This window comes from Notothenia rossii, assembly GCF_949606895.1.
Source record: "Notothenia rossii genome assembly, chromosome: 7".
Taxonomy (NCBI): Eukaryota; Metazoa; Chordata; class Actinopteri; order Perciformes; family Nototheniidae; genus Notothenia; species Notothenia rossii.
The window spans coordinates 59,409,823-59,481,911 of NC_136905.1; the positions used below are offsets into that span (position 1 = coordinate 59,409,823).

The 72,089-nt window shown below is 40.6% G+C and overlaps 2 long non-coding RNA genes across 2 annotated transcripts; both read left to right on the forward strand.

Moving 5' to 3' along the window:
* The first annotated feature begins 50,999 nt into the window (after window positions 1–50,999).
* LOC307013986 lies at window positions 51,000–51,883 on the forward strand. The gene is made up of 3 exons (XR_013801117.1): window positions 51,000–51,268; window positions 51,446–51,569; window positions 51,749–51,883. It is a non-coding gene; the product is annotated as an uncharacterized lncRNA (long non-coding RNA).
* Window positions 51,884–51,899: 16 nt separating this feature from the next.
* On the forward strand, window positions 51,900–52,767 carry LOC307013987. The gene is made up of 2 exons (XR_013801118.1): window positions 51,900–51,971; window positions 52,636–52,767. It is a non-coding gene; the product is annotated as an uncharacterized lncRNA (long non-coding RNA).
* The last annotated feature ends 19,322 nt before the right edge of the window (window positions 52,768–72,089 follow it).

Consider the following 72,089-nt stretch of genomic DNA (forward strand, 5'->3'; position numbering starts at 1 on the left):
TATATAGAGGAACTACACTGTTAGCAGTAACTTGGTATGCATGTATTTCATGTTAGCTTAGCTTCTTAGCCTGAGCTAGCTCTGTTTACTTCCCGTTCGGAGGCAGCAGGTCCCGCCTCCGCTCCGCCTCTTTGCCCTTATTTGGAGCAGGCGGGATTAGACTCTGACGTAGCTGTCAAGCGTTAGTGGCCGACTCCGCCTACTAAGGGCTTCTCGGCAACTCTGCAGAATTCTATGGGTGACGTCACGGACACAACGTCCATTTATATATACAGTCTATGGTTTTGCATCAATCTTGATACAGGGTACTTATTATATGTTGTACTTTGGATTCCTAAACCTTTTAGTCTAACAAGGGTAGTTTTCACTATAAGTAAAACATACTTTTTGGACGGACACTATCATTTACAGTTTTTTACTATGTTCAATCTGAATTTTCTTTAAAACAAAAAAGATCTATATTGTTCTGACTCTTCTACATCCAACTCATAGGTTTATCATTACTTTGAGGAAAAAGACTATTAATTTAACCCTTTTAGAAGGGAAGATATGGTCATTTGTTCTGGGAATGTCATTTTCGAGCCTGAGACCTGAAAAACAGGCTCAGGGCTAAACTGGTTAAGCCTGGAAATGCCCATGTTGTTCTCCTTGAGTGCAAACACAACTTTAAAACATATCGGTATTAAAATAGAGAGAACTTTTTTGGTCAAGAAAATGTGAAATATGAAATACATGGAATTAAATACCATGAAACATGGCCAAAACTAGCTGACCTGAAAGAAACATTCATATTTGCCCACTTGCCCAAAAGGATTTGCTTCACACTTGAATAGAAACAGGACCATTGCAGCTCTTGAGGACAATTAATGCCCACATGTTAAACTTTTTCTCGACTACGTCATGTTGTTCTGATGCTCTAACAATCAGGGTGGCAAAGGTAGCTTTTTTTCCTCAATTTTCACACACATTTTACAGGTTTTATGTTTAATGTTATTTGTTTTACCCATTTTACACTTTGGCTTTGCTTCCCTGTCCATCTGATGCCCCAGTGTGTTGCCCCAAAATGACCTGCACATCAGATCAGAACCCCCCCATTAGCTCCACAGTACATACACCTGCCCTTTAGCCATAGCGCTCCGCCAGATTGTGTATCGTGCCATTCACACTGTAATGATCCAGTCTGTTTTTCTTATCATCCTGCCTACCTTGTTTTTCAACCCTTGCCTGCCTTTTTGAACCTTTGCCTCCCTGTTCCTGCCCTTTTTCAGAACCCTGTTCTAATCAACATCCTAATAAACTTTGCTTTTACCTGCTCTGTCTAAAGATTGTGCTTTTCAGTTCTCATTATTCTCTACGAAGCCAATATTCGTACCTCATACCAGGCCCGGCGCCAGAACAAATCTACAGAGAGGGTATGATTTTCATGGGAGGGCACACAAAACCGTCATGTGCCGCGGCCAGTATCGGCGCCGGAGATTTATTTTTAGGGTACTGTGGGGTAGCTTGACGTTTCATAGAGGGTGCTCAAACATGTAGGGTTTCCCATTAAGGTACCGGTCGCTACAGTGGAATGTTCTACTGCAACACTCAGCACATACACAGTGTACCCGCGACTGTAACAATGAAGCCTCAATAATCAGCTCACGGCATATATGCAGCGGTAAAGTGCTATTTTGTTTAAGTGGGGGGCGGACCCAACCTCCTCCAGGGTGGTCCGGGGGCATGCTCCCCCGGGAAGATTTTCTTTTTAAAATTGAAGTTAAAAGCATCAATCTGGTGCACTTTGAGAGCAAAATGAAGAGATCTATGGATACATCTCTTAACACCCATATGAAACAGAACTGTAAACAGATTAACTTTTTCTTTATGGATATTTTACAAATCACTCCCCTTTTAAACTATATTCTTGTTTTACTGTCATATAGTCTTTCATACCTGTTTTTCATTTATTACTCTTATATTACTATCTGACATCACATACATCGCAGGATTAAAGTTCACAGTTTATTTATAATTTAATTTAATAATGATAATAATTTTTATAAATAAAATAAAACGTGCAACACAGTCTCACTCCCTGATAGTCCAATAGCGACGCTCGGTCAGGGTCTTTTGGAGTGCAGTTGTGACGCGCCGAGTCTCCTTCAGCTTCATAAACGGACGCAAAGAGCAGTCAACTGATTGCAATGTATTCCCATCGTCCGCGGTATTTGATGCTCAGGGAAGCACCGCATCCGTCCATGTTGGAGGCAGTTAAAGGCAATGTGAGCATCCATTCCCATTGGATAACGGAGGATTTTACACCGGGAAGTAAGTATTCTCCTTACTGTCGATTGATTTTACAGTGATACCTGCACTACTCATCAACTCAAAAACACCAGATTATCCTTGTTAATTTCACAACATTGATTGGTTTAAATTGTGTACAATGCTTTTGTATTTTCCGCCTTCGATTCGGAGAAACAAATATTTTTTCTGAGTTTAGGATGGCAGAACTACACTACACTACCCAGAATCCTCAGCTATCGTTCCGCTTTGCTCGACAAACACCGTGATTAGTCCTCAAGCTCTTCGCGTCCGTTTTTGAAGCTGAAGGAGACTCAGCACGTCACAACTGCACGCCAAAGGACCCTGACCAAGCGTCGCTATTGGACTATGAGGGAGTGATACTGTGTTGTTATTGGGGGAGGGCAGGAATGTCAAATGGGAGGGCCTGGCCCTCCCTGGCACTCCCACGGTTCCGGGTCTGCCTCATACCTCAACTATATCTTCCTGTGAAAACCATGTATCTCCAAATGTGGTGATTTGGAAGTTATCTGATTGTAGTGATGGGAATTATGGCTCTTTGAAGGAAGCCGGATCTTATGACTTCGTTCCTTTCAAAGAGCCGTTCAAAAGAGTCGTTTTTTTAAAAGGGGGAGGGTTACTAGGTTTAGCTGCAAAATAACCACCAGGATAATGATTGACTGTATTGCCAGACCTAATGTCAATAATCTGCATTGTAAACATGACACACGGTGGCGCCATATCCATGTCATTCATGTCAGTAATACTTGGTGTGAAAGTGGCTATTAATGTACTACTTTGAATTTACCCTCTGTATGTGTAAAGTCAATAAAGTTGCCTTGCCTTGAATGAAATTCACGCAACTCTTAATATTAGATACTGTGTTTTTAAGTGGTGATGGAGATTATTTGTTGACCCTCCTTTAAAGGATATTTTGCCTTTACAAATGGTGCGCTTTATCACTGCCTGGGTTTTGGTTGAAGTGCATCCAAATGCTCCTGCATTTTCGCGTTTGGCTCATTTTCCATCCGAAAAACATGTCGTCTACCTGTCCTGTACCACTTGTTATGACTTCTCTCTCTCGCGTATTCTGTTAAGACCCACCCCATCTCACTCCTCGTGCTGAAACCTATGGCTGAAACCTACCAGATTAGGGGCGGGTCTTCACAGCATACGTTTGGGGAACAAAATCAAGCTTTTTAAAAGGCGAGTGGATTTTGGCAGGCAGTGAGTGCGGACCAACGATTGAACGATAAAAAGAACGGCTCTCACCAAGTACGACTCGGTTCCCCTCGTTCGTACCAAAGAGCCGTTCAAAAGAATTGGCTCGTTCGCGACCGACACATCACTATCACTTTGGTTAAATCATGACGTATTCATGTATGGGTTAAGAACATTGTCAAACTCCTATAACACAAGGTACAGTTCATCAGTTTTAGACTTTTAGCAAACACAGCCCACTTTGGTTATCGATGTGATGACTCTAAGCATATAGCACTTGATCAACGAACCAAGACTTCCTTTTCGGTCCACTGAAGACCAATTGGCAACTGGAGATACAATAATGAAGTTGAAAGATGTCTACGACTGGATCACTTCACTTTAAGCTGTCAGCTTACCTGCTTTCTTTAAAACTATATTTCCAAAAAACTGTTTACAAGCTAGTTTTAGACAATAGCCGATTGTTCCACAAATGTATTTTGATGGAAACTACTACATTCTCTAACTAACAAGCCAACAAGTGTTACTTAATGCTATGTTGTATAATTGCTAAAGTAAATCAAGTCTTTGTAATTATGCAATTCAAAGTTACCCACTAATGCAGTGGTCACCAACCTTTTTAAGCCCAACATCACCGACCTCGGTCTAGGTGAAAGGCGAGATCTACCTATTGCAGAATTGAGTGAAAAAGACGGCTCAGACAATGCTTCCAATTTGAGTCCTTTTATATAGGCTAATTGCATCTGAATTACTGTTACAATCAGTGCTTGAATTGGGCCGGTACTCAGTAAAATGCCGGTACTCAGCCGCCGGCAATATACGTATATATTGTAAACGCAACGCAGCGCAAATGTGGGTCTGACTCTGCCTCACAGAGGGTGACTGGCTGTCTATATGACGTGGCCTGCCGACATTGCCACTTTCATACAGATCATACGAATGCCCTCGATTGGTCTCTGTGTGTCATTCAAGCTCGGGAGGGTGTGTGTTGGTGTATGTGTGTGGCGCGAGCGAGCGAGAAAGCGCGCGCACCGGTTACGTGTATTGTTGTTAGCATCTGGTGCTAGCTAGCTGCGCTAACGGATATAAGGAGCTGTTTCAACAACAAGGTGGAGGGAGAGTCCTTTGCTGTCAGACTGAGAGGCTGATTACTACAGCTCTGGTGAGGTAAATTACTCTCTGAGTCTTTAGATAGTTAACTTAGTTTAAGTTATCTCAGTGGGTCTCAAACGGTTCGGTCACAATTTATGTAAACACATATTTTCATTTGAGGGGGTAGTGATTAATAAAATATGCATGAATAATACAAACAAAATGTTAACTAGGTGAAAAAAGGTAAGATAAACTTGTTGAGAGCTAAAACTAGTCTTTGCTGTTGCCTCAAAGAGGAGCAGGGGGGAGAGGAGGGAGACAGGAGAGGCCGATTCAGGAGCCCAGACACACTCACAACTATAAATGAACCAAAAACAAATAAATAAACAAGTTTCAATGTTTTTTCATATTGGATATTGTATGTTATTGGTTATGGCCATGATTTTATGATTATTTAAATGTATACATTTTTGTTTCATATGGGTGTAGTTTCTTTATTTCCCCCTCAAAATGCATCAGATTGATGCATTTAAGTCCAACATTTAAAAAATAATCTTACCGGGGGAGCATGCCCCCGGACCCCCCTATAGGATTTGAGGCCCAGCCCTACTGTTCCCAAATAGATTTGCAATTTTTTTTAAATAGTAACCCATCTCCATATGTTTCTTTTTGGGTCGTAGATTTAAACTAGAGGGCTATCACTTTGTGCAGCAACGCTATTGACAAATAAATCCAGCAAAATGGCACAAAAAACTGGTAGTGGCCTCAGGGACGAGGAGTCATTTAACCAGCCAGTAGGAGTCAAGCTTTACTTTCGATTATATCCATAAAGAAAAAGTAAATCTGTTTACAGTTGTTTCATTATGGATGTTGAGAGGTATCCATATATCTCTTCATTTTGCTCTCAAAGTGCACCAGATTGATGCATCTAACTTCAATATTTATAAAACATTTCCCGGGGGAGCATGCCCCCGGACCCCCCTAGACTAGAGGGTGTCAGGTCCACTCCCCACTTATAAAAATAGCACTTTACCACTGCACCCCCTCTAATCTCAGTCATTTTGTTTAAGTACAGTGAGCCTTTCTAAAATATACAGTAAAGAGACAAACCCACCAGCATTATAGGATATACTATGACTTTGTGCCAAATACTTGTTGCTGATTTAGAGTACTGGCACCTTTTTTATTCCAATTCAAGCACTGGTTACAATGAAGGCTCCATAATCAGCTCACGGCATATAGGCAGGGGTAAAGTGCTATTGGGGGGCGGACCTCACCTCCTCTAGGGGGGTCCGGGGGGATGGTCCCCCGGGAAGACTTTTTTTTAAATATTGAAGTTGAAAGCATCAATCTGGTGCACTTTGAGAGCAACATGAAGAGATCTATGGATACCTCTCTCAGCACCCATATGAAACAGAACTGTAAACATATTTTCTTTTTCTTTATGGATATTTTACAAATCACTCCCCTTTTAAACTCTATTCTTGATTTACTGTCATATAGTCTTTCATACCTGTTTTTCATTTATTACTCTTATATTACTATCTGACATCACATACATCGCAGGATTAAAGTTCTTGTTTTACTGCCATATACAGATGTAGCACCGAATTTCAGACTCCAGTTTACAGCTTCCTGCCTACCACCTGCCTAAGACCAGTATTGAGGAATGTTAAGCCCTCCCACTATTTTCCAAGAGGGCGTTGCCAGATTTTCAATTTCAGTTTTTAACCAGGAGATGGCGCTTCATTCACAAATACAGAAAGGCAAGTTTCATGGACTTTCAGTTTTGTTTTGAAAAGCATTTGAACACATCAATATTTTAGATCAACTAAAATATATCTAATCTTGTAATTCAATAATATATAGTCTTTATATATTAAATAATCATCATTATAATGTAAATGTTTACATTACACTTCTTTATTTGTTATGCTCATACTTTAGCCTTTACAATCGTTTGCTTTAATATGCAGTATATTTTTTGTATATTTTTGTGTTTGCTTCCTCCTGCTCCCTTTCGGACACATACTGTATGATTTATTATTATTATTAATATGAAGATATTATTAAGATAAGATGTTAATTTATTGATTGAACATTTTAGTTTAGAATGTGCTGTCCCACGGTAATTCAGAAGGCTCACAGGTCACATTCCGACCATTATTTAAAACAATAGGTGCTTTCACACCGTCTACAGTTTGATTTGTATAGAGGGAGCTCTGTGGCTGAATGGCCAGATTAGTTGTGGCGCATTTATCATAGGTGATCAGAGCTAACTGCCTGCCGTCAGATTTCATTTAAAAAACAGATCTGATTTTAAGACTATTTCTGCGCTCATAAAGAATGATAAGAATAACAATAATGCGTATTGAACTGGTTTCATTAATTAGTGAGTTTATTTAACACTAGAACCGCCAATCGGGTCAATTTGTGTGATGTGTGTTGTGTGTGTGCAATGTAACTTTTTTTCAATAAAATATTAAAGTCTCCCAGTCCGTGACTTTTCCTGAAATTGTGTTATGTAGCACCCTATGTTTTTAAAAATTGCATTCTAATAGCGGGATTTGACGGGTTTAGGTAGGCCTATACAAAAACCTCTGGTGGTTCTAGTGTTAAGGTAATTAGGTACAGTAGAAGACCTTTTTTATCAGTAACGAATTTAGCAGTTGAACATAAAAGTCAACTAACTGAGGGTCACTTGCAATGACAGTGTTGTGTCTACTGTAAGCTTGTCACTCAGAGTAACCTACAGTTAATTTAGCTGCTGGAGAAGAAAGATCAGGGGGGGAGGGGGGGAGAGAGCTGTGGTTGATGGGCCATTAGTTGTGTAAATACACAGCTGAGAGCTGCCCTTTCATTCAGACTGTTTAAAAAACGGTAACAACGAACTATTTTTCTTAGCGGATGCATGTCAATTTAAATCAATACATACAACTATTTTTTAAATCAATACAACTATTTTTTAAATCAATAAAAACATTTTCTAAATCCATAAAAGCATTTAAATTAATATTGGGAGTCATTTCGTGTATTATGTTGTTAGATCGTTTCAGATGTTATGTTTCAGTTGTGCTCTGTCTATGTTCAGTGATGCAAACTTGTCACCTTTCGGCGAAATTCGCCGTTTTGAATCCAAAATAGGTCATTTGTGTGATTCATGTAGATCTGAAATAAAAATATTTTTGGGGTATGGGGGGGTCTGGGACCCGGAGTAATCTGCGGCCGTGAGCTTTTATGTGCCATAATGACACGCATGGTGTTCTTTTTTTATATATTATAATGAAGTGCGAGCTGTGTGCTCGAGTCTTCCTGCCTGTCGGCTCTGCTCATGGATGTATAATAAGGCTCTGCTGCTCCGAGATGATGGTCTAGCTTCAGCAGCTACATTACCTACGGGTGCGTTCGTTAATATTAACTGTGCGTCCGGAGTCACTGTGGCACAGACTGGACTGCTGGTGAACAGCTGTTAGAACGGGCCGTTCAGGTGTTCAGAGCAGAGCTCCCTGTCGGAGCGGCAGAGCGTGATGTGAACTGAAAAGTTTTTCTGTCGCAATATTATTTAAGGAATCGTTGAGCTAGCTAGCTAGCATACATTGTCACTATCTGCTAACGTTAGCTTTAGCCTTCTATTTCTAATAGTTTTTTTCATAGGCTATAAACAGAGGTGGTATAAGTATATATATATATATATATATATATATATATATATATATATATATGTTGTACTTGAGTAAAAGTAGAAGTACTCAGATCTTGTACCTGAGTAAAAGGAGAAGTACTCAGATCTTGTGCTTGAGTAAAAGTAGAAGCACGCAGATCTTGTACTTGAGTAAAAGGAGAAGTACTCAGATCTTGTACTTGAGGTACTCAGATCTTGTACTAGAGTAAAAGTAGAAGTACCAGAGTGTAGGAATACTCTGTTACACTAAAAGTCCTGCATTCAAAATGTTCCTCAAGTAAAAGTAGAAAGTATTATCATCAAAATATAGTTAAAGTAGCGACAGTAAAAGTAGTCATTGTGCAGATTGGTCCATTTCAGAATAATAGATATGATATGTTTTATAATGATTGATAATGAAAGTGTTCTCAAAGCTGGTAAAGGTGCAGCTAGTTTGAATGACTTTGTGTACTGCAGGGTAGCTTGTGGATTTACTCCAGGTGGAACTAAAGTCTGATTTAACACTTGATTATATTTCACATCATTCATCCACATCTGTGAAGTAACTAAAGGTATTAAATACATGTAGGGGAGTAGAAGTACACCATGTACCTGTGAACTGTATTGGAGTAGAAGAACAAAGTAGCAAAACATTGAAATACTTAAATAAAGTACAAGTATCTCAAAATTGTGCCCAAGTATAGTACTTGTTGAGTTTATGAACTTAGTTACTTTACACCATGTGGCTATAAAGATAGAAAGATTAAGCCTTGCACAGAGGCATGACAATACATTTTCAAAATGCTCAACAGTGCTGCCAAAATTATAAACTGACTGCTACACAATTTAAAATAAATGCTTTTATATATTTCTATTAGATGTGACTCTTTGGCGTTTCTGTTATTATTAACACTGCTGCTTTAGTTGTTCTGCTAAAATCCTCTGTTATTCCTCATTTTAAAGCCGATATTCTGTGGGGTGGGGGAGCCGGGGGCTCGGATCCTTGTCACTTTTTTCATACCTGATGAGTTTGCATCCCTGTATGTTAAAAAGCCTCAGTCACCTTAATTAATGTAATAAAAACATCTCAGGTCAGTAACACTCAAAGCTAAATGTGCAATACCATGTTCAGCTATGTTACTATTTATAATGTTATTGTTGTTACATCAGAAGATGTACATATTGGAATGATTTCTTAACTTACAGTAGGCTATTTTTTACAATGTGTGTTGGAAGGATTTATTAAATTACTATGAATATTGTCATTGTTGAAGGCTTTTAGAGAAGGGTGAACTATAAGCCTAAATTACATAACATTTTATACCTAAAAACATAAAAGCCACAATAAATGAATCACAATTATTCTAGTTATTTTGACCTCCCGTATTGCTTTCAACCCACCAGCTTTTATGGTGTTGTTACGTCACTAACTGTAAACTTGTCACATACAGTCTATGGTCACTCAGAGTAACCTACAGTTAATTTAGCTGCTGGAGAAGAAAGATCAGGGGGGGAGGGGGGGGAGAGAGCTGTGGTTGATGGGCCATTAGGTGTGTAAATACACAGCTGAGAGCTGCCGTTTCATTCAGACTGTTTAAAAAACGGTAACAACGGACAATTTTTCTTAGCGGATGCATGTAAATCAATACACAACTATTTTTTAAATCAATAAAAACATTTTCTAAATCCATAAAAGTATTTCAATTAATATTGGGAGTCATGTCGTTACTTTGTTGAGAATGTGGCTATGTAATAAGCGGGATAATTTGCAGCGACTTGTTCCTTATGGGGAAAATAGCACCCGTCATGCAGATGAGGATCCCTCCACTACGCTTTGGGATCCGGATCTGCCGACGAGGCTCCATTAAAATATAAATAGTTTTAGTGAATTACTGAGTTTAGGCACGTTAATAACGTTTTAATGAAGTTGAATACAGTATATTCATATGTGTCAGTGATTTCATGTCAATTCGGCGAACATAAACATAAATGATCGTGGTGAAGATGATGATTAAATTAGGATTACAAATCGAGAGCCGGGCTGCATTTCCTCCCGTTTGTTTTTTTCGACTAAACAACATTATTTTGTTAAATAACAACATGGTGATGTTTTGTAAATGATTACATGTCTCTTATTTAGCACAGAATATGATATCCGTGACATATGGATCTTAACAAAGTTCCGCTGTACATCCAGCGTACTGTATCTGACTTTATTTCACATGAGCTCCAGTGTGGAACCCCACTGCACCCCCTGGTAGATCAATGATCCATTGCAGCTGGCTTCATTATAATTACATTTATCTATCACGGGGGCGGTCTCAAGTCAAGCTGGAGGTTTTCCCTTGAGCGAGGGCAGATCACGTACCAATCACGGCCCTCGCGTTTCAAACTGTCTGAAATGAATCGCTACATCTGTAGTAGGCTATTTCATACCTGTTTTTCATTTATTCTCTTATTGTTTGTATATCTATAATGATCATATGAAGGTGTGCCGCAGAAATAATCTTTTGAATAATTTGTGACAAAACCGTTCTAAACACTCAGAGAGTCCTTTAGCTCACCTGAGCCCCTCAGTCTGACAGGGAAGGATTCTCCTCCAGCTTGTTGTGGAAACAGCTCCTTATGTCTGTTAGTGCAGCTAGCTAACCAGATGCTAACATCACGGTCCCTGCTATCACCGGTCCCCCTCTCTCAGTCTCTCTCCCCCACTCCTTCTCTCTCTCCCTCGCTTTATCACACTAAATGCGTTATTGCCACACACACACAGAGCCGAGTTTGAATGACACAAGCACACGTGTATTTCCATGCAACTCTCTGATTGGTCGGGTGTGTTGCCTCTGTTGCGTTCACTGAACACGGGAAATTACAGTCCTGCCGTCGTCTCTTGTGTCATGATGAGGTTCACGTAAAGCACGGTTAATGTATTATATTATTGAGGTGTCTCAAATATACGTCAATCAAGTGGCACCTGCTAACGGGGTGGCGGATGATAGGTTTACATCTAAAAACGTATTTTTCAAACATTATTCTTTTAATTTAATTTTTCTTTCTTTTGTTACCTTTTTTTTTAGCGGTCCGCGATCAACCCGCACCACACTCGCGATCAACCGTTCGACCACTGCACTAATGCAATGATTACACAATAACACATTTTCAATTAATGAAGGTTAAAGTTCTGGTTGCTCTTTTTAAAAAGTGTTGTTTTAAAGGTCCCATGTCATGGCCATTTCCACTGATCATAATTCCATTGTTGAGGTCTACTAGAATAGATTTATATTGTGCAATTTTCCAAAATCACTTTGGTTTCTCATACAGCATCTCTGTAAACTACGTGTATTCACTGAATTTCACTCTCTGCCTTTAACGGCTCATTGTAGCTCCAATAGCTCCAGCCCCCACCCTCCCTGTGAGCACAGTGTGCTCTGATTGGTCGGGACGTTGTGGAGGTGTGGTTTCCTTGTTTAGCGACAGCGAAACACAGCCAAACCTTGAGCACACACAAAGTCACAGCCGAAGTAAAAACAATAAGTGTGGCTTGATATTGAGTAAGAAAAAGGTTGATAAACGCTGTGAGAATGGCTCTGCACAGAGAATTTCGCCGCGATCCCAACTGTCTGTTATCATCCTGCAGCCAGGGAGGAGAGATCAGCAGACCTGCCTGCACTGAGTGTGTGTGTGTGAGGAAGTCCGTGAATTGGTCAATTTGGACCAATCAGCGGGGTTTAACGTAACGGCTCCGCGGACGTAACGCAACGGCTCCACGGATTGGTCCATTTGGTTCCGAGTAACGCATGACATCATGCGGTACCCGGAAGAATCAATGGACAGTGACGTATCTCCTAACGAGGCGTTTTGGGGAGGTATTTTCTGTGTTAGAGTTTTACTCGCTACAGGGTGTACTTTGAGGGTTTTGACTCTGCAGACCGTTTACATGCATAAAAACCTTCATAACACACAAGGGGACGGGTAATAACCGGAAAAGCATGACATGGGACCTTTAAGAGAACGGATGAATAGGCTGTTCGTGGTTAACCTGTGTTGCTAACTTTATCCGGAATCCTAGCCTAATCTGTTATCTATAAACGTTCCCTAAATCTACTGATTTACGGATAATCCACTAACATCCTTTAATACATATGTTAATTTGACTCAGATGTGCTGATAATATCCGCAATATACATCTTTAAACGTCTTCTTACCTTTAAAAGTCCAACACGAACGGTCTATTATGCTGCAACTCTAATGCGCTGCTAGCCGCAGATAGATCAGAAAGTCAGCGGCAAGCTAACTTGCGGGGAACTATTGAAAGCTCCACGATCCGCCATTGCTATAAAAAAAACTGGTCCATTGGAGTGAACGGAGATGTCGTAACTCTTCTATCTATATGGCGCTGGGTTAGACTAGCAGCATTTAGTTATTTAGTATTTCATCGTTATCTCCTCAACTTACTTACCACTGTCTGGCAATGTATGATGTCTGTTTAATTGTATTTTTTATATAATTTGTTAAAAAAACAAACACTGATGTCGTTTCAAAGATGTGTCGCTCCTCGGGGGCCCCCTACTGGTCTGGGGCCCCAAGCAATTGCCTGCATTGCCTGTCCGCAAGCGGCGGCCCTGTAAATAACAAAGTACAATTGTAGACCCTAAGGTTAGACCAGCTGGAAATCACTTCACTGAAGTACAACTCTGCTGGGTGAGGTCACAAGTAAATCAGATTTATACATTTTATACCAAGACAATACACATCAAGATAAACTCCAGTATGCAGCAGCGCATTAGGAGTTAACAGCAATATATTCCCCAGGGGGATGTAAAATGTTCACAGTTTGATAATTGAAAGTAGGAGGATGAATTAATGATTTGTTAACTTTAGGAGGAATAGACCAGATCACAGGGATGGAGCTGAATACTTTCTAAGATTTATGTCTGAACTCAACCTGAAGTAACGAGTCATTTTCTTTTCCCCACTTTCTTTTTCATTTGTCTAAATTCTGCATTTATGTATCCATTACTTTTATATTTCCTTCCTTCCTGCCCGCCATCAATCCCCTTCTTATTTCTCCATCTTTTCGTCCCTTTATTTTTTTACATATATCCTTGTTTTTGCAGTGAAAGATGCCCAGTTTGTCACGGAGGGAAAATACATTTCCTTCGATACACACACACGTTCATTCTAACACACACTCTTTCACAGCTAATAACATAATCTGTCAGACACAATTCCACCGTACCTTTCTAGCTCCCACCACTAACATACATAAGTAGAAGTCAACAGGAGTAGCCAAGCCATGGCTTCCCCCGCGGGCCTCTCATTCCTCTAACCACAGCACCGCAGACTTTATTAGCTGTCCACCTGTCATTGACGCCATGACAAAATGTTTCTTTCTAGCAGGTAAAATTCACATTGATGCTCCAGATTGCCTCCCCACTCAAAGCACCCACAGAGAGTAAAGGCAGCAGTATATTAAAAACTAAATCAAAGTGCTGACCAACACAGTGTGAGCATAATATCCTCACTGAGTTTTATCACCGTGTGATAAGATAATTAGCTCTAAAGCTGAACATTTGACATCCGATTTTTGGAAATCTTCAAAACTCTTGTGAAAACACACATTTTGGTGTTTAAGATTTGGTTTACCAAAGTATTAGGTTCATAAAAGTAGTGTAATATATGAGTTACACTGTCTAAAAGGAAAATGTTTACATTTGAATTTTGAGTAAAATAGCTGTCTATCACTCTACTTTCACCACAGCACGGACTGAGGAACATCAGGACTGATTCATGACTTCATATTACATACCATGGTTAATGTGATGTGCACAAATACAAATTGAGCATTATGACTTTTCTTTTCAACCAAAAATGTATTATAATGTGCGCAAACTACAGACACTCTGTACCAACACATACAAGTAGACTGCAAAGCAGACGGGAAAGGGAAACAAAATCAAATGGACTGACCTGACTGTATAGGGTTTTTATAAAAATATATGGCCAGGGCCGGCCCTAACCAATTTGTTGCCCTAGGCAAGATTTTGGCTGGTGCCTGGAGGAAGTCTGTAAGCGAGGACCCTTCATCTTCCCTGATACCTCGAGGAATCACACTCTGTACTTATGGTAAGAGACGCGTGTGTTTTCCAGAAATCTGATGGCAGGTTAATGGGGAAGACGGACATGTAAAGCCTTTTTCTAAGACACATTTAACGCACACACACCAGTAAAGACTCGAAACAAAGGGTGCCCTAGTGCTGCAATTTATTTTGTTTACCTGACACCTGTGTACACTTATTATGTCATTCTCTGAGCACACACAGACTGATAATCAGGATGTTCTAAGGTGATATATCACGTGATTATACTCGTGTGTGTGTTTGTGGAGAGAAGGTAGGCCAATTAAATAAAGGTCATCTCTCCTCTCTATCTCGCCGAAAGCTACAACCTTGAGTCTCTGTGGTAACAATCAGGTTGAAGCAGAGGAAATAAAAGCTTTTAGTACGGGCTTCTGCAGCTCTATGAACATGCATATCAAGAGCAATTATTGCAGGATAAAGTGCTGAGAGAAAGATTTTGTCTGCCAATACTCAATTTGACACAAATACTTCAATGTAAAATGACTCAGCATTTTATTTTGGACTGAAATCAAGAGACTCTGCGTCCTTATCAATTAAAAAACATTTATTTAAATATAAGCCTGTCTATTTTGGAATGTGCACTGGGGAAATTAGTCAAATTAAATGTGGTGGAGAATAAGAAATTATCTCTAAATGTAATGCAGTATAAGAAAACTACACTGATAACCAAAAGCATTATCATAATGCGGAATCAACACCACTCCAAAACACAGTCAGCTGTTAGGATCCACGGTACTGCCTCCTGTTTCCTCTGTGTGGTCATTTATCAAATGTTTGCCTCCTCGACCCCTCCATCCTCAATCCTCGATGTAGATTTAGAGAATTGGGATGTCCTTCAAACTGGCACACTGACATCGATTTCCAGGTCACTAATACCTCATTCACACCAACGCAACTCCGGTTCAAGCTCCGTGCTAGAGCTTTTCAGGTTCAGAACCGGTTCTTCGGTTTAGCTCCGGCTCTTTCCACACCGCCCAGAGTCCGACTGGTGCTGCGTCATTGCTTCATCGTTTGCGTCATGATGTAACCGCTTGCGTGCCTGCTTCATAAAGCCAAACCGCGCGGAAACCCCTCACAGCTCACACCGACGACAACAACAACAACAATGGCCGATTGTGCTCCAGCTTCCTCTGTACCTCTTCAGAAGACCAGATTCCCAGTAGGTAGCTGGTCTCTTCAGTGGACCACTGCTGCTTGTTAAGTTTCTCCATCGTTGTGTACAAACTGGATAAAACGCTGGCTTTTTGTTGTTGTTCAGGAGTTGATGTTTTCGGATTTCACATCGCATAAACACCATTTCCCAACGTGCATTGCGGTGAAACCATCGACTCACCGAGCTGAGGATCTTGCCTACGTCTGTTTCCGGTATTGTTAATGACGGATGTATTTTGTTATACACACATTCCTTCACATTTAAATTTAAATGTACATTAAAGTATTTCGTGAGGCCTTCTAAAATGTTTTTAAATATAACTACGGTTCTAGTTGAAGAGTTTTTAAATCAACATGAACCGAAGCTGTTGCCTGGCAACGCAATCGCACAACGTCAAGTCCGTTAATTCCACATCCACACACATGGATTGACATCGATTTAATACATTAATGTATTAAATCGACAACAAGGGGGCAACAAGAAAATCGGCGTAATCGAGTGTGACTATTAAAAAATAAATCATTAATATTGACAATAACAACCGACCGTCGGGGTAGCATTTTCTTGGCATTCCTGGGTATATCTCCACTGGTTGGGCCATGTTAACAATACTGTGTAACTGTCACGTTTGAAGGGAGGAAATCGTGACATCTTCACGTCTCCCAGCATGGTAAATCATCACAACTTCACGTCTTGCTGGGATACCGGATTGAATAAACCACCTACCCTTAGCCAGTACTGAGTCACCCTTAACACCGGATGTATACTTAGAGTGCTTCTCTCCTATAGACCAAACCAACTAAATTCAATTATTTCATACTCTAAAGCAGTGGTCGCCAGTCGATCGCGATCGACCGGTGTGGTGCGGGTAGATCGCGGACCGTTAAAAAAAAAAGATAACAAAAGAAAGAAAAATAAAATAAAAATAATAATGTTTGAAAAATACGTTTTTAGATGTAAACCTATCATCCACCACCAGCAGGTGCCACTTGATTGATGTATATTTGAGACACCTCAATAATATAATACATTAACCGTGCTTTACGTGAACCTCATCATGACACAAGAGAGGACGGCAGGACTGCAATTTCCCGTGTTCAGTGAATGCAACAGAGGCAAGTCACCAGACCAATCAGAGAGTTGGATGGAAATACATGTGTGCTTGTGTCATTCAAGCTCGGCTCTGTGCGTATTTAGTGTGAGAGAGGGAGAGAGGGACCGGTGCAAGCGGGGACCGTGATGTTAGCATCTGGTTAGCTAGCTGCACTGACTAACGGACATAAGGAGCTGTTTCCACAACAAGCTGGAGGAGAGTCCTCCCTGAGGGGCTGAGGTGAGCTAAAGGACTCTTGAGTGTTTAGAACGGATTTGTCACAAATTATCCAAAAGATTATTTACGCGGCACACCTTCATATGATCATTATAGTTATACAAACAATAAGAGAATACATGAAAAACAGGTATGAAATACTATATGGCAGTAAAACAAGAATAGTTTAAAAGGGGAGTGATTTGTAAAATATCCATAAAGAAAAAGAAAATCTGTTTACAGTTCTGTTTCATATGGGTGCTGAGAGAGGTATCCATAGATCTCTTCATGTTGCTCTCGAAGTGCACCAGATTGATGCTTTCAACTTCAATATTTAAAAAAAAATCTTCCCGGGGGAGCATCCCCCCAGACCCCCCTAGAGGAGGTGAGGACCTAGAGGAGGTGAGGACCCCCCTAGAGCAGGTGAGGTCCTCCCCCCACTCATAAAAAAATAGCACTTTGTATATGTCGTGAGCTGATCATGGAGCCTTCATTGTAACAGTAATTCAGATGCAATTAGCTTATATAAAAGGCCTAGAAGCACTGTCTGTGCCGTCTTTTTCCCTCAATTCTGCAATAGGTAGATCTCGCCTTTTACCTAGGCCGAGGTCGGTGATCTTGGGCTTAAAAAGGTTGGTGACCACTGCTCTAAAGGCTGTATCCTCTACCTGTATCTTAGACCCTGTTCCATCCAAGCTGTTCAAGGAAATTGCACCCCTAATTAATACACCTGCATTAAATATGATAAATACATCTTTACTGTCAGGCTATGTTCCACAGTCATTTAAAGTAGCTGTAATTAAACCTATTATTAAAAAAACAAACCTTGATCCTGAGGTTATGGCCAACTACAGGCCAATATCAAACATTCCCTTCCTCTCAAAAATCATTGAGAAAGCAGCGGCTCCACAGCAGGGTTTCCGATAGGATTTTTTCTTGCCGGTCAAATGTCGGGAAATAATTAATTTTACCAGACAAATTTGAAACTTACCGTTCATGTTTCAATAATAACAATAAGAATTGTGTAGCAGAGTTTCCGTTCGCGGGTAATTACCGGACTAAGACCGGATTTTTAAAACTCAGTTAATGGGGCTCATTTTCATATTGCTTCAGTTTATAATCGTGACAGATCGAAAAGTTCAAATTCATTTTTCAATAAATGATTCCACAAACAACAAACAACATAAAATGATTTTGTTTGTGGAATGTCGAGTTGGAGTTGCATGAGAAACTGACGGGCTGTCAGGAGAGAGAGGGAGGGAGAGGGGAAAAGAGAAGATCCGTTTCTCCCGTGTTATTATCCAAAGTTAATGTAAACTTTTGAATAATGTACTTCATCTAATATAAGTAGTTTGTTTAAAGTGGACCTATCAAGCTATATTTGAATAATATAGTGTAGGACCATACCTATATAAGGCATATTTATACTTTTTATTTTTCAAAATACCAAACAGATCATGCATTTAAGCCATTCCTCATTTCGCTCAATTTAACACTGTCTTTGCATGGGCTGATTCTGTGAGAACAGCACCATCTACAGGCCTGGCATATGTACTACAGCATCTCCAGCGCTTTCGAACGGCAATGTCCGTGGCTGTCTCCTCCTGATTGGTGGAGTTGGCCCAATAGCCATAGTGCCACTTCTGTGACGTCACAGAAGTGTTCAAATCTGGATCAGTCTGTATCAGATCCGTTGCAGTCCCTTTTTAAGAGATTTGGGTATGGAGGAAAATAGAGAGGGTTGTGTTTTCTGACACTTGGTGAGTTCCCTGGAACACCGGGGACACATATTTATGTATAAAAGACGTACAAAAGTGCATTTTGCATGATAGGTCACCTTTAAATGTAAATGTATTATATTCTTCAGGTGATCATGCAGAGCTGCGTGTCTCCGTCAGACTTAGCAGCTGATCTGATCTCTCTCTCGCATCCGGTTATACTTCACTCGCGTTTATGTCCATATCGATCAGATCCAGCTCTCCTGATCGGCCTTTATAGAAAGCACCGATCAAACTATTAAGAGTGAATATCGGCCGATAAGCAACCCTAATTATTACCAGACATTTTGACCGGCAGGTTTTGCATTTACCGTTTTTTAATAAATGTTACCAGCTAAAAATCGGTAATTACCGGCTAACGGAAACCCTGCTTCACAGTTGTGTGAATTTTTAAATACAAATTGTTTATTTGAGAAATTCCAGTTATAGGTAAAAGGGGAACTGCACTGAGCTGTTTCAGGTCATATCTATCAAAACGGTCTCAGCTTGTATCTGTCAATGATGAATCTTCTACACAAACTACAGTCAGTCATGGTATGCCGCAATGGTCTGTACTTGGACCCATCCTGTTCATCTTATATATGCTACCATTGGGCAATATCATAAGGAATAACTCTATCAACTTGCATTGTTATGCTGATGATACACACTTGTATCTATCAATTAAACCAGATGAACAATTTCCATTAATTAAACTGCAAGAATGCCTCACAGACATAAAGACATGGATGACCTGCAACTTTTTATTATTAAACTCTGACAAAACAAAATTCGATTTGCAATTCCCTTTTATCAGGCTGTCCAAACTCATAATTAAAGACCCTTCAATGAATACAAAATGCTGCAGCATGGGTTTTAACAGGAACAAAGAAAATGGACCACATCACTCCTGTTTTAGCAGCTTTGCACTGGCTCCCAGTTCAGTCCAGGATTGATTTTAAAATACTTTTAGTTACATATAAAGCACTCAATGGTCAGGGACCATCCTACCTACAGGATCTTTTAATCCCCTATTGCCCCTCTAGGGCATTAAGATCCCAGAGTGCAGGTCTGTTGGTGGTTCCCAGAGTCCACAAAATAAGATCAGGTGCTAAAACTTTCGGCAACTAAGCCCCGTTCCTCTGGAACCAACTTCCAGTGTTGATTAGGGCGGCAGACAGTGTCCACACATTTAAGAGTAGGCTGAAGACTTTCCTTTTTGCTACAGCGTTACAGTTAGGACTGGTTGTAAATTATTGTACTCTAACTGTATTTGTGTCATGTACCTTTTTCATTGGTATTTTCACATTTATCTTGTAAGATATGTTTGTTGTTTTTACTTTGTTTTACATTACTTTTACATTGTCAATTGTGTTTGTTGATCTGTGAAGCCCTCTGAGACAAATATTATTTGTTATATTGGGCTATATAAATACACTTGAATTGGCATGTGCAGGTTAGGCCTTCAGAATGACTTCCCTAAGGTTCCCAAACTCCCACACACAATTTATTTGTTATTAATAATTGTATATATTGTTGTATAACAAGACATGAGTACATCAATCCATCCACCACTGCATTAATACATTTATATATTGTCATTAAAAAGCAAGTATATTATTAATAACTTAAAGAAACATTGCAAGGGATGGAGAGGGGAAGAGATCCTCTGTCGGGTTGTTTCTCTCTGGATCGCTATGTTGCTCAGTCCTCACGGAGATTTTACTATAATGCATACAATGGCCGGTTTGTGGTCTGGTTTATTTTTGCTGGTTTGGCGCATCACATCTGCAAACTTTGTAGGGACTTGCAACATTCCTGGGCTTATCAACATATCCTTCCCTTGAGGTAACCCTCGAGTATGCAGGTTTCTGTCCTGCAGAGGTTTCACTTATGAAACTTGGCCCAATAAAAGTGCAAGACATTCTCTCCAAATCTGGGATGTGGGACAAGGGATAAAAGTGCTGAGCAATCCATATTCTAGGTGCAGGTAATGTTCAGAGGAAGCTGGCTCAAAACATTTCAAGAGTTACTGATTATTTAGTCACCATGGGCGACCATTGAAATGTTACACAGTCATTTGATCAAGCGTTTATATGAACATAATTATTTGAAGCAGCTACAAAGGATAAAAACATGAAAAGTATAAGATACTGTGTTAGGGTGAGGGAAGCAGGCAGGACCCAAATGCAGATTGAACAGAAAAAATACCTTTTATTTCAAGGTTTAAGTGAAAAAACAGAACACTACCCTGTGAACACAGTCACAGACAAACAAGGATCTCACAAAGACGAACAGAAAAAAACAGAACAAAAATAAACACAGGACTAATCAAGCAAACAAGAGACAGGTGAGGAGGGTGGAGAAAACACAGGGGCACCAGGTGAACACAATCAAGAGAACAGGTAGGAGGGAACAGGTAGGAGGGACACACAGACAGGAAACCAAATAACTAGGGCCACCAGGGTGGGTGGATGGGGTCTGGAGGACGGGTTTGGACTGACAGCCCAGGAGCACAGCGGAGGGCCCGGAAGGGATCTTGAGCGGACGGCCCGGGGGAAAGGCAGAGTTTGCGGTGGGGGTCTCGGGCGGACGGCCCGGGGGCAAGGCAGAGTTCATAAAGGGGTGAAGGCCACAGCGGGCAAACTCAGGGGGCCGAGCATGAGGGCGAAGGCAGCGACTGGAAGAGTCAGGGGGTCGGGCCCGAGGGCGAGGACCGCGGCCGGGAAAGTCAGGGGGCCGGGCTCGAGGACGGGCAGGAGCTGGTGGAACCCCTGGCGAGTCAGAAGTTACAGTTTGTTTTCATCTGATTTCAATTAAACAAAGTCTTGCCTTTCAGAATGTTAAACTTGTTTCGGTAAATTCAGATGATAAATACAACTTTGAAGCTTGTAACTGCATAATTACAAGCGGAGAACGAAGTAATGTAATGTTACAGCAGGCATAACAACAGCCAGTGTTTCTCGCGAGGGTTTTCCCCGGGAAACAAACGCAATACACACAAACGCAAAAAGACACAAACACACACACACGTATACACACACACACACACACACACACACACACACACACACACACACACACACACACACACACACACACACACACACACACACACACACACACACACACACACACACACACACACACACACACACACACACACACACACACACACACACACACACACACACACACACACACACTCGCAAGCTTCCCCCAGACCAGTAATCCAAACGAAAATATCTTCCCTCCGTAGTATTTTGATCATTTGCTCCGCTAATAACCAATCAGATCGATGGATTCCAGAGAAGAGGAAACTTTGAAGGCCTTTGTCTCAAAATGATGACTCGGTGACAGTCATTATATAATGTGACATATTTCGCTTAATATTTGGAGTACAAAAACAATCCTGATATCATTAGAAAGCTAGGAATATCCTCTTTCCAGCAGTGTATACAACTCAAAATGTGTCTTCGGGTCAATGCGACTGATTTCGATCAGCAGGTCACATATTAGAAATCTAAGTTCCCTAAAGCATTTGTAAAATGAATAAACCCAATTAACTGATTGAAAATTCGAATTAATTGTTCTAAGTCTGACCTAACGATTAAAAAATAGATGAAAATTAACAATTTAACATGTTCCAGAAATATCATATCTGCAAGTGCTTAGGCTGTTGCTGGAGTTGACACAGATGTACACACACACAGGGACGTGCACAGACATTTGGAGGGGCTATTGCTCTAAACTTTAAAAAGGGCCTCCCCCCCTTGTTTTTAATGTAAAAGGTTCATAAAATAAAATGGGGTGGCTGTGGCTCAGTGAGTAGTGTGCTGGACTTCGAACCAGGGGACAGCAAATTCGAGTCCCACTGCAGTCAGCATGTCGTTGTGTCCCTGGGCAAGACACTTCACCCCAAATTGCTCCTGTGGGGATTGTCCACAGTATTGAGTAGGTAAGTCGCTTTGGATAAAAGCGACTAACAAATGACATGTAATGTAATGTAATAAAAACACAACACTGTCATTGCAAGTGACACTCATTGACTTTCATGTCCAACTGCTAAATTCGTTACTCAGGCAATTTTTTTGCGGTCCATATCTCATAAAAATATCTAATGTTAGTAATTATTAAAGAAAAATGGGGACAATTCTGTTTTAATATAGTTTTACCATTGTAACTGCTGGGCAGACATAGGCTACTGACTAATTAATGAAACCAGTTCAATACTCAATATTCTTATCATTCTTTATGAGTGCAGTAACGGTAAGGTATTTAATTACTTATTTATTTAGAATTCCATAACTTAATAACAGAGATGGTCAAACTAAAGTGGAGACATGGCAGAAATCCTACGATGAAGCGGAGCAGTGAAGTGTTCTCCGTGAGAGGGCAATCAAGAAAAGAGAGTGAGCGGCCCCGTTGAGGGAGTTTACGGAGCAGATGAAAAGACACAGAAAGACAGAAGCACAATAACAAGTACATTTAGGTGTTTTTTTAGTAAATAACCGATGGTGTCAAGAGGAAGTAAAGTCCCCTGGTTTGTCCCCTATACTCTAACGCCAGGCAGGCATTTGGTGTGATCACCATAGCCATATGAGGCCGGACTCGGAGGGCTTTCCTTTGCTTCCAGCTGTCAGATTGTAAACAAAGTCCCGTGACTGGGGGCAAATGACACCGCTGACAAGTTGTGTTTTTATCGCAGTGAGACGCTACAATACTAATTGTGGGCTTATGATGTTTATTCGGCCACAATAGAAAACAAAAAAAACTCTCGCTCTCTGCTGAGGGGCAGGTCAGACAAAAATGGCAAACGGGCCGTTGCCCGGGCAACATTAGCCCGTATACCTGTGCACATCCCTAAACACACACACACACACACACACACACACACACACACACACACACACACACACACACACACACACACACACACACACACACACACACACACACACACACACACACACACACACACACACACACACACACACACACACACACACACACACACACACACACACACACACACACACACACACACACACACACACACACACACACACACACACACACACACACACACACACACACACACACACACACACACACGCCCAGAAGTGAAACCGACCAATGGAACACTGCCAACTCACTGGCTAGCTCGCTCAGATGTGAACTCGCCAATAAACAAATAGCTAGGGAAGAGCAAGCGACAAAACTCCTCCCCACCTGTGTATAAATGTTGTGATTATTTTGAAGATCGGCGCTCTTGTTTCTGACTGGCTGTCGTGGTACGTATATCACACGGTGGTAGAATCTGAGCCCGGAGTACTCTGCAGAGGGCTTCGTGATTAGGTGAAAGTTTGATGTATTGTATGTTCTACCATTAAAACAGATTATTGTTTAATCCTTATCCTGGCTGCTTTGAATTGTCCTTCTTTTGAGAACCCGCTCATATAGGAACGGCGCGGAGCAGAGGTTCTGCCCCAACAATTTGGTGATTCCGATGTGATGACGTCATGAGGTGGTGACGTGAGGACGTGCCGACGAGGTGACGTCATGAGTAGGGTTTTTTGGAGGAAAATCAGCACCGAGCGGACGAATGGTTCAGGGAGGCCTAGAATAATCTCTGACAACTACAACTAGGATCCTATAACTGAAGAGGTGAGCAGACAGCCTGTTTCTACCGAAGGTCTGTAATTGGCTAAACTAAATTTTAGAGTTGTCAGAGACATATTCCGGTGTCATAGTTGTCGAGGTGGAATATACAATACATATTTTAGATAGGTAGGAAAGTTATATAAAATAAAAGTGAATCAACGGGGTGTGGTGTGTAAGAAGACGGTGAAAGGCCCCATACTTTTTTCAAAAGTAGACGGCTAAGACTCGTTGGGGATGTTCAGTGGCTGTTTCAAGGCGCCATCCGGAACTAATCAGAATAACAATTCTTAGGTTCATAGGAAATAAAGTTAAGTTATATGTAAAAATCCAAGAGGAGAAAACGCAAACTTCGAAAAGCCATTTGAAACTAACGGATCTCGCTATCTCTTGTTCTGTTGGGTTTTAACTCCCATTCTGTTGAAATAAATATTGCATCTTAAAAGCTGGACAGACAGTGAGGAGGATATATTTATGTACCAGGTGAATACATAGAATGTATTATTGAACATGAAACAGCCTTTGTCAGATAAATAGATACAGAGTCATAATAGAGGGAGAATTTGAACAAGAGGAGCGTGAGTTAAAGGCCCAGTGAAGTGCATGTTTTTGCACCAAAATGAAATGGCAGTTTCATTCCTTACATATCATTGTGGCTGTTCATGGCTAAAATAATTTTTAATAATTCATAATTAATGAATTATTAATTTTGCCGTCTGAGCCTAACGGAAGTTGCAGACGATAGTGGCTGTGACGTCACAAGATGTACCCAGTTGCGATTGTAAACATGGCGGAGACTCTGGAAAGTGATACTAGTGTGAGAGAAATTATTGATTTGGACAGCTTTTCGGACAGGATAGATGAGGAAAGTGATCAATCTGGTGCACTTTGAGGGCAACATTAAGAGATTTATGGATACAGCTCTCAACACTCATATGAAACATATATTTCAATAATCAAAAAACATTGGAATGATTTCTTAACCTATTTTATACAACTAATATTACATAGATGGAAATATTTGTTTACATAGATGACCAAACCCACTGAGATAACTTAGGCTACAGTTTACCTCCCTAAGCTGACGTTATCGCTCTCAGTCCCACAGGAGAGCACTCTCCCTCTCCTTATTGTTGAAACAGCTAATCTCCGTTAGCTCCGAGCTAGCACCAGATGCTAACAACAACCCTGTAACTCTGTCAGTCTCTCTTTCTCTCTCTCTCGAATCGACCAGTGGCCTTTATTTATCATGATCAATCAAAGAATCTCCGAAACAATGACACCAGCCAGGCTCACCTTCATCTTTTGGGAACAGAAACATCGCCACTTCGGCAGACTTGACATTACTACAGCCAGCGGCAATGCATCGTTTCCCCTGTGTTTTTCATCCCTCTTTCTTCACTGTCGCCTCCATTGTCAGGTTTTCTCGATTGGCAATCACTTCCAGTCGACTCCGACACACTTTCCAGGAAAATACTAGCTCAAAAACGTTGAGAAATTCGACTTTGAAAAAGAGAAAAAACGAACGGTGGTGAATGTAAACAGTGCAGCGGCGTCCATCTTGTGACGTCACGCAGTAGATCGCAAGCCACGCCCACGAAGGCGAAGGTCGACTGCAGATTTCCCCGGAAAATTCAAAACTCGTCAAATTTGTTGCTATTCCAACATTTTTTGATATGGGTTCCAATGGACAATTTTGGTCATTACTATACGTATTAGCATAACAGATCATGCACAGGTGCACACTTCACTGGGCCTTTAAGAGCTTACGAGAACAGTGGGTTCAAGCAGAAAAATTGAATAGAAGGATAGCAGAAGTGTTAATTGTTGAAAGAAGCCCCCTTCTCCTAAAAAGGCTGAGAGCTGCAGCGGGGGAGAGAGGGGGGGTGTCATTATTTGTCTGTAAGAGTCCCCACCACTTTTCCTCTCAAGAGCAGCAGCGGCCCGGAGTGTGTCTGCTTGCTTTTTTCTCTAATGCCTGAAGTTGGAAGGAAATACATAGAAAATTAACAGATCAAGGTGTGATTTGATGTAGTAGATATATTGAAATAAATAAGAAACAATGATTTGCTGCTATTTAAACATAGTCTTTGAGAACTGATTGATACCGTTGCATTGCATTGTGAATTTCATGGTATTTGTTATTAACTAAGGATTGTACTTAATTATACTTCAAGGAAAATTATATTAAATACAGTAACCTTAGGGGAAAGTGAAAAGAGGTTTACTGAGTATATGAAGTACATTAAAGTTAAGGCTTTATTCAAATTAAATATAATAGGTCGATTTTTCCACCTAGAATAAGACATGGAAAGAGGAGAATTTGTTAGACATGAAATAACGAACTCACTGGAAGAAATATATATTGTAATGTTATTTAGGAGTTGTATTTATCATATACAGTTACTCTCAGTTGAGGGTTGTTTAAAGTAGATAGGAAACTGAAAACGTAAACGATTCACCACAATGGTGTTTTTAAGTTTATGAAGAAAGAGTAGAAAGTAATAAACAGGAAGGTTTTATAAGTTTGTCAGTCAGAGGTGCTGCACGAGGCTAAAAGCCATCTCACACAGTTGGAGAACAAAAGAGGTTTTGATGAGAGAAGCTTGGGCCTGCAGCTGCAGGGCGCAGTGAGACAGAAAGACAGGAGAAATGAGAAGTAGAGAGAGACAAGAGGAATAAAGTGTTGAGATCTTCTCAAGAGTAGGAGTTTTCACAATGCTTTTTAGTTTTTATTGAAACAATTAAGTAATAAGCACAGAAAAATGTTCCGTGATGATTTATTTAGGCTTCAGCTTTAGTAATAATGAAGATTACATTTTGTAATAATTCCTTTAAGTGTTCCAAAAATATATTAATTAACTGTAATCAGATTACTTGTTTTAAATATATAGCGCTAGATACAGTTAGTTTTGTATTCCGTTACAACCTAACCCTGCTTGTAACACAGAACTGTGATAGATCATTTGAAAAAGAATAGATTAAGCAAGTAGATAAAAGATGAATCTATAGTGGTTAAGAAAGGTGTCTTTGTTTTGCCTATTAACTTAGAACTGAAGTAATGAAGAATAGGAAGACTGTTACCATTAATGGGTTTAACATTCACATGTTTCAGCTGTTTTATTTTGTCACCCGCTGGGGGAGAGATTTACATTGAGTTTTTCTCTAGTAGCTGATTTGCTGTGATTACAGCAGCATTGGATAGTTGTCCGCCACCTTTGGGTTGTATTCTGAATCAGTGTGTTGGTGAAATGTTGGTCATTGCAAACAGAAGAACTGTGCAAAGAACGCATCCCTGAGGAGGTATGGACAGTCTGCTTGTGCCTCGTTGTCAAGGCAACAGTGGTGTGAAGAGGTACTGCAGTTTTTGGGGATTTCTGCTGTGCAGAGGACAACGTGTCTGCTGATTGTATCACATTGATCCAGAGGTCCCTTCCCCCTCAGGACATCCCAATGCCAGAGAGAGTTTCCTTGGAGCCCACTGACCAGGGCCGGTTCTAGCTTTTTGGGGGCCCTGCCACTGACTACAGCTGAAGAGGACAATGAATCATTGACTGTTCTCAATATGACAAGATCAAGAGACAGGCTGGTCTCAGTCTGTTCAGACTCTGAAGAAAACATGCAATGATTTTACAGCATAACTGTGCAAGAGTTTACCAGAAGGTGGTGTAGAACGATATGCTTAGTGTTTAGGAAGGGAGGCTGATTGTTTAATGATGGTCTGGAATACTGAAAAGATTCAAGTTTAATATCCTTGTTTGGCAAACAAGACATCTGATTATTATGTCACACATGATAATCTTCACATAGTAACTAGCTATGGGTAAAACGTGTGGACGTTATACCATTATTATCATGAATTAAAAATAAATAGGGAAATAGTATCTGGTTAAAGATGAATGGATTTCATATCCTAGAGAGGATTAGTTATATTGTGAATACTTCACAAGGTATTTACTAATGTATTTTGAAGAACCCATAACAAGAACACAAGTCCAGTTTTGTTTTGTTTTTAGATTTAATTGTCCATTACCAAAACTGTTCAGCTTAGGTCTAGCTTTAGACTTTAATAGTAAAAGAGTATTTAGGCTTATTTTTGTATATCTGACATTTTTTAAATATGTTGGCTATTCACTAGATAGAGAGATGGCATTACTCTTCATTTGTTAAGAACATTTCTGAAGATTACATATTTGTTTCATTTCTAATATTCCTATTTAAGACGTAATTTTAGAGTAACAAGGCTGATGCTGAAATTGAAAAATGTGTTAGTGATTTGCATGATGTAAAAAAAAAGGCTTTGTTTGTTCAACCACCAGTTAAATCTGAAACAGTAATAATGATTGATTTGGCCAAAGCTTAGTTTAACATCCTGATGTAACATTATGAGGTATGTTCACTTCTAAGGGTAAACAAATTGATAAAATTGATTATTGTTATTATTATTGATTAATTTGGAATATTAATTCAAAAGGCCGTTTTCTGCAGGTTCACTTAAGAATGCCTTGCATGAACATTTGTCAGGTATTGTGTTTCCTAGGGGCGGTATATTAATAAAGTGTATTGATAATTTGTTTGTTAAACATCTGAAGAAAATGGTGCTGCGAACACGAGAAAAACTTTGTTGCATTGGTTGACATCAACACAATGATGTCACTAGTACGACTCCAGCTAGTAGAATATTAAAGTCTCTGCAGAGCACGACACATGGCCAAAAAGACTGAGACCAAATGACCTTTGACCCTGACTGACAGTGTGAGTGTGAATGTATGTCTGCATGTGATCAGTGCAACTGCATGATTCTAAAACAATAACTAACCAAGCATGTTTTTAGACTAACACATTATTCTGGAGCTCCAAGGGAAACGAGAGGTTTCCTAAAAAATGTTGACATGTTTCTAATATTGATTGAGTTATAACAGGTAACACAGATGCAGAATCAGTGGCCAAGGGGCTACTGAGAGAGGTAATTCCAGAATGAGAATGAGAAGGTGAACTGTGATAATGAAAACAATTTTGTAATATTTCAACAGGTATTAAAGTAACTGAGGTTTGAAATGTAGAAAGAACATATTACAGTTAAGTTAAAACATAGTAATGTAATGAGATATAATTTAATTTAGACAACATCTTGTAACTAGCCTGGTAAAGAAGTAAAAGCCATAGACTTTATTGTTTAGATCATTATTGGGATGTACATTTAATTTAAATTCATAATAGAAAGACATTTGATGACAATATGTTGGATTTCTGTATTCATTTTTCAGCTTGATAATATCTAAGCACTGACAGGTAGAAGCAGTACCACCAGGAAATTATTCACTTTGTCAGTATCATGAAATTACTTGTTTTTGAATCCATAACATTAGTGTGTTCCATTACCAGAGACATTAGCAGTTAATATTATATTTAGATTTTAAATAGGATCTCAAGGATTTCATTTAAAAATAACACAGATGCTTGTCAGACATTCAGAGCTATTGCAATATGTTATTTAGTTCACCTAAAGATGTTGGGGTTTATTTTGTTGACACAGGCCAAGTATTAAGATTCTGAAGTGGCACTGGCAGATACGAGGTCTGCAACTAATTTAGAAAACCTGTTCACAGACAGCTGTTGTTTTAAGACACCCCACCAACAGGCTCCAAGCAGCCTACCAGTGGTGGGTCAAACACCTGAGGGCCCAGGAGCCCTGAGCGTAGACTAGAGGGGTGGGTATCAGATTTCTCCACACAGGTTGCTGACGCCAAAGGGGGACGAGGAGCAGGAGGCCGACACAGCGGAGTTCGTCTGGCTGAAGGTCGTCAGGTCTAGCTGGCTCAACCCCAGGTTCTCCGGCTCCCACTGAGTGACCCAGAGGACATCTCATGCCGTCCGCCTAGGAGAAAAGGGGGACATCGGGTACCACTGGAGCCAGTGTGCGGCGGGGAAACCTCCGGCTAGGACCAGTGGTGTAGTCTACTTTTTTGTAGTGGGTATACTGTAATAATTGTATTCATCCTGTCTCGAAGCAACACCTCATGAACACCATCACACTTAGTAATGCATAGACTAGTCTTGAGACTGGTTATGTGTTATCAACATGTCAATGTATTATAAGCATTTTTATGTGACTTTTAACTGCCAGAGACATTAAGAATAAAAAAATAAAAGAATGAACAATGATGGAAAAAGCCCACTTATCTTCTAGGGTTGAACAATTAATCGACATTTTTATCAAAATCTCAATATGGCCTACTGCAAACACTGTCTCTGACACAGCTCTCACCAAATTTCCAACTAAATCCTGTCCACCCTTCTCCGTGAGCTCCTGGGCTATTTTGTGTGCTCTGGACGTGTCATGTCGTCTAATCTTGTTTCTCAAAGAGGCCAGAGATGTTGATCTGCTTGAATCTGAGGACTGGATCTTAAAGTGCACCCACTCCTCAGACATAGACACTCGTTGTTCTGTGAGGACACCTGTTGATTTTGTAGCGCTGCAAAGAGCACAACCTGGAAATAAACAAAACCATGACTAATTAGCATAATACAAGTTTTTACCAATAATATCTGCAGAAAAGAGCCAAGATTTACTCAAAAGTATTTAATAAACTGCTTACAATATTTACATCATGGCTAACAAATGCATGAAAAGCAGATAAAAGGAGAAAAATCTTCCACTTTTTCAATAGCTAATTATTTGACAACTACTGATAACTAACATATAGTAATATAATGGTGCAAATGTTTTAAATGCACTTTTAACATGACCATGAATCAACTCTCATTTGCATAGTCATTGACTTTATGAATTTCTGTTGTTTAGATCAGCTTTCCTTTGCATGTGTGCTGACATTTACCTAACTTTCTGTCCCTCCACTCTAACCAAGGATGCCTGTTCTTACATTCCAGCTACTGTTACGTTAATGATAACCATGCTAATTCCACTTACCGGGTAAATTTGCGGTAGCGCCGGGCTCGTTCTCTGTCACCTTTAGGACAGCCGCCTGACCTGGCTCTTCTTCTGTAGTGGTAATAGGGGAAAACTTCGGAAAACATAAAAATATTTTCGTCTGTTTTCGTTTCATGTTTGCTTCCTGTTTAGCGCTCCGCGAACTTGAATGATGGAAGGATCAAATTCTGATAACTTTAGAGAAACGTGGGGTTTGTCAGAGCCGAACAAAGTGTGTTGCTGTTGCTTAGCAACAGGCCAAAGGCGACGGAAGCCTCAGACGTCCAAAAGTATTAACACAGAAGGGGGCGAAAGCGTGAAAGCGAAGTCACAAAATGATGTTGTTACGTATCATCGCTCATTTTTAAGAGGGCATACGGAAATCACTGGCATTTTCTAGTGGGTATACGGCGTATACCTGCGTATCACGTAGACTACACCACTGGCTAGGACCATGGAGGACATCAGGACGGACCTGGCTATTGTGAGCGAGGACATCCCTACAGCAGACGACTCGGAAGCTGTCATCAGCGGACTGGAGGCGAAGGACCTCGCGGACATCCCTACAGCAGACGACTCGGAAGCGGCTGTCAGCAGGCTGGTGGACTTCTCGAGGCAGCAGAGGATTCTACTTCTCTCTGATCAGATTCATCAGTTCCACCTTTGAAGGAAAGGCTGCATCTCCCCCTCAGCTATCCTTGTTGGCGTATTCCTTTGAGGGGGAGGGGGGCCCGGATGGTTCAACACACAAGGAAACTGCTTTCTGGCATTCAGGTTCTCACTCTGATAGTTCCTTCACTGACATGAAAAGTTGTGTTCTGTTCCCAAAGGTTTAATGTAGGGGGACAGACACAGTAGCAAAGCATGACAGTAGTTATGTTTCAAATGTCTTATGTAAATTGATCTTTGGTTATAAAGATCAAAAGGGGGAATTGAGGGAGGCACAAAGTTTGATATAGTGTATTTCTGGTATATTCATTTTAATGTCACCTCATATATTTGTGTGTATTAAATTCGAAGGGACAAAGTACATTTTTCCTCTTTTAAATATAGCGCAATAGTCTTTTCTTCCACTTTTATGTGTAATCAAAAGGGTGTTTTTTTGGCTATCTGTGGTTAGGCATAATACAAATGACCTTTGACATCTGCTTTGCAGTTCCCAGACCTCTGAAGAGGCCCTGAGTCTCTGGCTTCCTCTGTTAAGTGCTAAAACTATTATTGATTAAGCCAAAGGGGTTTTTTCCTCAAATATAATGCAGTTAAAGTCCTGTTAATTAGTGATTCATGTCCAGCATACATTAGTTAAGAAACGATAAGGATGTTGGGGTGTTGAAATGTACGTGCATTTCCTGCAAGACTCTTATCAGATCAGGAGATGATTGGGTCACACACAAGTTAGAGAGACAATGGTCCTTCTGATTCTAACGTAAGCTGACTTGAGGTGAAAGGAATTTCAAAGAAGCCAGTAAGCCACAAGAACAATTAACTTATGTTGGTTGACTGATTCAGTGGCCGTCATGGGACGATGACGTTTGGATATTTACAAATATGGCTTTCATAAAGAAAAACAGGTGACTGTTGTGTGATAAGATACATGATAGGAGGTGTGTGTGTGTTGAAGATGTTTAGGGGGAATGAGTATGTGTCCTGTCAAAGAGTCCTCTGTCATGACTCCAAATCATTGATTTTGGGACTGCCTGAGGGCAGACGGACAGAAACACACACACACACACACACACACACACACACACACACACACACACACACACACACACACACACACACACACACACACACACACACACACACACACACACACACACACACACACACACACACACACACACACACACACACACACACACACACACACACACACACACACACACACACACACACACACACACAGAAGTGAAACCGACCAATGGAACACTGCCAACTCACTGGCTAGCTCGCTCAGAAGTGAACTCGCCAATAAACAAATAGCTAGGGAAGAGCAAGCGACAAAACTCCTCCCCACCTGTGTATAAATGTTGTGATTATTTTGAAGATCGGCGCTCTTGTTTCTGACTGGCTGTCGTGGTACGTATATCACACGGTGGCAGAACCTGAGCCCAGAGTACTCTGCAGAGGGCTTCGTGTTTAGGTGAAAGTTGGATGTATTGTATGTTCTACCATTAAAACAGATTATTGTTTAACCCTTATCCTGGCTGCTTTGAATTTTTCCTTCTTTTGAGAACCCGCTCATATAGGAACGGCGCGGAGCAAAGGTTCTGCCCCAACAACAGCCGGCCACAAAAGGAAATATTCAAATTACAAATGACACAAAGGTTGTAAAACTCCAATCTCAACTCAGGATTGCCATTACAAAATCTAATTTGTAGCCGTTTCACTCTGGGGAGAAAACATGAACATGGATATTACTTGCAGCTTAATGCAGACAAAACAGAGGTTCTCATCATTGCGTCAGACAGTATAGCTCCGTAAATTGCAAAGAGTATAGGGTCCCTTAACTCAGCTGTTCGGTCCAATCTACGAAATTTTGGTGTGACATTTGATCAGGCAATGCATTTTGATCAGCATGTTAAATCATTGACCTGTAGATGCTTTTTTTATCTGAGAAATATTGCAAAGCTCAGGTCTTTTGTGTCATTAGCGCAGCTTGAAATGATCATTCATGCTTTTATATCATCCCGGCTGGAATACTGTAACTCCTTTTTCACATGTCTCAGCAAGTCATCTCTAAACCGTCTACAAATGGTACAGAATGCTGCTGCAAGACTGTTAACCAGGTCAAGCAGGATGACACACATTACACTAATTTTTAAATCCTTACATAGAGTGGTGCAGGGATGACATATTTACCTGGAAATAAGCAGCGCATGGGTTCCCTCGACAAAAAAGCAATGGGATTTCTCCATAGGATTTTGGAAAATAGCTCGAAATAAGGTCTGTGGAAAACAAACCTGTTAGATAAATGCACGTTTTGTTCAGCCGAATAATATCCACATGTCTACCCTACTTTTATAATTTTTTAATCATAAATCTAATCGCCAGAAGCAAAGTGCTCACGTTACGCTATAAACAAACTACAGCAGGGTCGCTGCTTCAACGTCACTCCAATTTAAGATCGATATTCAAAATACAGATTGAAAATTGTACAAGTTGAAGCTTTTGTTTTAACAGTTTGCAGGAAGCAGGTACTTGCTTTCAAGCAGAACAGGGAAAACAAACTTAGCAGGAGTGTTTACTGTTCGGTGTAATGACGTACAACGTCCTCAACAACTTCTGTAGTCCTATTCAGCTTAACAACCATCGTTTTTCAGACACGTAAACTCTTCAAAAATCACCAGTGGGGTCACTGCTGATGTATTTAATGTCGTAGAACAAAACGTGATCCGTCTCTTCAATTTGTGTCAACCACAGACGTTATTTCCAGCTATTTTCCAAAATCCCATTGACTCTGAGACGAGGGAACCGGTAGTGGTAAAATGCTAACTCACTTCCGGCGTTTTAGGACTCGTCATTGCACCACTCTATTGGCTTCCAACTAGTTTTAGAATAGATTTTAAGGTTTTGGTTATTACATATAGAGCCCTGCGTGGAAATGTACCGGAATATATAAGTGATCTTCTCCATCTTTACATCGCCAGTTGGTCACTTAGGTCTTCAGGGCCTACTGGCTGTCCCATGGTCTCGTTTAAAAACAAAAGTTGAAAGTGCCTGAAGACCTATCTTTTTACATTGGCTTTTATTTCTATTTGAAATGTGTGTGGTGTGTTCTGTTATTATGTATGTTCCTTTCAGGACACCACATGGTCTTTGTATTGTTTTTATGTTGACCTTAAATGTATGCCACATGTGGTTATTGTATTCATGTTTCTGTGGTCTTAATTTTAACTTTTTATTTGTGAAGCACTTTTTGAAATCTATTTCTGTGAAAGGTGCTATTTATTAGTATGAATTACTACTATTGAGCGCAGCGACCGATAAACCTGCCAAAAACACCCAAAAACAGGGAAGACGACCGGCAAAAGCACAGAAAAGATTCGGAAATCATGACGGCTGATAGGCCGCGTGAGCCCAGTCACGTGGGCAACTTGCATAATTGATATCGTTACGATCAATTTAGTAAACATGCAAAACCCACAAAAAACAGGGAAAACGAGGGGCAAAAGCCCATTAAAAGTGGCCTAAATCATGGCAGTAGGTAGCCCATGCGATTACAGTGAGGTGTGTGTGTGTGTGTGTGTGTGTGTGTGTGTGTGTGTGTGTGTGTGTGTGTGTGTGTGTGTGTGTGTGTGTGTGTGTGTGTGTGTGTGTGTGTGTGTGTGTGTGTGTGTGTGTGTGTGTGTGTGTGTGTGTGTGTGTGTGTGTGTGTGTGTGTGTGTGTGTTGTTAACTGTGTTCGTTATTCTCCCGTCCAGGAGAGAAGCTTTAAAATAGGAGACTAAATGGAGTCTCTGTGAAAGTTCAATTGGGTACTTTAATAAAAAGAAAGGCGCGGTAGTGTTACAGACAGAATATTGTTCAGTCAGACAAACAGCTGTGATCCGCTCCTCGATAGGGAAGAGAAGCGCCTGGATCTCTCCTCCGGTGGTTTATATATGGTGTGCTGGCTCCTCCCCGCCAGCCGGCTCGCCTCGTCTCCAATGTCCGTTATTGCATTTAAACAGAGGATAGGTTCTTTTCACATCCAATATATGCTTAACACGCCGTTTCTCCTCATATTCTCTTTCATCACTTTTCATTTAACACATTCTAAACGCTGTAATCAATACTCTAAACAATACTTCTCGGCTCGTTTGGTTTCCGGTCATTCCGGATGTTGTCACATGCTACTCTCGTCTGTAAACAATGTATTCAAATAAACTGTACCTTCATTTAATATTCAGCATGGTAGTATCTCGACATCTATAGTTGTAGTGTTAAATCAGTAGGCTTCGGTTTGCACCACTCCATATCATTTCGCTACTAAATTCACCTCTTCAGGAAATCGTATATTAGCCACATGCTAAATGCTAACCGGAGATGAAGGATTTTCAGAATAAAAGCTTAACTGCTTGTGCACAAGAATTTCTGGTTTTTCAGTATAAAAGAGCATTAAAACTGACGGCATGTTTAAACTACATTTCCCCATTAAAACATTGATTTTAATTTCTAACAGTCCCTCCTTACACACCTAAAAGGTGTGTATAATACTGAAATCAATGAGTTCTTCATCTGAACTTTGCATATTACATATCTCATATTAACAAACATACAATCAAATGGAATGGTTTTACAGCCGGCTTTACAAAAATACAAAATAAATTCTTGTCTGTGTTCAAACATAAAAGTTTTCCCTTGTGCATAACTTCTAGTGTTTACATTCAATATCATTCTTCAAAATAGCAGCAATGGCTTGGTATCAGAATATTTCTTCCTCCCTCCTTTCACAGAAACCGTTCTCATACCACGCTCAGTGTTAAGGCACTTGTTTTTACAAAGTGAAAAGAAATAAACCATTTTAGAATAGCAATAAAATAGACCATCATGGTATAGTATAAAATAAATTGAAAATAAAAATATACTATCTTGGAATAGTATAAAATAAATTGAAATAAAAATATACTATCTTGGAATAGTATAAAATAAATTGAAATAAAAATATACTATCTTGGAATAGTATAAAGGAAATTGAAATAAAAATAAAAATATACTATCTTGGAATAGTATAAAATAAATTGAAATGGATTGGTTCCATGGTTCCATTTTGCTCACTTCTTCTTATGATATCATTTAAAGAATCTCATCGGCTGGACATTCATCGAACAATCTCATCTCTGAACATCCATATAATTTAACATCATTCAAACTAACTCGTCATTTTCATCAACATCTGTATATGGGGGTGGATTGTCCTGTTCTACTAACATTGGAAACTGTCCCCCCATTTGATATTGACCCCTAGCATATTCCTGGTTGAGGGCCCCATTAATCAGTCGGTTTACACAAGCGCGGATGCAGGTTGAGAAACAACAACTACCCAGTGCCAATGTCACGATCACACCTGAGACAGAGATCAGTCCATTTAGTAAAAAACCTTTGTACTTCCCCAGCCAGCCATCCAAGAAATCCTCGAGGGGGTTCTTCTCTATCCCACTGTTGTCTGCTAACTCCATGCTCAGAGTAGTGAGTCCTTTCAGAGCCTTGGTTACCGATCCATCAGGTGAGGTATTGTTTGGGATGAAAGTACAACATAATGTTCCAAACATTTTGCATACTCCCCCTTTTTCTGCCAACAACATATCTAGGGCCACTCTGTTCTGCAAAGACATCTGGCTGGTCTTGTCCAGTTGTTCACTTAGTCCCTTCATCGCATCCTTGGAGTCATTTATGAACCTCTGCTGATTGTAGTAGATATAGTTAATCCAGTCCACGTTCTTATTTATGGTGGGCCAAAGAAAGATGGATTCCAACCCTGCTAAGATCTGGTTTCTAGCTTTAAACTCATCTGGGACTCCCCTGGGCACCCCTATGTTGTCAATGTACACAGTGGAATCAAAACTCCCTCTTCCGACTGACCTTTTGGCTCTAGTTGCTTTGGGTTGGACCGCCATGTTTATCAGTTGCTCGGCCGTCATTGGTACTGCATAAAAAGGCATCACTAGCTGTACCAGAGCACAGGTCCCTGTCCAATCTCGTGGTAAAACTGAGAACAGGGTTTTAGTACCACAATACCACCACACATCTGTTCTGGGATACTGCCTGATGGGCATGGCTATACCTGGGAGAAAATCCTGCTGGCTTAAAATCGTTGTAGAATTGCACCACTTAAGAGTACCTACTTCTATACCTTTTAGGTAGTCCCTTGTGAATCATAAAGTCCCTCGTAAGATGTGAAATCAGGTGGAATGTCATTCATTTTTACCACTGGATATTTTTGTGCAATGTCGACACAATCTGCTGGGGATTTTTTCCCATAGAGTTTGTACATACAGAGCTGTTCTCTTGGGTTATTGTGGGCGTTAAATGGAAATGGCACTGTTCCCAAACTTGGTCGGGCAGCCGCACAAGCCAGACAGTCCGCCATCTTGCTCTGCTTAACAGAATAAACAACCCAGTCTAACCAGGAATTTGTGTCCTTGTATCCTGTTTCTACTGCTATGACTTTCTATATAGAGGTGGTACTCAGATAGGTGACCAATGGATTGTTCACAGATTTAGCAGGGAGTATTTCTGGTTCTTGTTTAAAAGGGGATTCAGTATATATTGGGGCGAGATCAGGAATTATATCAGCTGGTGGGTCAATTATTTTCACTAAAATTGATCCCATTGGGTCATTTCCTGGAACTTCTATCCCCATCAATAAATGGAATGCAGTGACGTCTCCCTTTTTCTTGAAATGGGGAGTGAGTGCGCTTTTAAAAGCAATTATTATTGGATTGTGTTTGTTCATGCCTCCACTATGGCGACCTTTGGAAAAAGATAGCTGAGACCTAAACGTCAACCCAGGGGGATTGTTATTTCCTTCTGCCCTAGCACTCCAATATACCTTCTCTGAACTGGGACACCATGAATTATCATCTGGCCGTCCCCAAGCATGAATGCACCCATAAACGTCATGGCCTGTTTTGTCTTGCAGCTCTCCACATACAACCACATCACACACATCAAGACTGACCGTAACCGCTTCACCTCTGGGGATGAGTATTTCTAACCCTTCCTCCTGTCTCTCCGCTGTTCTTTTGGCTCTGGGGATAAATGGAAGTCTCTCAAACACAGTTGAAGGTTCATTAGTGACAGTGGCATTTTCTACGAGTGCACGAATGGATTCGGGTTCTTCATGATGCTGTATCCCCTTCCCAACCAGGAAAATGCCAATTGTGATGAACAGAGCTAACAATGATATTACGATTCTTATCCCTTTGGTGCCCCTTAATTGTTCTGACTTCTTGAATGGCACTTCATCAATTTTACCCATGGTTATATCAGTTCCAAATAATGAAAGCAAAAATAAATATATAGAAAATAATAAAACAAAAATATTGGACTCTTTTTTGAATAGTAAAATAAATAGGTCTCAGATCTAAAACAAGAATGGTTATTCCGTTTTAGTATTCAATCTACAAAACCTAAAGACAATTCGTCTTTTGAGCTGTTTCTATCTTAATATCTCTTGATTTGTTATTTGTTTTGTTCCAGCTCTGCCAAATCAGTACTAACTTCCGAGAGCTTTCTGGAAGGTGCCGGTGCAGGGCGACAATGTGTCAGGTGGTGCCAATTTGCTCCTTTTTTACCTTTTATCCGGAGAGCGTGTGAAGTTCTTTCAACTACTTCCCACGGACCCGTCCACCTGGGTTCAGCCCACTTTCTTTTGTGAACTTTCAACCTCACCCAGTCCCCCGGCCGTACAGGAGTCTCTTCTGGTGTCTCGTCTGGTGTTTCTGCAGTTCTCTGAACCTGTGTAGACAAGACTTGGATAATATTACTCAGAGCCCTGACATATTCATCCACTTCTATTTGTCTGATGTCTAAAACTGGGCCAGTCCCTCCTTCTCTAGGAGGCCCAGGCATTGGCCGACCAGTTAACAACTCATGGGGTGAAAGATGTGTTTTAGCACCCTCAGAAGATCTCATTGACATGAGTGCCAGAGGCAAAGCATCTACCCATTTCATGTTTGTGCCAAAGATGACTTTTGCTATTTTCCCCTTTAATGTTCTATTTGCTCTTTCTACTATACCTTGAGATTGTGGGTGGTATGCTGACCCAAACTTATGAATTATACCGAAATATAACTCAACTTCCTCCAAATGTTTGCTTGTAAAATGTGAACCATTGTCTGATCTTATTATCCTTGGCACTCCATAACGGGGTACGAGTTCTGTTTTGAGCCATTTTATGACTGTCTTTGCGTCTTCTTTTTTGCAGGGAATGGCTTCAATCCATCTCGTATAACGATCTATCATTACTAACATATATCTAAACCCTCTGACCACATTGTCTGCTCCCATGTCTGTATAATCAATACAAATGTCTTTGAATGGGGCTTCTGGGACTGGATATCTTCCCATTGGGCACTTATATGGCTTTTTTACATTGAATGCATTGCACGTGTCACAGTCATTAACGAAGTTTTCAACCATGTCCTTCATGTAGGGATGCCACCACTGTTGTTCAATGTCTTTTGTTGTTCTTGCTTTGCCTACATGAGTGGGACCATGTGATTGTTCTATTAGCAGGTGGCATAACTTTGCAGGTGCGACTAAACGGCCGTCGTGGGCTCTCCACAGGCCATCTACTTCCTTTGCTCCCTTCTGACTCCATTGATTCTGTTCATACACTCCAGCATATTTTTGCATGTCTTTGATGTGTTCAGTGGTTAACTCCTCTTGACTATTAGCCTTTGTACATATCATTTGCTTGCTGTACCCTCCTGCCTTCTTTGCTGCTTTGTCTGCTGCATCATTTCCTCTGGATATTGCATTGTTCAATATTTGATGTCCTTTGCATTTCATTACTGCCACTTTTGCGGGCAACAGCAAAGATGTCAGCAGTAGTTTTAGAGCTTCGGCATGTTTTACTGGTGTCTTAGCAGATGTTAGGAACCCTCTTCTGATCCACTGTGGTCCGTCTATATGCACTGCTCCATACGCATATGCTGAATCTGTATAGATGTTGACTCGTCGTCCCTCTGCATGCTCCAAGGCTTTGGTGAGTGCCACTACTTCTGCCAGTTGGGCCGAAGCAGGTTGGGGGATGATTTCTGCTTCTATGGTTTGTACATTTTCTCCCTCCTGCCGGACTACTGCATAGGAGGCCACATTCCCGTCATCTCCCTTGTAACAGCAGCCGTCACTGTAGAGAGTGAAGTCTGGTTGGTCCAGAGAATCTGTTTCTAAATCTGATCTTATCTTGAGATCCTTTTGGGAGACGAACTGACAGTCATGGGGTGTGTGCTCTTCCGTGCTCAGTCCTGTAGACATGTTTGTTAAACCACTTTGGTATGTTATGTGTGGTTTCAACAGACTGGTCTGAATCTTGATTTTCCTGATTGGGGAAAATGTGAATGCCTGTGAATTTATGAATGCTACTACTCCATGGGCTGTGTTTACTTTCAATGGGTGGCACATTACCACATGTGCAGTTTTCTCAATGACTTTTGCTAGTGCAGCTAGGTGTCTTGCACATCCTGTCTGGCCCAGTTCTATATTGTCTAGCTTTGAGCTATGGTACATCAGTACCTGTCTCACTCCCCCTTTTTTCTGAAACAGGACTCCATTGACTACTCCACCTGATTCAGAAACATCAAGGCAAAAATCATCGTCATAATCCGGAGTGGAAAGGTGTGCCGCTTGACTCAGGGCTTGCTTCGTCTTCGTGAAAGCTTCTTCGGCCAACAATGTCCACTCGAGAGTGGCTTTTAGATTTCTGTTTCCTGCTTCTGCAATTATGTGTCTCAGTGGTTGTGTCAAATCCACATAGTCAGGTATGTACGTCCTACTGTAACCTGTCAGGCCCAGGAACGCAAGCATTTGTTGCACTGTTTTAGGCTTTGGTTGGGAGAGGATGGAAGTCCGTTGTGCTGGTGTCAGAGTTAGACTGTTTGAGGAAATCATCCTTCCCAGGAATGTAACTGTTCTCCTTGCGATCTGTGTTTTTTCTCTCTTCACCTTATAGCCCACATTGGCCAGTAGGATTAGCAATTGTTGTGTCACAGTCAGACATGTTGCTGCATCTGGCCCGGCTAGCAGCAAATCATCAACATATTGTATCAAAATTACTCCCTCCGGTAGGTGCAATGCACTGAGGTCTTGTTTCAAAGCACTGTTAAATAGTCCTGGGCTATCCTTGTAACCCTGTGGCATCCGATTATAGGTATATCGCTGTCCTTGGTACGTAAAAGCAAATATATCCTGGACTTTTGGATCTAATGGTAAGCAAAAGAATGCATTAGCTAGATCTATCACTGTGAAATATTTGTGACCTGGGTTAAGATTTTGTAATGCTACATGTGGATCGGGAACAGGAATATTAGCAGTTTTAGTCACATTGTTGACTTCTCTCAGATCATGGACCATTCTCCATCCCTTGTTTCCAGCTTTTGGTACCGGCAAGATGGGAGTATTCCAATTTGAGCCGGTGTGCCTGATTACTCCAGCCTGCAACAATCCTTGAATGGTGTTTCCTATCCCATCTATTTGTTCTTGTTTCAACTTGTATTGCGGCCGCCAACATGGTTTGTAATCTTCCACCAGCTCCACTGAGACTTCATGATTCACTAATCCAACATCGTAGTCTCCGGTGGTCCAAAGATGTGTAGGCACCTGAATTAGCATTTCTTCTGTGTCCGGATGGTTTGTGTGTTCTCGGCCATGATCTCTGTCCAATTCTTGCTTCTCCAATAGTCCTCGTTCCTGGCTGTTGTTCCCAATCCTCCACATTGTCTGGTCTATCGATTGCCACAGAAAAGGTGATTCTGTCGCCATCCATTCAGTGTTCAATGCAGTCTTTATCATTGGACCCAATGATCTGGACTCAGCTCCTATGGTCATGGCGAGTGTGACATGAGGAACAGCTTCTTCAGATAGATTGTACCATTGTTTTTGTTCTGGTGTGAGTTTTACCGCTGCTGCTACACCCTGCGGTCCTACGTAGATGTCTGCCACAGTCAAATCTTCCATTCTTCCCTCTTTATCTTCCATCCATGCATCTTGATATTCTTCATCTGGTCGCCTAAGATAATTGTACGTACAATGTAGAGGATCTTGCGGGGGCCCATAGGGTCCTAGTGTATTTATCCATGGTTTCCAGGCCATGTATGTTCTTTGGACATGTGGAGTATCGATTTCAGTGGTGATCAGGCGGCTCCAGTACACAGTGGTTGTGTCATTTTCTTCGCCGTTTTCTGGATTTGCTGCCATCATCATGATTCTCTGTTGTCCGTCGTATGTCTGGTGGAGTGGTATCTGGCCTGGAAACTGGATTATCAGCCCATCTGGTGTGCATAGTATTCTCGCTCCTGATTTTACGAGCAGGTCTCTCCCCATCAGATTTATGGGACAGTTTGGGGCATAGAGGAAAGGATGTTGCAGGAGCTGCTTCCCAATTTTTGTGACCAATGGTAATGTATATCTCTGTACATCAATTTTTCCCGAGTATCCAACTGTTTTGAGGGTATGATTTGAGAGTGGTGGTGGTTTTCCCTTCAATCTTGTCAAACAGGAAGCTGTGGCTCCTGTGTCCACCATCATTTCCACCTTCTCCCCCTCAATCTCACAGGTGACCATTGGTTCATCTTGGGCTGGAATTACATCTCCTGTGATTGGATCCTCTGGGCCTCCTCATACATATGGACCACTCCAAGCTGTCAGAGGCATCTGGTTCATGTTTGGCACCCCTCCTCCTCCTGGTTGTCCCTGAACTCCTCTGCCTCCACTAGGCCCTCCCCTCTGTTGATACTGTGAAGGCATGTACATGGGTGCTTGTGGCTGTAGTTGGACAGGGGTATACACAGGCGGTTGCTGTGCTTGGGGATGATACTGTTGTGTCTGGGGCTGTTGAAATTGCGTAGGGTTGTATTGTAAAGATGGTGGTGGATATTGTGTTTGTTGATTTGGACAATCTCTAGCCCAATGGCCCGGCTGACCGCATAACTAGCATCCCTCAAACCGGAAAACTCTTCCTCTGCCTCTTCCTTGGAAACCTCCTCTACCTCTTTGTTGGTTCTGCATCTGATTTTCTGGCACTATCTGAGTTTGAACTGTTTGAGGCGTCTGCACTTCTTTCTCTGTTAGTATGACTTTTGCTGTTACAGCTGGCATCTGCCTTGTCAATTTCTTGTTTGTATTAGCTTCGTTATCTTTCTCAGCTACCTGCATCTTCAATAGTCTTTTCGCCAGTTTCTTTGTGTCTTCATCGTCTTCCACCATTGTTTCCTGGTATTTCATGTCGTGGTGTATGAGATTTAATCTCCATTCTTCTGGGAGTTTAGCTTCCAATCCCACGACATCTCCCAGGCTTGCCTGCACTGATTTGGGAAGGGCTTTTATGACTGCGTTCTTCCACAACATTATGACAGCTGGCGAAGTGTCATGTCGTTCTCCAGTGCAGTCCTCCCACACTCCTTCACATTTCTTCAGGAAGGCATGCATGTCTTCCCCAGGCTCTTTTCTCAGGCTGTTGAGGGCATGTAAACTGCGTGTTGTTGGGTAAATGTGACGAATGGCAGCCCAATACCTCGACCGGATTTTGTTGAATGAAATATCATCTGGAGAGTTGGTGCATTTAGCCTTGGAATCCACTGTTCTTGCCTCTAGTCTTCCCTCTATCCTTCCAAGCAATGCCCTCATGTCTCCCAAGCACAGGTGGTCTTGGACTGTGTATTTCTCCAGATCATTCACCCACTTCTGTCCTCCTTGGGTGAGTGGAGGTAGTTTGGCCACTAAAGATTCCATGTCCCTGTGAGTCCATGGTTGGTAATCAAATCCTCTTCCAGCCGCTATCAATGGCATGGAGGTATGTACTCCTGTCCTGGTTCTTTGAGAGGTCTTGTTTTTTTTAGTTTTTGGGCATGTCCCAGAGTAATGTTGCTCATTTTCGTCACTACTAGTATTCTCAGGAGGAGATGCAAAACCGCGTTGTTGCTGTGACTGTTCATGATAAGGGGAGTGTACACTGGTCTCCGACTGTGCACCGTCGTCATCTTCCTGTCCTTTGGAATAGTCAGGAGAGTAGTTTGTTCGGCGTGTTGTTTGTGATTTTCCCCATGTTTCTGTTATTTGTAGTTTTCTTTCTTCCTTTTCTTTGTCCTGTCCATGTTTTTCTACCATCATCTCCCGGAATCTCTCCTCTTCTTGTTGCTTTTGTTTGTCCTGTTGCACTCCGGACTTTTCCTGATCATCCATCCCTGTGTTTTTTGGTGGTAGCAGAGAGAAAATCGGCATGTCCGAACCTGCCATAGATGATGCCTCAGCACTGGGAGGTTTCTTGTTGGGCTGGAATGACATAGGTGTTCGTAATGTGTTTTGCGGAAGTTGATGCTGTCTAGTCATGTCCTTCAATTCTTGCATTTCGTGTTTGAAAATCTCCCGCAGCTGGTCAGATTTACTGTGAAGCATTCTTACTTCAAAGTCCAATTCTTTAACACTTCTTTCTGTGGGGACATCGTCGAACTTCAATATTCCTCCTGAAACATTAAAAGTTGGGGCTTGTAATGAGGCTTGAGAGAACAGTTCTGATTCCGTTATGTAAGGAGGAGGTTTCTGAGGCAGGTCTGGATAGAGCTTTGGAGTTTGGATTATTGGAATATCTTCTATTTTTTCCGCTGTGTGTTCCTGTTCTAGCGGATTTGGTTTTTTAACGACGTGCATGTTTGCCGTCACTGTTACAGAACACTTTAAATGGAGCATCAGACTTGTAACATGTACTTTTCTTATCTCCGCTTTGTTCATAGCAATCTTTGCAGGTCCATACCAGGAGGGTTGTCCGGCTTTGATCCATGCTTGTTGCTCTCGCAGGTATTCTCCATTCTCATGGTCAATTACAGATTGTCTATGGGCTTTCGTTGGTTCAGGCTGATTATCTGCTGGAAGCAGTCCTCTCGTTTGCCACTGTTCCAACAGTTTCTTATATTGGGTCCATGTCTTCCATCTAAGATTTGGAACTGTTGTAGCATCTGATCTGATTGTTACCCTTTCCTTAATATCTGCAGTTGTGCATGGTTCTGCGTCTGGTCTCAACTTCGTGTCTTTAAGTGACATGTTCTCTTCTTATTCGAATGAAATTATGAAGTTTATCAAGGATTGAAGCACTAATCCTCCGACTAGCACCTTTGTTCCTGATTTTAATATCCTATGTCATCCGATCTTAACTTTAAATCAGGTTTTTTTTTTTTTTTTTTTAATTTTTTTTTTTTTTATATTATTAAAGTAAATTAAAATATAAAAATTTTGCAAATTCTAAATTGTTTAAAAAATAAAAATTTGTGCAAATTTTAAATTGTTAAAAATAAAAATTGTACAGTGTACAGTATAGTTTTGACTTTGAAATATGAATTTGGTTCAAATTCACAATGTTATGGTGTTTCCGCTATTTGGGTAATAATTCTGTACTACCACCAGAGTGCGCTATTTTAAATTCCAGCTTAATCCACTAGGGAATAGCTGTTTCAAAACTGACTCGTTTTTAACAAGGAGAAACTTAGTTTCCTCAAAAATATCTTTAAAATAGGAATTTACACTATGGTTAAACAACACAACACATAACCGCCAAAACACATTTGCAAAGAAGAATATTTCAAAAACTGCCAAAACACATTTGCAAAGAAGAATATTTCAAAAACCGCCAAAACACATTTGCCAGCAGCAATATTTCAAAAACCGCCAAAACACATTTGCCAGCAGCAATATTTCAAAAACCGCCAAAACACATTTGCCAGCAGCAATACTTCAAATCTTTGGAAATACAACAATCCTTCCCTCTAATATCCAAAAATTGATTCAGCCTTCTAGTTCCAACTGTGACAAGAAGTATTATTCGTTCTTCACAAGATGGAGGTCAGGAAAATGCCTCATTGGAGTGAAACCAGCTGCATAAGAACAAAGAAAGGAGTGCTTTGAATTAGCATTTCACGAAATGGCGATTGCCCTGTCTTTGTTTTTCCACATGTGGGGTGTAAACAAGATGGCACCCGATTATTTCGCACTCTGACCTGTAGACAAAGAGATTTGTCCATGCGGCTCTCAGGTGGGAGTTTAAACAATGGCTAGGTGATCTTTAAACGAACAGTAACAAAGTAAACCACTGGTGTGGTATCATAAACCCTGAAATACAAGCCAAAACAACACTTAGTTTAAAATAACAACATTTCTATCTAGTTTACTATGAAAAAATGGGCTTTATCTTATTGATATCATCACTTAAAGTTAGGAACCCTTACGCACTAGCTATAAACCTGTTCACGTAATATTTGACTTTATAGTCGACTATGGGCTTTATCTTATTGATATCATCACTTAAAGTTAGGAACCCTTACGCACTAGCTATAAACCTGTTCACGTAATATTTGACTTTATAGTCGACTATGGTTAACTGTTGCTATTTGGACACGCCAAACTGGGACTAATATGGAGACCTATCAGCCACTGATAATAGACCGTCGTCTTATTACTGCACTGCTGCTGTAACTCCGATTACCGTAACCCACCCGCAATATCTTTTTTTAAACAGAACAGTTTTAACCACTGATAAAGGCCTAGACCTTAACCAAGCCTTTCTTGAAAAGGACTTTCTTCACTGACTTCGGTCTTAGCCCTTAGCTGATTCACTATGCCCCGCTGGTTTTCACTTTCTCGGCCCTTAACCGATTCGCTATGTCTCTAGATCTTAACAAAAAGTCGTCAAATGGGCTATATACCCTTACGTCATAGGCTAACTAACTATTAATCGTAACAAGAGACACCCATGTGAAAGCAGCAAGGCACCTATCCGAAGTACAATGTCCACACACTATATATTTAAAATTCAACACCCACACGTGGTTAATAGCATGCAGGGTTAATGGAACAAAAGAAAATGTGAACTCACCCTGCCTGTGACAAAACAACGCCTCGTGGTTTTAGAGTGATTATTTTATCAATTTGGGTTGTTTTAACATTAAAATGCACAGCTATTTTCAGGATCAGCCGGCTGCCATCAAACACACAAATCTAACTTTGCCTAGTTTAACTAGTGAAGAATCTTTGTCATAACAGGCATCTTCTTACCGATTGATTTGAGCTCTTGTGTGTCGAATGGCTGCAAGCGTCTCCAGGAAAAAGCCGGTTGGTTTTCTCTCCTCGGTCAGCGAGATCACGTCAGGGAAGTCACCAGATTGTTAACTGTGTTCGTTATTCTCCCGTCCAGGAGAGAAGCTTTAAAATAGGAGACTAAATGGAGTCTCTGTGAAAGTTCAATTGGGTACTTTAATAAAAAGAAAGGCGCGGTAGTGTTACAGACAGAATATTGTTCAGTCAGACAAACAGCTGTGATCCGCTCCTCGATAGGGAAGAGAAGCGCCTGGATCTCTCCTCCGGTGGTTTATATATGGTGTGCTGGCTCCTCCCCGCCAGCCGGCTCGCCTCGTCTCCAATGTCCGTTATTGCATTTAAACAGAGGATAGGTTCTTTTCACATTCAATATATGCTTAACACGCCGTTTCTCCTCATATTCTCTTTCATCACTTTTCATTTAACACATTCTAAACGCTGTAATCAATACTCTAAACAATACTTCTCGGCTCGTTTGGTTTCCGGTCATTCCGGATGTTGTCACATGCTACTCTCGTCTGTAAACAATGTATTCAAATAAACTGTACCTTCATTTAATATTCAGCATGGTAGTATCTCGACATCTATAGTTGTAGTGTTAAATCAGTAGGCTTCGGTTTGCACCACTCCATATCATTTCGCTACTAAATTCACCTCTTCAGGAAATCGTATATTAGCCACATGCTAAATGCTAACCGGAGATGAAGGATTTTCAGAATAAAAGCTTAACTGCTTGTGCACAAGAATTTCTGGTTTTTCAGTATAAAAGAGCATTAAAACTGACGGCATGTTTAAACTACATTTCCCCATTAAAACATTGATTTTAATTTCTAACAGTGTGTGTGTGTGTGTGTGTGTGTGTGTGTGTGTGTGTGTGTGTGTGTGTGTGTGTGTGTGTGTGTGTGTGTGTGTGTGTGTGTGTGTGTGTGTGTGTGTGTGTGTGTGTGTGTGTGTGTGTGTGTGTGTGTGTGGACACTGTGATGGATCGTTGGAGCTCTGTGCAACTCAAGGCATATGCTCGAACGGGAGCTGCCTGGACGCTGCAATCATGTTGCACGCACTATCCGTGCTGAGTGCGCTGACTTTTCGTACAATGTCCCACTGTCTGGCTACCTAAATAAAGTCAAGTGCTCGGCGCAGTTGTCGGCGAAATGACGCTCCTCTGTTTTCTTTGAAACAGCTCCTTATATCTGTTAGCGCAGCTAGCTAGCACCAGATGCTAACAACAAGAATACTTGTGAGCATTCTGCAGGAGCGGGGCTGTCAGCATCAGCTTGTAGATGGTATTTTAAACTTGACGCGCTCTGAAACTACGGGGCGGCCGAGGACAAAAAATACACATGCGTTAATCGCGTAAATAATCAGTGGCGTTAATATTTGTTTGCGTTAACGCGATTAACAGCCCTAATGATAATACTTTTCTACTTGTACTTGAGTAACATTTTGAATGCAAGAATTTTACTTTAACAGAGTATTCCTACACTCTGGTAATTCTACTTTTACTTAAGTACTAGATCTGAGTACTTCTACTTTTACTCAAGTACACGATCCGAGTACTTCTACTTTTACTCCAGTACAAGATCTCTGTACTTCTACTTTTACTCCAGTACAAGATCTGAGTACTTCTACTTTGAATAGAGTACAAGATCTATACTACATAGTGACAATGTATGCTAGTTAGCTACTTTTCAGTCCACATCACGCTCAAGCTTCATTATAATATATTACAAAAAAGTAACACCATGCTTGTGTAACGGGTCACAACCATAAGCGATTTGTTAAATTATTAAATTACCAAGAAAATCTTTAATTTATAACAAATATTTATTTATACACATTTTTAACTCCGTTACACGTTGCGCATAACACCTCGTGGCCGCAGATTACTCCGGGTCCCAGACCGCCGCCCCCCCCCCCATAACCCAATAATATTTGTATTGCAGATCTACATGAATCACACAAACAATCTATTTTGGATTCAAAACGGCGAAAAGTGTCACGTTTGCATCCCTGTAAAGTACCGTAACGATACCCATCCATTGTCTAGCTAGCTAGCTCAGCTGCTACCTAGCTACCGTAACGTTAGCTAACATTACTTACTTTGTTTTCGGTCGTTAATCAAAATGAACACCATAGCTAGGACTTTGACGTTTGCAATGTTTTAAGTTTTGAGTTGTATGTTTTGTATCCGTTGATAAATAGTTTTAACGTTACCTCTCAAAATGCTTCTTCCTCTCCCGGCTGGTGAAGTGCTGTGTATTCAGAGAGAGCCGCGTGGCATGTGGTTACTGCCAGCGCCGTATAGACTGAGAGTTACGTCATCTCCGTTCACTCCAATGGACCACTTTTTCCAGCAATGGCGGATTGTGGAGCCTCTCAATCGTTCCCCGGAAGTTAGCGCCAAGGCTAGCAGAGCTGTAGAGTTGCAGCATAATAGACCGTTCGTGACGGACTTTTAAAGGTAAGAAGAAGTTTAAAGATTTATATTGCGGATATTATCAGTACATCTGATTCAAATTAACATGTGTATCAAAGGATGTCAGTGGATTATCCCTAAATTAGTAGATTTAGGGAACGTTTACAGATAACAGATAAAGCTAGGATTCCGGATCAAGTTAGCAACACACGTTGAACAGCCTTTTAATTGTAAATTCCGTTCTCTTAATGTCATTTCGTCCAACGTTGTTGAATTAGAGAAGAGGGTCTTCTAAAAGGGATTGTGTGCGGGGGTGGAGGGAGTTAAATATTAGATACATATAACTTTGGTGCGTGTAAGAGTGAGTGTTTTTAGCAGAGCCATATTGTGCCCTTGTGATTATGTTGATTATTACCTGTCTGTATAATGTTGCAGCTCAGTTGATTTTGGATTGATGGCAAAGGGAGAGGGACTTAAGTGAGAGTGAAAACACAAGGTAAGTTTAATACTACTGTTTTATATAAGTAAGCATACTAAACATGTATTCTATCACTGTACTATATAAGTAATATACAGTTAGTAACCTACTGTATGGCAGGTGGAGGGGCAGTGATGTTACAGGTGGAGGAGCAAAACTTCAAGACTGCAAACTCACAAGACAGAGAAATCAAAGTTTGTTCTCCAGAGAAGAGGTTGATTTCACTTCATTTATTTCATATTTTCTAAAGATGTGGAAATGGCAACAAAAAAAAACTTGAGAGCTGCAACCAAGACAACTGTAACAACATGAGTAGACAGCCACCAAGGTTTTTCAAGTCCATCTCTTACTCCATTTTGCCAACCCAAATGTCCAGGTACATGACGGGACACCTTGCTTGTTTTTGTTGTTTGTGCTCCTCTGGCTGGGTGCTGGCAGGTGGAGGGCAGTGATGTTGGCAGGTGGAGGGGCATTGATGTTACGGGTGGAGGGGCATTGATGTTAGCTGTTACACACCAGGCTCAAACTTAACACATTGCATTCTTCTTTGCAGTGTCCTTAATCCTGGAAGGGGAATCTGCAATTCCTGCAGAGTTTTGTAACCCGTTGGTCCGCACGCAAAGCAAATTTTTAAAGCCTTCTTAATTGTCTCATTGCTCCATTTCATCCCCTTTGTGGTGAGTCTGCCTAATGCCTTAAGTTGGTCTTTTGAGAACGTTTTCTTATATTTGTTGTCCCTAATTTTCATTGCTTTCTTGAGAGCTGCATTTTCCTTCCTGATTTTTCTTAGTGCAGACTTTGCTTTTTTGGTGATTCCTTCTTGGCTCTTTAATTTTCTCTTTAATTTTTTTAATAGATCTGTTTGACTGGCTGCTGGTTCCCTCGTATGCTGACTGGCTGCTGGTTCCCTTGTATGCTGACTGGCTGCTGGTTCCCTCGTATGCAGACTGGCTGCTGGCTGAGTGGGTGGTGTCCACCCTCCCTGTCTCTCCTCACTAGCCATGTCTTCTCTTTCTTCACCCTCACTTTCCTTTCTCTCAGTCTCCTCATCCCTTCTTCCCTCAATCTTTGAGACTAATGTAAGTAGAAGACATGGCACTGTAGATTTTCGAACATTTAAAATATTATACCACTTAAAAATAAGAAATATGACTTTTGTTACTAAGAATTCATACTTATTATACCTGTATCACCTTTCACACTATAGCTGTGATCATGAGCTATGGGCTTTGTAGATACAGGTCCCGGGGTGAATCGTGGTGCAGGGGCCCTTCTCTTTTTGACCGCAGGGCGATGCACGAAGATGGTGGGTATAGCCTCTGCTCTCAGCCTAGTCTTGCCCTTTTTTGTCTTGACAAACTGGTCTGCATCAAAATGTGCCTGCGGAGTGACTTGAGGTTACTTCACACACAGAACAACTCAGTTTTGTCTGCCCACATAAATATTCCATAGTGGTTGAATACACAGTATCAGGAAACACTTTATACTTACTGGACATGTTATACTCATTACATACTGTATATAAAATATGACCAAGAATGTGAGACAACTTTATAGAAATTCATATCACATTTGTTACTGATGCCATTTGTCATACTTTGTTAAACTCACAAATAATAAAGTTCCATAACTTCAGTTGGGAACAAAGACCACACCTTATCTCCCCAAGGCAATTTCCCATCCAATAGGTGTGCTATATAGGTGTGTATAACCCTTTCTCCTGTCTGTTACTCCCTCTTTCAGCACAAGAACCAGAGGGGGATTCAATGGAGCCTGAATACCTGCATTGAGACCCTCACCCTGCACCCTGAGTCTCAGCTCTGTGTTTTTCAAGCCTTTCCCTGTTTTTTTGTATTAAACAAAACATTAAGCTTTCCCAATGGTGTGGTTTTCGTTTTGTGAAAAAGTGCAAATGCAGTGTTTGTATATAATATCCTCACATATTTTTTTGCTGTTGGTCGTGAAATTGCTCCTGCTGACTTGAGCCAGCCATTTTTTCCTCCGCTCTGTGTCAGTGGGGAAGCCGTAGATTCGTACTCCTTTCTCGGAGCGATTTGAGCATCCCCAGGCAGCACAGCAAACCATGGTGGCGACTAGGAGGCAGCACAGCAAACCAGGACAACACGGAGGAAAAGGCACAGACAAACTGCATGATATGCTATTCAATGTTTATTGAATTCCATGTATTTGCAATGGATGTTCCTAAAACAACACATTTAACATCATCATCATCATCATGCTGCTGCTGCTGCTGCTAGTCCTTTGATAGTCACCTGTCGGTCTCCTGTCCTTTCTGAAAGCCATAAAGATGACATTAGTCATTTAGATAACTTGTGTCCTCAATTACCATGGGATTACTGAAACTACCATGAATTTAAGAAAATGGTAGAAATTAATCTAATCTGAATTTTGAAGCATTCCTTTAGATCCCCTCCCTCTAAATATATCAAACATTAGAAAGTGATGCTCCTGACTACCATACAAGTTTAAGAAGATAATATTGGTTTGAAAGAATTCAAAGCTATAAATAAACAGCAACAGGCTCTTTAACCAAGGCACTGTTAGCCTAACATGTAAACTAGTTGTTCACACTAATCCTAATATTATCACTTAATATTAGCAAATTCTATTTTATTTTTTAAAACATATTGATGTAAATACATACACATATCGATTTGTTTTATAAATATTGCAAATCAAAACCTTTATTGACTAATAATTACCAAATATCGTAGTTCTATCTCCTGTTATCAATGCATTCACATTGCCTGCCATGAACTTCCGGGGAACGATCCTCGTCTGCATGAACCACGTGACGATAACCGTTTTTGGACTTCCGCTGTCTTCTATCTATACGGCGCTGGTTACTGCGTGGTCAGTGGCTTTGCGCATGCTCTGTGCGTACATTAGCGCATGGTCTCTGCCTGGTCTCTGCCTGGTTTCTGCGTGCCTGGGTCACATCCATGGCCTGGGTGCAGCAGATCTCGTCTCTGATTGGCTGCAAATTGATTGCCCTGAAAATGCTTTGATGTAGATGTGTCGTTTGCTGGCTCCTCCAATCTTTGTATTATTTTAAGAATTCGTAACACCACACCATGAACATTCATTTAAAAGTAAAACAAATACGATGGCGGGCAAACTATTTACACTGCAATTATAATTTGTTTGTTCTTTGGATTGTATTTTCCTAATTTACAAAATGACAATGTAACTAGTCGATACATAATAAAACAAACACTGAAGGCCTACGAAAGACACAAGCAAAATATGTTATAAGAATTTCTTTATCGTCCATTTATGCTTTTAAATTGAGAATAGTGTACTAATAACTAATGTTGGTGCCAATTTATATAAAGTTGATTATGATCAGGAATATCCCATCTGTACTTTGGTGCCCTGTCCCAGGTACAACTTAAGTAGGTATTAATCAATGTGTACATATAGTTTACTATCATTTTTAGTCATGCATAGTAGGCTACTGCCTTCCTGATTGCTTTATTTTTGAGAAACCTATTATGCACCTACCTTAAGAGAGTCCAATACCCTATGAGACTGTTCAGTCTCATAAAACATGCTCAATTAACTTATTGAAAACACGAGCTCACAATTAAGTCAGACGGGAGATCTACAGAAGCAAAGTGTGATAGACAAATATGTATTACTGAGATTATCTTTTTAAACAAATAGAAAATAAATCTTTGTTGTTCCACGAGGCCGTTGTACCTACATTCACTTGTGAATCCATTTGCTATGGATTCACAAGTGAATGTAGGTACTTAACCTTCAACTACCTTCTGCCTGAAATCCCTGTGACATTATTGTTGTAACCAACAAGCTGTGTGGGACATTATCACAATACATATTTAAGCTAAATTACTTTGATTGTAAAAGATCTTTCGCTGTATTACTAGCTTCGTCAACATGCTTTGGTGAAGGCCTATTCTTTCAATATGATGGACTTGAATAGTTTGATATTATTAGACGTCTAAAAGGACAACATTTGGTTGTTTGTTAGTAGAGTTGCTTTACTTTAATTGCAATGCTAATACCAATTTAGCATAGTGGTAGCACTAACTGCTAACACGGTTTTGATACAGTATTCAGAGGCTGGCTGTAAGCGACTGCTAGCATGTTCAATGTGTTGGGCTGAATTGTACTAGGCCTAGGGGAATATGTTAATGTTATTTAACTTCTAGATCCTTTCATTTTTCACTTAAAATGAAACTCAATAATTGTTTTGCATGCTGTCCGCCAATCACTCTGTTTTTTAAATATTGAGGTAAGTCACACATTTTAGAACATTGATACATTTCATAAAGCTACTTTCCTAACAAACGCGGTTCAGTTGTAGCAATCGCTACGAGAATGCACTCTGTGTTAGCTACACAAGGCACTTTGCGTATAGCTTCACGTCTCTGATGACCTGAAAAGCTAAATGATGTCAGAAATGTACACAGCTTTTTCTTGTGTTGAAAGAGATTAGCAGCTCAATGTTACTTGGGTTGTGAACGCACAACAGTTGGTTGTTTGTTAGTAGAGTTGCTTTACTGTAATTGCAATGTTAATACCAATTTAGCAGGTAGCTAACTGCTAACAAGGTTTTGATTTTCAGAGTAGATTGGCTGTAAGTGCCTGCTAGCATGTTCAATGTGATGAGCTTATGCTAGGGTGATAAGGCCTAGGGGAAGATGCTAATGTTATTCAACTTCCAGATCCTTTCATTTTTCGCTTACGGTGAAACTCAATATGTTTTTTACATACTGCATGTATATGCTCTGTGTGTTTGTGTACATATCCTCCCTGTGTGTGTAATGTGTGTAAACACAACAGAGTGAGGAAAGACATTTCCCTCTGAGGGATGAATACATTATATCGTATTCTTCTTCTTCTTCTTCTTCTACTGAGAAATCATAAGTGAATGGCCTCATTAGGTTTGCCTGCAGTGAATGCTAACACCTATGAGCTAGTTTATAGATGTATCATGGCATAGACAGATGTCTCTCATAACCCACAGTCTATGGCTGTTACTGGTGGGTTATAGCATAATTTTATATCTGAATTGTGCTCGGAATTTGCACCCAACATGTTAATAACAGTTTTTTTTAACTCTATGGTTGTACACAGTTTTTATAACATGAAATTCACATATTTAACAATTAAAACTTCAAATTAATACAAATGTAGCAATAAAGTGAAAGTCAAAATGTGTTAAAATTTATTTTTATTGTTACTATAATAGGATAGTCAATACCTGTGTTTTGTCAGATTATCAATGTAAAGTAGTGGTTAAATTAAGCAAAATTACAAAATATTTCTTTCTTTACTCATATATTTTCTTGCAATTATACATTTTATAAATGATTATTAACACTATATGTTTAGTATTTGACAGTGATATAATAGCCAAAACAAAAGTATTTTTTTGTAAAATTACAGAAAATGCAGCTAATTTTGCAAACAGAAAATCCTTTATTTTTATGGTTAGTTTCTTTAAATTCACATTTAAAAACTGATAAAAAACAGATAAATACTGTATTCAATTTTTACAGTTTTTTTTGTTAAAATACATGACACATTTCAATAAACGGTTTATTCTTGTAAATTGAATATGATTTCCTGTAATTATGAAATACAATAAAAAACTGTAATTTTTTCTGGGGAAAAACTGTAAAACAACATTTTTTTTTTTACAGTGTATATACATTCAGGCTGAGCAGGGAGTCCCAGGTGGTGCTGCTGGACCTGTATGGGCTGCCACTTAGGACCCTGGTGTCCTCTGATGGTGGGGCATCCTCTAAGATATACTTTATTGATCCCAAGTTGGGAAAAATGTTTATTACACCAGCATGTACAAAATGCAATGTATTGTTACTTTGTAATTCTACTCCACTCCAATTCAGAGGTTAACCTGGTTTTTTTACTCCACTACATTTATTTGTAGTTACTTTGCAGATTCTGATTAATGATGTGAAATATAAATAACCCTTAAATCAGACTTCAGTTACACCTGAGTAAAATTCATTGAAGGTGATTGTCAAGTGCCAACAAATAAATAATTAATATGTATAATATCAGTTAAAATAAGTGCTTCAACATAGTTAACATTGCAGGAAAGCAATATATTAGACGTTAAGTACTTTGTCAGGCTTAATATTTATCTGTAGATACCCCCAAAGATTTTTTTCTTATTCAACCTTAACTTAAAGTATTCTTTCATGTTTAAATAAAGCATTATCAGTTTTTCTGTTTTGCACATCCTCCTATTAATATATGTGGACGTCCTGCACTAGCTGTTTTATTGTAGAGATCACTACAGATTATTCTTGATATTTTCAATTCTATATTTCTATCATTGACCTTAGGCCGGTGGTTATCCACAATGAACTCATAACTCAGGTCAGCTCCTATAAGTACCTTGGTGTCCATCTAGATAATACAATCAGCTGGAAGGCGCATGTTCGAGGTCTGTGCTCTAGACTTCAACAGCGATTGTACTTTCTGCGTCGACTCCGGGCTTTCGGAGTCGACCAGAAGTTCATGTTACTGTTATATCATGCAGTGTTGGAGAGCATCATTAGGTATGGTATTACTGTCTGGTATGGTAACTTGACAGTGCAGTCAAAGTCACAGATCGCTCGCCTGGTACAGACTGCTATGAAAATTATGGGGGTTAAAAAACACCCATCTCTCCAAAACATATACGAGCAGTCCATTATCAGACAGGCAAACAAAATTGTGTCTGATCCCACCCACATACTCCACCCAGAATTCCAGCTCCTACCTTCTGGTAGAAGATTTAGGGTTACAAAGAGCAGGCTGAACCGCTTTAAGCACTCATTCCCACCTATGTCCATTAAGCTTCTTAATATTCACATGAAATGAAATGTAGTCAAATAAAATGAAATGTACTTTTTAAATGTTGGCCATGAGGGTAGTGCAATAGGTCGCCTTTGTCAGTATGTGCGTCTCTGTATTGTTTTTGTTCAAACGGTGTATGACTGATGATATGTGTATGTCTCTTAACGTCCACTATGTTTGTATATGTACATGTATGCGGAACTGCAGGACGGAGTCCAGAACAAATTTCCTTACGGGGACAATAAAGTATATCGTACCGTACCTTCTACTTTCCCCCTATTTTGTATGTAGGCTACTCTTATTATTTTAATTTTTTCATGAAATATAACATATTCAACAAAAAAATTCAATAAAGTGCTTTAACCACGTTTACAGTGTTAACATAATAAATTATACTTTCCAGTATAATTTCCAGTTTAGTTTATGACGGATTCATTTTGTTATCCACACATATATTATTTTTATATTTGTAACGCCAAACTGAGAGAAAATATGGTCTTAACATTACCCAGTGGTCTAAGGTGGGGTGGGTAATTTTGGAGAAACCAGCTCGAGTGGGCTAGAATTTGAAAATACACAGCCGGAAAAAAATCCTCCTCCAACACACATGAACACGCACATGACCAATGAGGGCACGAGATAAGTTTGTGCACAGATGGAAGGCTGACAGGCAGGTAGGCCATCCAGTTATTTTAGCCGGGCCGGCTCAGATGATTGGTCGTGCTTTTTCCAGTTCTATGGCTTCCACAGATGACATTTTTTTATGGATTTTTTGTCAAAGCAGTTAAGATATTCATTGCTATCGGGATTTTAAGAGCATTCCATGGAATATAACAAAAAATGCATCTCGAGCCGGTTTCTCAAACTTACCTACCCCACCTTTAATAAAACATAATAATATCAAACATAATATTACTATTAACTTTATTATGAAATTAAAACAGAACGGTAAAGAATAATACCATTTCAGTCTCTCGATTTGAAGCTTATACATTGTACCATGAACCTGTATAGACCTGTAACAGTCAACTGCATGATAAGTTGGAAAGGTAGTTTCTGAAGATGTTACAAATAACACACAGCATACAATGCCACAATAATTTGTGTATTATTAGGACACTATGTATGTATAACATCTGAAGATGTGTAGTTTTATTCATGTTTTCACATAATTTTACAGGATATTGCTATATTATTTCACATATTGTAGTTCTACTCATTAATATCTGATTTGTAAAACATCATAGACAGAAATGTATATCCTTCATTTAATGGTAAGCTATTGAAATTCTGATTCCATAGATGTGTCTCCCATCACCCAAAACCCCTGACTATTCTTTCAACTCAGTATTTACATTCTTATATTCAAAGAAAATCAATAATATCTTTAAAAACTACAAGTCCCTTTCTATCAGCTGTGCACCGTTATGGTGGAAATACAGCCTAATTACCAATTGGATCAAATATAAAAGTCAGCCAAATTACTATTGATACTGCGAGGAGATGTATTGAAGAGAAATTGAAGATGTTGTTTAATTGCTGATATATTTATGATCCACGTCACATATTCAGTTTCGGCGGCATTTCTTCCAGTTTGTCCAAAGGTCTTCTAATCAGGGCTCTATAATTAAAGAACTACGGCAGATATTTAATATTTAATGCAGTCGAACCGTGTATTACAATGCAGTTATGTGATGACTTCCAAAGAGAAAAGCAAGCACACTCGGATGAAAGTATTATTTTCTTTTAATCAAATGTTTTTGGATTTCACATCGCATAAACATCATATCCCAACGTGCATTGCGGCTAGAACATCCAAATCACCAAGCTTCAACGATAGCTGAGGATTATGGGTAGTTTGATGTTTTATCCTATCAAAACCTCTGAAAAAAGAAATGCGTCTCTCAGAATCGAAAGGGAAAAACACAAAAGCAGTGTACCTTCAGATGAAAGAAAATATATGTTGTGTAATTAACAAGGATAAACTGATGTTTTTTTAGTGGATGAGTACTTCAGATATTACTTTAAAATCATTTGATAGTGAGGGGAATTCGGTTTTATTATGAAAACTTCGAGACCGGAAATACTGTTTTCACCCCGTGAGGGTTGACGCTAACTTTACATGAACGCTGCCGTCAATAGAAATTAATAGGGGGAAAGACGTAGTATGTACACGTTCTCCTGGCGAGACCTCAAATCATCTTCGTAATATCAAAAGTCAAAGTGAAGAGAGGGATAAATGAAAAAACCAACAATCTCCAACAACAAATAGACTAAGTTCGTAGAGAATATAACAACAAACTACAGACATAAAGCAGGTACCTGAAACAACTCCTAATCACCAAACCTGAGCTGCCTGAAGTAACTTAATCAATCAAAAATGCTTTATTTATCCCAGTGGGAAATTCATTTTTTGAATGTCGCACCAGTATTAGACTAAAAATAAGTTGAAGTAAAAATGTGCCATATAAGTTCCTGTAGCCACTGGGACAGCGTCTTCTGCACAGAAACATGGCAGGACGTCCTCCACACCACAGGGCAGAGTCCTGCATCGGGTCGGGTATCCGCGGGTACCCGACGGGTGACCCGCAAAAAAGGTGATTTGCGGGTGGTATTTTTTCAAACGCTTTTTTCTGGGTTCGGTTCTGGGTAAAACAAAGATGATGCGGGTCGGGTTGCGGGTGTTGCATAATAAATATATTTAAATAATAATAATTTAGTTTAATGTTTAAATCCTCAGACCTCTCCCCCGCGGGACCGAGCATATTCATAACCTCTGCAGCGCATCTATCTGCTGCTGAGCGCGCCACATTCTGAATGGCTGAGGTGAAACTCTCTAGCGGAGAATACAGCATTTTCAATAACTCTTCCTCAAGAGCGAAATCCGACGTCTGGGAGGCTTTTGGTGTCATCCTAGATGCAGAAAATAACCAACATCCGAGGCTTTTTGAGCCAAATATGCAACTGCGTGTGTTAATAATTGCACGTTTTCACTGCTTATATATATGCGGGTTCGGGTCGGGTTGCGGATCTTGTGCCGGCGGGTCGGGTCGGGTTGCGTAACTAATTGGCAATATGTGCGGGTAGCGGGGCGGGTTCGGTATTGCACATCGCGGGTGCGGGGCGGGAGCGGGTCTTGAAAATCAGACCCGTGCAGGACTCTGCCACAGGGACACTCAGAACTCTTAGGCTCATGATGAAGAGTCAGGCTCATGGTGAAGACATGGTGCCTCTCAGTGCAGTCCTTGTTGGCCGAACAGTCCGGAAGCCATCAAAGGAAACATTTGAAACGTTGCCCGAACAGTCCAGAGGCCATCAATGGAAATGTTGTCTTTAAATACAGTGTATTCATATATACACACTTTTTTAAAGCAATTTAAACAACACACTCACTCCATAATCGTCCAGGAGCGACGTTTGGTCAGGGTCCCGTGGCGTGCAGTTGTGACGCTCCTAGGCTACTTCAGCTTCATAAAGGGACGCAAATAGCTTTCAACTGATTGCAATGTATTCCCATCTGCGGCGGGATTTGATGCTCATGGAAGCACGGCATTCGTTTGTGTCGGCTGCCCTTAAAGGCAATGTGAGCGTCCATTCCCATTGGATAACGGAGAATTGTACACCCGGAAGTAAGTATTCCCCTTACTGTCAATTGATTTTACAGTGATATCTGCACTACTCATCGACTAAAAAACACCAGATTATCCTTGTTAATTACACAACATTGATTTGTTTAAATTGTGTGCAATGCTTTTGTATTTTTCCCCTTCGATTCGGAGAAACAAATATGTTTTCGGAGTAAAGGATGGCAGAAGACACTACACGACCCAGAATCCCCAGCTATCGTTTAGGATTACACCTTGTGCTCTGTTTGACAAACCCCGTTTTTTTTCAACATTCATTCTATGTCACGTGATCTTCAAATTTCTCCCTGCAGAAAAAAAAAACATGGCCGAACTTTGTTTTATTCTCGGTGAGAAATGCCTATTTTAAAGTTAGTTTGGCCATTCAAATGCGTTTTGATGTAATTTGATGCGAGAAATATGAGTTGTTATTTCAGATTATGTGTGCAGTGGATGTACATGATCTTTAGTTTGCTAGTTATTACGAAGATTACTTCTGAAAACTGCGTCCATAGAACGTTTCATTGTTACCAAGGTGGTTGCTATCGATATTATTTCTGTTATGTTGTGTAACTGTCTAATGGTGTTATCTTTATTGCTACCCCCTTCCCCGTCAATAGTGTTGGTCCACAGCGCAAACGTATTAGTTTAACAAAATCCGCATCTAAAGATACGTTATTTTCCCCTGTGCAATTCCAGTCTCACATCTCACATCACATCGTCATTAACAAATAGACCGAAAACATTTAAAAAAAATAATAATAATACTTTATTCCGAGTGTGTTTGCTTTTCTCTTTGAAAGTCATCACATAACAGCATTGTAACACACGGTTCGGCTGCATTAAATATTTAATATCTGCCATAGTTCTCTACTTATAGAGCCCTGATGAGAAGACTTAGACAAACATGAGGAACTGCCGCCAACACTGAAAACGTGACGTGGATCATAAATATATCAGGAATTAAACAACGTCTTACATTTCTTTTCACACAAAACGTCTCTTTGCAGTATCGACACTAATTTGGCTGACTTTTATATTTGATCCAATTGGTAGATAGGCTGTATTTACACCATAAAGGTGCACAGCTGATAGAAAGGGACACCTGGTGGTTAAAGCATGTTATTGAATTTCATTATATTTATTATTAGATATTAATAGGATCCATAAAGTATATTCATTACTCGTTATTCTCTACTAATAGTTAATTAAAGACTGTATATAATGACTATTTTGCATATCCCTTTCAAGATTTCAAGATTTTCTAAGGTTTATTCACAAACGGTGTAGTTATGCAATGAATGAAAAACTTGGGTCGCAGTTTTCTCAATAGTGCATTACAAGACATCTATCAATATTTGTGCATACCTCCAGTAATGTTAACTATGTTGAAGCACTTATTTAGTTGAAATGCTGTTAACAGCATTCCAACTAACTATTCTTCTACGCACGAAAAATGTTTATTATTCCGCCGACTTATTTTGCCGCGCTTCTTCTCCCGCATTGAACATCGCAGAAACTCCGTTCAAACATCAAAACGTTCAGCTCGGTCGGGAATCGATGGCTATAACTTTTCTCATTCATAACTTTCATAATTCCAGAGATACATCCCATAATTCATCACATTTTTTACATTTGAACTTTAACATTGCGCAGCTCGTTAAGGCAGAGTGCGTGATGTCAGAGTTAGAGTGGAGGACAGTTTGAAATTTGCCTTCATATATTTTTTTTAAACTGCCATAATTCCCAAACCCTACATTCCTGAGACATAATTTTTCATGCTTGAAAAATGACAAATAATTAAGGAAAAATAATGAAACAAAGTGCCTCTTGAGGGCATGAAGTGAAAAAAACGTTCAACACGTCTCCATTAAAGCCCATTGTAATTTCAGGCAGATATTTCCTCACAGCAGCAGCCGCACACCTTTAGTTAAACTGCCAAAAAGGCCACATTATTAACCCGAAAGTACACAAAAATTACACTTCAGATACTCAACTTCCTTGACATGCTTCACGTTTTGAAATTTCACAGATATCTGTTACGGTTCTTCCACAAAACGTTCACATGTAAGAGGTTCATCTCTCATTCAGAACAATGAAGCCTTTGATCTCTACAGAGCTCGTTAGCTCAACTATAAACACCTGTGCAATGGAACACGATGATGTCATCACTCCAACTGACATGCTCAGAGCAGCAGACTTCAGATAGCAGTGTGCAAACAGTCCAGCCGTGAAGACATCTACGGGACAGTTTTGAGATTTCTTCAAATGCCGATGCCATGGCAACACAATGCTCGCCATGAAACACGGTTTTCTCATAACTTCAGTGAAACTGCTCCAAACAAATGGGGGCAGGGAGCTCCAACAAGCCGTTTAGGACAGAGTGAATACACATACTATACAGAGATGCTGATGAGAAACCAATGTGAGTTTGGAAAATTGCACAATATAAATCTATTTTAGTATACCTCAACAATGGAATTATGATCAGTAGAAATGGCCATGACATGGGACCTTTAAGGAAAAGGAACATCTTTTCCAGATACCACTTGCAATATTCAAATTACAAATGGAGTGAAGACATGAAGCTCAGCGCAAGTTCAGGCAGGAAGACCTATCACTTCGTATTGCACGTCATGGCAATACTCGCTCCCTTCACTAAATGATAGGGAGCGCCACTCCTCAGCTAACCTTTCACTTCCCTCCATTCACAAGCCTAATTATCGCACCTGTTAACCCCTCTATATATGCTCTCCCCTTTTCCATCAGCTGTCTTCCAGGTGTCAACGCGGAAGTTGGTAGCTTACACTCCTCTTACGCCTCAACAAAACCTCAAACATGTCTTATTCAGATTCTTCAAAGAACTTACCTTTTCGAAGGATCTTGATCCCGATTCCGATGCACTTCCAGAGGAAGCGTCAAACTCCTCAAGTCACCGTCGCCTCAGTTCTCGTCTGAGCGCCCGCAGCGGCTCTCGCACAGCAGAGGCAGAATTCCTTGTCGCCCATCTCCGGAAGCAGGGCATCACCCCAGCCCAGATCTCCTGCTTTCCCAGCTCCGTGAGCTGTCGGATCAAGCCTCCGGTGTGGTCTCCCCAGCCCAGGCCAGCAGCTCTAGCCAGCCCCCCCGGAAGAGAGCGAGGGCGCTCTCGCGGTGCGGGGGCAAAAGTTCTAAAAAACGAGTCCTCCAGGAGCTCGCTCGGCCAAGAAATCCTCCACTCCTCAGGCTCGCTCCAGCGCCGCTCAGCAGCCCAGCGCCGCTCAGCCCGGGAGCTCCGACACTCAGCCCCTCTTCGATTTTTCGCTCTGAGCTCTTGAATTCTGGGGGAGCTTGTGTGGTGATCACGTATTTAACCACTGGTTCATAATTAAAACTGGGAACTAAAGTTGCGGCTATTGTTCCCGCACGGACATGTTAGGTGTTACTTATATATAGTGTGTGCCCTCTTGGCTCTTTCTCTTGTCGACCCGGGCTGCGACCCGACAACATGTCTTATTCTGCTCTCTATTAAAGTACCCTTTCACATCTCCATTGCACCGCCTCCGACTCCATGTCCTCGGCACTACACTACACAACATTATTAAACATTTGACATTACAGTAGCTTTTTGGTTTTGCACACATAACACAAAGTGTTTCTGTAACTGATGCTTTTAAAATAAATTTGAATGAATTAAACACTTTTGAAATCTAATACAGTGCATGGCCCCCAGCGCCCACATAAAATAGAATGATGTTATGATAACACGGGCAGCAACGCCAGCTATTGATTTCTTTTCATGGCTAAGCCAGAAAAATGTATCAATTAAATAGGCTCAAGCCATATTCTAGTGCATTTAAAAAATAAAAAGAATCACTGCGGGCCATTTAAAATATGGCAATGGAGCGAAGTTTAGCCTCCCCGAGACAACTAATTCACATTGAAAATGCAATTCAAACTTATTATAAAATCAAATATGATTATTTTTATGAAATATTTAATATCTATCAGTCCTCAATTTAAGTACAGTGTAGTTATGCAATGAATGGAAAACTTAGGTCACAGGTTCATCAACAGACCACCAGGGTTTTGACCACCCTCTGTAAAGTCTTACGATTGAGGGTGGTGCAGCTGCCGTACCAGGCCGTGATGCAGCCAGTCAGGATACTCTCTATGGTGCACCTGTAGAAGGTCAGGATGCTCTCTATGGAGCACCTGTAGAAGGTCAGGATCCTCTCTATGGTGCACCTTTAGAAGGTCAGGATCCTCTCTATGGTGCACCTGTAGAAGTTGCAGAGTATCCTGGAGTCCATGTTGAACCTCCTCAGCCTGCGGAGGAATAAGAGCCGCTGTCGAGTTTTTTTGGTGATGGTGGTGGTGTGAAGAGTCATGTCGGGTCTCTGTGATGTGGACACCGAGCAACCTGAAGCTGTTGACTCTCTCCACCGTAGTCCCATTGATGGCGATGGGGGCGTGTCCCTCTCTCTGCTGCTTCCTGTAATCCACAATCAGCTCCTTGGTTTTGCTGACGTTGAGATGGAGGTTGTTATCCTGGCACAAGATGTCAGGTTTTCGACCTCCTTTCTGTACGCCGTCTCGTTGCCGTCTGTGATCTGGCTGATGATTGTTGTGTCGTCAGCAAAGTTTACGATGGTGTTTGGAGCTGTGTGTGGCCACGCAGTCGTGTGTACACAGGGAGTAGAGGAGAGGGATGAGCATGCATAGATAAGACAATGCTTCACTTTAGAAGGAGTTCATCCAAAAAAAAGTGACAGTTTTGTTTTTCTATAAGATATTTTATGGGTATTTTCAAAATAAATACAAAAAATATACAAGTAAGCTAATACATGTCAATTACTCAGAATGGCTTTTATAGCTGTATGAGGAAGAGGCTTTCAAATGGCATATATATTGGAACCAGTTAGGCTTGGATGGTTATTTACATTGTTTTTCTTCTGTTTCTAAAATTAATTTGTTGGCTTAATATTTTGGACTGTTGAATAAGTAAAGTAAATAAAACTCTTTCAAATTGATCATTTAGTCAAACCAATTACACATATTATGCAACAAGCACCTAATTAGAAACATCTTAGAACCTGTGTGTAGACGCCAGACATATAATTAATACCAAACAAAACCCAACTGATCTTCAGTTGAATTAAATCCTTGTGGCAGATGTAATTAAAATAATATTTGTTGATATGGTTTGCATTCTAAATGGCAACCTTATTGTAAGTTGAAAGTCTCTTTGAATGGGATTATTTACCAATTGAAATAGAGGATTTAAATAGAAATGTGAGCATGGAAGGTTTTGTTATTTCTGCATTAGCCACACTAGCAATTGCCTCAGACATAGAAACATTGCTTGGTTGTCACTAGGAACTGTGGCACAGACAAAAACATTGCAACAATTTAGGATTAATGTGAATTTGACACTGACATTCATGGTTCAACTGAGGAGGTACCCGTGATCCTGTGAAAATGTGTCTTGCCACCCCCACAGAAGATCAACGTTTTTATCGATTCGGTAAGTTAAATAACATCTACTTATGTGATTGTACCAAAATGTTGTACAGACTATTGTTCCTTCACAAAAATCAAGATAAGGCATCAGCTGTAATGTCTGTGCTTGTTACTCCTGTGCACAATAAAGACACAGCAAAAGTATATTTTTAGGGACTATTATTTACCCTGAATGTTACCCTTCAGTATTGAAAATGCGGGGTTTTGCTGTTTTAAATGGACAAGTTAATCAAGGTAAACTTGTTGCTCATTTTATATTTCATCATAAACAATTGAAGCAGCTTACTTTGGTGATCCCAGTATTGTTCCTATGTATGACACAACTTGCTGCCCAGCTCCAAGAACTGAGTGGAGTTTTGGAAGTGAGCTATCCATGACCCCAAAAGGACAAATTGTAACAACTTTGGTAAGCTTTTGTAACCCCCAGCCTGTTAACTCTGTATGATAGCTACAGTACACCCAGCAGGCTGAGCAGCATGAGTGAACAGATACTGACAACCTGTGGCAATATGTCATGACAAAGCACTTGGTCTCCTTTTAAAGTTTTTACCAAGACTCAATAAACATTAAATGTTGTAGCACCACCATATCAGACAGGGATACAGTAGCATTGCAGGACAGGGAAAATATATATAACTGTAGCCCTACATTGGTTTTAAAGGAACATATCCCTACACATCGTTTCTCATGTTCAATTTGTCATGTTCAGAACTTGGAACATTTGATGAGCCATCTCATTTTGCAGCCAATGGGTTTACATTTTAGTTACTAGAAAACCTAGAGAGATGCTAAAGGGATGCAATGTTCATCAGTGTCAGATGGAATAATATCCCTGAAATGAGATTGGAATGTCCCATACAATGTATGTATGAAGAGAACTGGGTACACCGTTGGAGGCTCCCTCCTAAGAAAGTCACTCCGTGGCGTAAGGATGCAAAATGGCCTGGGCTCTCCAGTACATCAATACCCATACGTCAGGGGATCTGGCCATGAATTTATAAAGAGAACTGGTAACAGTGTTGGAGGTGGAGGCATTGTTCAGTCCTATAAAAGTTGCTCAGAGGTGCATGAAGACAAAATGGCCTGCCTTTCGAGAGCACAAGTACCCATATATGGGCCTATAGAGAGTGCCCATTTTTGTTTTCCTCCAATACGCAATGTCACGGGCCTGTCTGGGCTCAGTCAAATGAGGGAAATAATTCTAGATTTGAGCACATTTCACAACCTTAAATTCCTAATGATTTAAACAAGGGCTATGTGAAATAAAGAAAAGTGAGAAAATGTTTTTCTTTGGCCAATGATGTCAAGAGACTGACACAGAAGTTGTAGTGCCAACGTTTGGCCACTATGAAAATGTTCTTCAACGCCCACCACCACCTCCTGGGGTTTGATCTTGGCCATAGAACATCCACATTTACATTTCCTTAACACTAGAACTGCCAACGGGTAAATTTTACCCGCAGCTGTTTTTTTATTGTATGTAACTTTTGTTCAATAACATATTAAAGTCTCCCAGTCCGTGACATTTCCTGAAAGTGTGTTATGTAGCACCCTCTGTTGTTAAAAATGGTCAATATGAAGTCAGATTGAAAAAATCACCCAAAAAAATGCCATTTATACCTATATCCGCCAGCGGGTAATATTTACCTCATAGAAAATGCAGCGTAAACATGACGTGTTGCTATAGCAACGCCTTTTGTCTACTGCGGTTCCTTATAGAAGAGAGAGAGAGAGAGAGAGAGAGAGAGAGAGAGAGAGAGAGAGAGAGAGAGAGAGAGAGAGAGAGAGAGAGAGAGAGAGAGAGAGAGAGAGAGAGAGAGAGAGAGAGAGAGAGAGAGAGAGAGAGAGAGAGATGGCTGGATGGATGGATGGATGGATGGATGGATGGATGGAGAGAGAGATATATAGTTATAGATAGTGTAACATCTTGGATGACTGAGCTCACGTTGATGACGTAATGCATGTGTGCAGGTTACGTGCCAGTTGAATAAAGATGGACACTCGGCATGAGAGTAGTCCGCGTCGTCTATTTATGTAGACATGTATATGTTCATAGAACAGAACATTACAGATATATCGATAAAGAGAGATAGAGAGATTTGTACCTAAACAAAACACAAGTCTAACACCAAGCGTTTAAATCAGCACTCTTAGCGATATTTTAAACTTCATGCTATCTGCACAACCTAGATCATATGAAAAGCTGAGAGTCCACAGATTCTATTGGTATAAGTTTCATCCCTGTGCGATCAAAACTCACTGTTCTGTATGATAAATAAAAGAACATTGTACCTTGAAAATCTATAGCGGGTACATTTTACCCGTTGGCGGTTTTAGGTATACAGCGACCTGTGGCGGTCCTAGTGTTAAGCCCTGCCCCAACTGTTGCTACGTCATGGTCGGTTTCGGCTCAGTCAAATGAATGAAAAGGGAAACTTTGGGATCTAATGATTACAATTATGAATATTCAAGTGTTTAGACTTGGTAGTTGAGTTAACAAAAAATATATATATTTAATATTGCGCTGATTAATATACACTGGCGACTCTTCCCAATGTTGGGCCCAGTGACGACACGGACTGACAAGGAAGTTGTGGTACCCCTATTTAACCACTACCAACAAATTGGTGCCCATCCTCTTCGTGGGGGCTTGGTCCATACTGAAAGCAAACAATACATTTTGAAGTTAAATATTTGAATTTCCTTTGAAGTTATAAAGACAAGCTTTCTGTGTTTAGGAAATTCAAACATTCTCCAGCGACAGTGGCGAACATGTCATAATGTACTGCCTTTTTACCTTCATGCTCCCTCCCCCCCCATGGGCATGGATGTAGCTATGAATGTGTGTTCCAACACAGGCCATCACCATGCAGGGCCTGTAAGAGCCCACGCCCCGTCTCAATATTTATACCTGGCACAGAGCCTCCCCGAGGGAATAACCGGCCATACCAGAGGTCATCTGTGTGTCACCTGCTTGTGTGTGTATGTAACCCTCTTACATAAGTCATGCCACATGTAAGCTGTTAATATTGATAATGCGAAAGAGCAGTGATGTGGGCTGCATGCTAAAACGCCGACAGGGAACTTTTCAAACTTTTTGCTGTATATTTGCAGGGCCATTCCATGTATTTGAATATAATTCTTCACCCTAATGTTGATCCCACTCTAAATCTAACCCTGAATTAGCGTTCAAATAATACAACTCACACAGAAGCCGGAAAACACAGGTGCGTAGTAGCAAAAAACAAGCCTAAGGATAGCCATGGATCACCGACCCACTGCTCAGTGTGACAGAACAGCTAACACACACACACACACACACATACTGGTCCCTACTCAATATAATGCAGTGCAAATATACAAAGGAAGAACCATAGCTTTTAGCATGTAGAGTTGAAAGAAGATAGAAGAGATTAGAAGCACAGAGGAAGCCATGGCATCTAGAAAAAGAGGATTTGGTACATGTCAGTCCACTGACATGTATGCTATTTTCCCAGAGGCAGTAAGATACCAAACACATATTCATTCATCCATTCAAACATCTGCAGTGGATCAACATGCTTCCCCATAAACTCCAATCTTAAAACACCTGAAAGAACACAGAATGGTGCCATGTGTGTGTGCAGTGTTTTATGTGTGTGCTGCCCAGTTATCCTGTCACCAGCCTCTGCCTCATCGCTTTCACAACTGCTAGTGATTTATGGCTGCAAATTGTTTCCTACAGTCTGAATGGATACTTAAACTGCATCCCTTTGTGTGTGTTTGTGTTTATAGTGTGCTTTTTGTATGATTTGTGCTGTAGTCTGATTATAGTGATTGATTTTCTTTGCAGAGGCAGCCACAGACAGAACAAAAGAGAAAAACATAGAAATCCAATGGGAAAGGGGAGAAAAAGAGGTATGCATAATATATTGTATTTTCTTTTTTACGTTCGAGGTGTTATATATTTTTTTCACAAATGGTTGATTTGCTTTTCCCTATCAGCATTTGCTTTGTATGCATTATCGATTCCTTATATCCTGTTCAACATTTTTCTAAGTAATCTTTTATTCCCTGTCTTTTTATGGCATTACATTGTCTTTTTCACTTCCGTGCTACTGCAATAGCTTCACTTAAAGCCAAATCCCTTCCTATTTAAATAAATGTATTTGCTACTAATTATAGCCCTAAACAGTTTTCAGCGGCAGCGGGAAGCTGTTTTCAGCTCATTGTTTTGGATTAAAGATGCTACTTCATTGTTTTCCATCACTCTCACCACTTTCAGAAATGTTCAGCAGCAGGCGGTAGAGAGAGTTTTTTGCGTCTCTTAGCTCCTCGTTTTTTAATTAAGGATGGAAATGTTGCTTCAGTCTCATTGCTGTCATCTTTGTTATCAGCAAACAGGCAGTGATAATCTCACTGTCCTACCTGCATTCCGGCCCATGTCGCCACTGGAGCCTTCGTTTTAAGTGGCTATCGCCACGTTGCCTCCACACACCGTCAGATGTCTGGCAGGGGGGGGCGAAACGAAGGCCGGCTGCGAAGCCTTGATGCAGGCGGCTCACCGGCCTTGGTGCCAGCGGAGGGGGGAGCGGTAAGCCTACGCGCTCCACCGCTATAGCCATCAACAGCGGGGAGTCCTGCCGCGCAGACCTGTGCTGCGGACCCTTCCGCCGGAAGCATCGGACAACGAGGTGTCGTCGTCCCTCTTCCCGACAAACGGGACCGCCTGGTCCGCTGGCATGGCGATCACGAAGGGCACTCCGTCGTCATGCTCTTCCATCTCCACCACCTCGAGGTCCTCTTCCGGCGAGACATAACGCTCCTGGAAGTGTTCCAGCCGCCGGCGCTGCAGGCCGGAAGCGGGCCCAGGTTGGCCGCCGCGTGTTCAGACCCCAGGCACTCGACGCATCGACAGTGGAGATCAGCGCCTGCAATCAAGCCCAGGCACGAAGAGCAGGGTCGCTGCTATTAAATGTCACTAGTTTTTTAAACAAACCATTATCTGAGGATAATACAAGCAACCATAAAATGCCCTTTATCTAGGGAGCCATTGAAGCCCATGAATAATTGATCCTTCCACAAATCTTTTCATCTGCTGTATTAATAAAGTTGCCACGTGTTTTCAAATTCAAGTTAAGGCACTATCTATGAGAAAGTATTCTTCATTTGCAGTATTTTATTTTAAAAGTGTTCAGAAAGACTGCATCAATGATATGCTATATATAATATGAA